The sequence below is a fragment of the Panicum hallii genome, chromosome 3, assembly GCF_002211085.1.
Source record: "Panicum hallii strain FIL2 chromosome 3, PHallii_v3.1, whole genome shotgun sequence".
Taxonomy (NCBI): Eukaryota; Viridiplantae; Streptophyta; class Magnoliopsida; order Poales; family Poaceae; genus Panicum; species Panicum hallii.
In genome coordinates, this window is record NC_038044.1 from 25,512,558 (window position 1) to 25,584,646 (window position 72,089).

Consider the following 72,089-nt stretch of genomic DNA (forward strand, 5'->3'; position numbering starts at 1 on the left):
CTTGGCTATCGGCTTGTACTCGATCCACTTGGTAAACTTGTCGATAGCCACCAATACATGGGTGAAACCGCCTGGCGCTGTTGTGAAGGGCCCAATCATATCTAGGCTCCAGCAAGCAAACGGCCGAGATGGCGGTATAGTGATGAGACTGTGAGCCAGGACATGAGATTGCTTTCCAAAGAATTGGCAGTTTTGGCATTTCCGTACGAGGTCTTCAGCATCAGTCACTACAGTGGGCCACCAGAAACCAGCTCTGTATGCTTTCCCTACCAGCGTTCTCGAAGCTGCGTGGTTGCCGCAAATGCCCTCATGTATCTCCCGCAATATGTCATAGCCGTCTTCTTTCGTGACGCACTTCATGAGCACCCCTGATCGTGCGCCACGCCGATAGAGCTTACTGCCAACCAGGACGAAACCATTGCTTCTACGCATGACACGAGCTGCCTCTGCGCTTCTTGCATCCACCCCTGCTAGAAGTTTTTGATCTCGGATGAAGTCGATGTAAGCCTCTCTCGAGTCCTCCCCAAGCATCATAACCTCCCGATCAGGCTGTCGAAGGCCCTCATCAGTGGTTACCTGAGGTGAAGACTTAATGGATGGCTGTTTCAGCTCCTGGACAAAAACTCCAGCTGGAACCTGTGCACGGGTGCATCCTAGCTTGGACAGTATGTCCGCGCCAATGTTATGCTCCCGTACCACATGATGAACCTCCAGGCCGGAAAATTTATATTCCAGTTTGCGCACTTCTTGTACATAAGCATCCATCATCTCCTTGTTGCAGTCCCACTCTTTGTTGACTTGCTGAACAACAAGAAGAGAATCGCCATATACAAGTAGTCGCTTGATCCCTAGTGATATCGCCAAACGTAGCCCGTGAAGCAAGGCTTCATACTCGGCTTCATTATTGGATACCTCCCAAAGGATCTGAAGGACATACTTCAACTGTTCACCCCGTGGAGAAATAAATAGGACTCCAGCGCTGCCGCCGTCGAGCTTGAGAGATCCATCAAAATACATGGTCCAATGCTCTGGCTTGTCGACTGGAGTTGGAATTTGATTCTCTCTCCACTCAGCCATAAAATCGACTAGAGCTTGAGACTTGATTGCAATGCGTGGCTTGAAGTCGATTGACAAAGCCCCCAGTTCCACTACCCACTTTGATATACGCCCTGTGGCATCTTGATTATGAAGAATATCCGCCAAAGGGAAATCCGTAATCACAGTGATCTTGTACTCGTTGAAATAATGGCGCAACTTTCGTGAAGTGATCAGAATTGCATATAAGAGTTTCTGAACTGCCGGGTACCATACCTTAGATTCGGAGACTACCTCGCTGACGAAGTAGACAGGCCTCTGCACTCCAAAGGCATGGCCTTCTTCACCTCGCTCGACTACAATAGCACTGCTGACAACATGAGTTGTCGACGCTATGTAGAGTAGCAGATCTTCTCCCGGCAATGGTGCTGTAAGGATTGGAGGAGACTGAAAATGATGCTTCAGGTCTTGGAAGGCTCGCTCGGCCTCCTCCGTCCATTGGAACTTGTCTTGGCGTTTCAGGAGCTTGAAGAAGGGTTGTCCTCTCTCCCCGAGTCGGGAGATGAACATGTTCAGAGCTGCCATGCATCCTGTAAGCTTCTGCACATCTTTGATTATGGCCGGAGCCTCCATATCAGTGATGGCCGTGATCTTCACAGGATTGGCTTCAATTCCCCGGTTGTTGACGATGAACCTGAGCAATTTCCCTGATGGTACTCCGAAAACGCATTTGGTTGGGTTGAGCTTCCACCAAAATCTGCGCAGGCTGCTGAAAGTTTCCTCCAAGTATACAATCAAGTCATCGGAATTCCTGGTCTTGATGACCACGTCATCCATGTAGGCTTCAACGTTCCGATGTAGCTGATCAGCAAAGCACATCTGGATCACGCGCTGATAGGTAGCTCCTGCGTTTTTCAACCCGAAGGACATAGTTTTGTAAGCATATGTCCCGTACGGGGTGATGAACACGGTCTTGATTTGATCTTCCTCTTTGAGCGCAATCTGGTGATAACCTGAATAACAATCAAGGAAATAGAGGAGCACACATCCTACCGTCGAGTCGACGACTTGATCAATGCGCGGTAGCCTGAAGTGATCCTTCAGGCAATGCTTGTTGAGATCGGTGTAATCAACGCACATTCTCCATTCATTATTCTTTTTCTTTACAAGAACGGGATTAGCTACCCATTCTAGATGGATTACTTCTTTAATTAATCCAGCCGCGAGGAGTTTAGCTATTTCCCGTTTGATTGCCTCACGCTTGTCATGAGCAAACCTCCACAGGCGTTGCTTTTTGTGCACGGCCTGTGGGTGTACATTCAAACTATGCTCGATCAGTTCCCTGGGCACCCCTGGCATGTCCGCTGGTTTCCACATGAATATGTCTCGGTTAGCCCGAAGGAAACTGACGAGTGCGAGTTCCTATTTCTCACCTAAGCCCGCGCTGATTACGGCGGTCTTAGATGAGTCACCCTCCTAGAGCTGGATCGACTTGAGAGCCACGTCGTCAGTCGACTGGATGCTCGACTTGCTGGCCTTTCTCGAAGGGATCTCCATCTCGGACTGGGAGAGCTGCTGCGCGGCCGCGAGCACTTCCCCTGAAGCATCTGGCACACGAGTAGTCGAAGCATACTGGATCGCCTCCTGATTGCAATCATACGACTTCTTCAAGTCGCCTCGGAGAGTGAGTACTCCACTTAGACCTGGCATCTTGAGAAGCAGATAAATATAATGCGGCACTGCCATGAATTTGGAGAGTGCCGGATGGCCCAGTATGGCATGATAAGAAGATTCGAAGTTAGCCACTTCGAATTTAATGAACTCGGTGCGGTAGTTCTCCCTCGTGCCAAAGGTGACTGGAAGAACTATCGTACCAAGTGGGTGCGCCGTGTTACCTGGGATGATGCCATAGAAAGGAGACTTGCTCGAAACCAGCATGTCCGTGAAGTCCAGGCCCATCTTCCTCAGAGTGCTGGTGAAGATGAGGTTGAGACCACTCCCACCGTCGATGAGCACCTTGGTGAGTTTGACTTCTACCACCACTGGATCCAGGACCAGGGGGAACTTACCGGGCTCCGAGAAGCTTGTCCACTGATCATCACGGGAGAACGAGATGGGGACCTCCGACCAACGGAGTGGTCGTGGTACCGCCGGCTCGATGGACATGATCTCCTGGAGAAGCAACTTCTGGTCCCGCCTGGAGCCAAAGTCTCACTCTCCCCTGAAGATGACGTTGATGATCTTTGAAGCATCCTAGAACTTCGTGTTGCGCCCTTGGTCCTCTTGGTCGTCATCCTCAGGTTCCTTGTCTGCTGGCTTCTTGTTCTTCTTGCCACCACTGGGGTTGCTGAATGTCCTCTGGAGATGATAACAGTCGATGGCCACGTGATTGGCACCTGGATGCCACGGGCATTTCTTCTGTAGGAGCTTCTCGAACTCCTCCTGCGTCGTCAACTTCTTGCCTCGCGAAGGACACTCAACGGCCGTGATGAGATCATCTGGCCTGCGTTTTCGAGGTGGACCCGAATAGTCCCGTTGGCTTTTATCATTGCGGTTGTCGTTTGGACGCCTCACATTGCTATCTTGGCGCTGCGGGAAACGCTCCCGCATCTTCTCCTCCGGTTCGGACCAGTCGTGCATCATATCACGAAGGCCCACAATAGTTTTCAGCCTGTTCCGCTTGAAGTCTCTGTAGATGCCTGGGTCGATGATGCCGTTGTAGAAGCAGTCGATGATGTCATCCTCCGAAATGTTCGCGATGATAGCGCGAACGTCAAAGAAGTGACGTGTGTAGGACCGCAGGAGCTTGTTACGTTCCTGTTTACACTGAGCAAGATCGTGACGAGTACCTGCGCGAGCGATTGCCCCCTAGAAGTTGTCGATGAAGACCTTCTTAAGCCGCTCCCAGGAGTCGATCGAGTTGTTGCTGAGGCTCTCCAGCCACCTGAGCGGCGCAGGGTCCAAAGCCATCGGGAAGTAGACAACCTTGGTAGTGTTGGAGCCGCCTGCGACTTCAATGGCCGTGGAGTAGCAACGTAGCCACTGCTGAGGAGCTTGCCTACCATCGTACTTAGTGATGCCGATCGGCTTGAAGCCCTCAGGGTACTTTGAACCATGCAGAGAAAGCTGGGAAATGGTCGTTGTAGTTAGTACCTTCGGTCTCGACTTCTTCGCGAACCTTGCACCTGGAGTCGATTACGGACCGCGCATCGCGGCCTTCATTGATGTGCTGGCGCAGGTCTTCTGGAGGAGGTCGATGATTGGCCTGTCGTGGGTTACCCCCTGGAGGTGGCTGCTGCCTCCCGCCAGGGGCCTGGCTCCCACGAGCGTTGTCGTTGTTGTGGCTGGGCTGAGGTCGAGGATGGCCGCCGGCCGTTTGGCTGTGAGCCTGGCTCCGGCTCTCGCCCACGCGCTCCTCCCTGACGGTAGATGCCGAGTTGTGCTTATCCAGCTGGATCCAGACCCTCTGTGCGTAAAGAAGTGATTGATACACATTCGGATCGTTACTGCGCTCGAGTATGGCCGTAACCCTGGCGATGTTGGCCATCGGAGTCCTGAAGCCCCGTTCGCTTGCGGCGGCGAATTCAGGGTCAAGCTCGCGCTGCATAGATCTCCTGCGCTCATTGACCCTCCTCCGCCGGATTGTGCGGGCTCTGTCCTGGCCCTCCGTGCCTCACGATCGGCGTCATTTTCAGCACCGGCGTTGGCTGTGACCTCATCTTCAGATACATCATCAAATTCAGCGATGGGCAAATTGCCATCGTCCTCGCCTTCTTCCGCCATTAGCACCTGGCTAGAGACGAGCTCATCAGAGCTCATGTCGAGTAGTTTAGTCAACTCCTCTGCCGGCCTGCCCTCCTAGAAAGGCAAAGGCTCGAGGTGTGCCACAAGTCGATCATCGGCTTCGAGTAGATCAGAAAGGCTCATGCCCTTCCAATGCACGAAGCGCCCATCCGGAGTGGAGGTGATCATCAGACTGTTGGCGCCAAAACAACCCGAAGCCCCCCGACATGCGGTGGCTTCAGGCGTTTGGAGTAGAGAATCCAAGTCCTCCTCCAATATGGAGAGGGACTCGGAGCTGTTGGCCTCCTGAAGATCAGTGGCCAAATCACGTTGGCTGAGTCGTGATCGGCTACGCAAGTCCTCAGATTGGAACAAATCCAACCCAAGGAGAGTTGTTGCAGCACCGGATGAAGCCACGCTAGAAGCAAACTCCTCCTTGATCCTCGTCGCGGATCCATGAATTGACAAATCATCGAGATCATCGACGAACTTGTCGAGGTTGCTTTGAGAGAACGCCGCGGGGGTTTTCGGCTTCATGTCGATGAGGAAACGACGGAAATCGCCCTCGCCATCTGCGATGCAGACCCACGAGCCAAAAATAAAAGTTGTACCCTGAGAAGATACTGACCTGGTGAACTGGAAAGATGCCATCAGTTCGCCGGTGGATCTTCGATGCGCTCCCCTACCTGGCGCGCCAGCTGTCGGTGTTTTACCGGCTGCCCACCGAGGGATATGTCCAAGGTGGTAAGTTTTAGGTGAGGAGATGCCGAGATCAGGAACTCGAAGGTGCAAGGAACACAAAACTTAGACAGGTTCGGACCGCGAGGTGCGTAATACCCTACATCCTGTATGGTGGTTTGTATTACCTTGGGTGTAGAATGATCTGATGATCTTATATTTTGAATGGGTCCCTGCCCCCCTTATATATCCGGGAGGTAAGGGTTACAAGGATTCTAACCAACACTAGCCAAAGAATCATACCAGAATATATCTCGAGTAGATTCCCTCTATATCGGTTAGCTTTATCTTCTATTAAAACGAGTTAAATAAGAGATAAATGAGATAAATAAGAGATAAGACGGACTTAATCTCTTAAACCTGTTTAAACTACGTTATGTACACAGTCCCGTGGCCCCGGGTCTGACAAGCGGTCGTCCAAGTGCAATAACTCCTTTGCTACACGAGGGCGCACCTCGTGAAGCTGCTGCCCCTCCACCGCTGCCAGGTACGACCTGTGCCGTACGTCGGTGCTCGCGTCAAGGAGCTCCGGTGTCTGCGCCATATCTGCATGACAAATTAAGTACGATACAGTGTGTGTCTCCTGATTAATCCTTAATCCACTCATTAACTAGTTGCATAGGGATTCAAATATCCTCTCGTGCAGTCTAGTAATTCTTCTGACCGCACAGTTGAATTCACTTAAATCTACCCTATTCGGCCCATAAATCACATTTCCTTCTCCGTAATACATACTAAAAGTACCCTTCTCGGAAGACATATCTGTCAATTATTAATAAACTAGTTATACTACATATTAATACACAACGACCCTAAGTTTCAGCGATTTTCATATTATATTTTCCAGATTCTAAACTATTTAGAATATAAATTATACTAAAAACTATTCAAAATATAACTACCCTAAGAAATATTTCCTAGATTATAGTTATTTTCAAGTAATGATACGACTAGAACGAGAACATACCTCCAAACCGATGTGTGAACAGGGCTTTGCCGCTTCCTCTCCTCTCTTCCTCTCCTCCCTTTCTTTTTTCCTAATTTTTGCTGAATAAAATAGGAATTTAGGGGGCAGGTGGAGCTTATATAGGGGGAGGGGAACCTCCCGCCCGCCCAACGGGCGGGATGCCCCTCCGCACTGTAGGGGCCCCGCACCTCCCGCCCGTTGGGTGGGCGGGATGCCCCCGTGGCCGCGTCAGGGGCCTCTTCGCGAATAAGAAAAATTTCTTATTCGCGAAAAGACCCTCGGGAGGGGCCTAGAAAAAAATTTGGCACCTCCCGCCCGTTGGATGTGCGGGAGGTGTCCGGCCACGCCTCCCGCCCGTTGGTCGGGCGGCAGATACCCATTTTTCAAAAAAAATTTCAAATCGGCACCCTTTTCCGAATTTATTTTTATTTTTAACCCTTTTAAAAAAAAATCGTCACCGGCTGGCCTACCTATGGGTTCGGCCCAAAAGGCCTGCTTAACAACTGGGGCCCACAAAGAATCAGGGGTTCTACTGTCAGCCACCTCTTGAGTTAAAAAAAACAACTCTCTTTAAGTTGTAAATCTCTCTTATTTTTAAACCTGATATAGACACATATGCTCATACAGACGCAGAATAACAAACATGTAGTCAAGGACTAAGCTGACTTTTATCTTGATGATGACTCTATGTAAATTTACTCTTGTACTCCCTAATTAAGCATGCATCATCCCGGTCACTCCCCTCAAGCCCCCCCCCCCCCCCCCCCCGCGTCTTTTTTTTTTGTGAGGTCCTCAAGCCCAATTTCAATCCACTTAGATTGTAGAAAGCCGGCTTGAAGCTTGTGATTTGTTAAAGGATAGCCTCTTTGAATTGGATCAAAAGATTTTTAAAGGCTACAGTGTACAAGCTTGGTAAAAATTGAGAGACACAGCTTGTGGGATTGTAAAATTGGCAATCTGGATCAGTTGGAACTTTTAAAAGCTAGAATCTGATCGAGCCACGCCAACATTACCAAAACACGTCAAGCCACGGGCCTCTTCTCTTCCTCTACCTCCCACTAGGGGCATTTACATTTTGGTATGTTATGGCTTACACCGCCAGGTCTCTAAAAATTAACAAACCATATACACCAATCTCCCACAAGCCACATCCTAAAAGGGAGAGATGGCATAACACAATGATCCCCAAAAAAAAATCCCACGTGGTTAGAGGATGGGGATAACACAAATAGCCTCATCATTCTTTTTTTTTAGGATCAGTGGTAGAGCCTTAGAGAAGAGAGCTAGTCCACCTGAATTTGTAACTCGAGCAGACAACGTGTGGATTAAACGTCAACATCACGACGCCTTATTAGTATGGATTAAACGTCAACTGACGATGCATTAGTAATATAATAAAGCTAAAGAATCTGAAGTGGATTGTAGATTTTTCTAGATAGCGGGTTACGTCGTGGTAATCTGGTAGAAAATGACACGTCCACCACATTGTTTAGCTTAACTTAGATAATTGTCACTTTAAACACCATCGCCAAAGTTAACAAATCCATCCGGATCTCGGATCACATGTAATATCTTATTTATTGGACTAGAAAAAATCCATTCGTTGCTTTGGACTTAAAAGTAGGAAACACAAGTATCTAACTATTTTTTGGGGAAATATATGAAAAAGATTAGAGGCAAACTGATGATAGCTCAGTTAGTTAGGTTTCATGTGGTGCAATCTATCAACTCGGGTTCGCGTCTCCAACCCAGCACGTGTTCTCTTATTTATGACTATTATTCTTTCAGTAGTATGCGATACGTCCATTTATAGCAAGACAACTACAATGATTTCATCAATCTCAAGACGTATGCCAATCTAATTTAATGGTGCTCCTAGGAGTAATAAGCATACGTGCTTGTATATGTATAAGTATCTATGTCTATAATATGTTTTGGAAAAAAAGAATGTACTCTAATAAATCGAAGAACGATAGAAGTCATGCATGGTTTATTGGTTTATGTATGGTCACCAAATTATTTAAAGTAACTCTTTAGATGTTTATAGAGAAGTTCACACGCCAGTCTGCAGTTACAAAAATATAGTATATTGGACGATTGGTTGGCTACGGTACATTTGTACCGAATGGTCATGCATGGTTTCTGTACGGTGCATCAAATTATTTAAAGATAACTCTTTATTAGGTGTGTAAATAAAGAAGTTCACACGCCAGTCTACGATTACAAAAATATATATTGGACGATTGGTTAGCTATGGTACAAACAATGGTACCGAATATTTGAGATGACGTGGCGCTTTATCTGGAGCTGGGGACAAGTCAGCTTGGTGTAAACGCGATGGTTCACGCGCGTAGAAGCTAGAGACCACACGAAATGTGCAGGCGGCTCTCCTTTATGCAGGTGCCGTCCGTCATGGTACAAGACAACGAATGAGTGTGGGCACCTGGGATAGTTTGGTGACGGCAGGAAAGCTCCTCCCGGAGATGTGTGGGGAGGGTGGAGGATGTCCAGGCCAATTGCTCCAGTCTATTCTCAACAGAAGACCTGAGGCCACATGCAAGAGTCCTGCCCAAAGTCGCTATGAAGTCAACATGACGGCACCGTAGACGTAGAGAGTAGAGTAGGTTTCTTGCTGTATAAGTTGAAATTTTAACTTCGGACAAGACTGGTACAGGAAGAAATTAGACGGGACAGTTGTTATGAGATAACGACCGATTGTACTACTACACTTCTTTTGCCAGGAAAAAAATCTCCAAACTACAGAAAAAGGTGGTAAAGCCTGGAAAATTTAGGTGCAAGTTAAGTACGTTTATTTACAGAACAACTTAGCTTTCTGTACCAGCAGAATGAAGTGATGACATATATGTCAAATAAAGAGCACGATGGAATGGCCTTGAGGCACGAGACAAGGCGTGGAAAGAGGATAATGTCGCGTGCCTGTTTCGTGCGGTACAAATAAGATGAAACACCATTATATCTTTGTCCACATACTTTCACCCTACTGGGTGGCTAAACTGCCACTATGGTGTGTTGCAATATAATGCAAGGGCCAGCTAGGTTGTTCCTTTTGGAAATAGGGAAGTTTCAACGGAGAAAGAAATAAAAAGGTACATTCTGGTTAAATCTAATTAAGAATATATTCCCAAATGAAGAATCATAGTGCTGCTTCGGCAATGAAGCATTTTGTGAGAACAAGCAATAATTAGGATCTAATGATACCTTTGCCATCCACTGCCCGTCTAGCTCAGTCGGTAGAGCGCAAGGCTCTTAACCTTGTGGTCGTGGGTTCGAGCCCCACGGTGGGCGTTTTTTTTGCTGTTCTTTCTGTTTTCAGTTTTTTTTACTTGGAAAGCTAAAATGGCAGAGCTTCATTTCGTTCAGGTGCTCCTCTTGCTGCCAAATAGCAGAGCATGCTGTCATGCTGAGCCTTTTCCGTTGATGAGGCAGCTTGTCCTGAAAAAGGAGGGGAGGGACACTGGGGGCATTGTTGTAGTTTTTTTCCTTTTTCTGAGTGGATTGTTGTAGTTTTGTTTGGAGGAGAGGAGTGAGCACTGGGCAGGCTGCCTAATAAATTGGGCGGTTGGGCAGGACGATGGCTACGCCTGGATGAAGCTGGGCCAAGTTTCTTTATATAAGAGGAACTGGGCCAGGTGGTGTTGGGTCTTGCAAATAAGGAAAAGAAAATCAGCCTAGCTATCTTGGCCATATTGTTGTGGGCTCCATTCTAGGAGTTTTGTAATTCCTTCAACATTTCGGATTAGGGATGGCAACAGGTCCAAACCCACTGGATTTTACCGTCTCAAACCCAAACCCATGAAAAATATTTGAACCCATTAAAAAATTCATACCCGTGACGGGTTTAAAATTTTGCTCAAACCCGAACCCATCAGGTTAACGGGTACCCACGGGTCACCGTAGGTCTACACTTTACCATACTAGTTTTTATCATGATCAATAAGTTTAATATAGTAAGTATCAAATTTATAGCGTATAGAAACACGTGATGAGTGAGAAATCCTTTGTTTATTAAAAATTACTAAAGAAAATTAAAATATAAATAATAAGTTCTATATTCAAATGATCATAACACTATACAAAGTCACAAATCCATCATATGTATATACAAACACTATAACTGCAAAGCAACAGCATCCCTACCCGCTACCAAAATAAGAAGTGAAGAGAAGGGATGTTAATTTTATTATAAATTCACAAAATAAAATGACAATTGCATGAGATTGGATTGGGTTTAAAAAATCCACAGGTTTACAGGTTTGGGTATTGTAGGAATAAACTCGTGTCCATAAACCCAATGGGTAGAACTTTATGCCCATTAATAAACCTATGAGTTTAAAAGTTAACCCAAACCCGTGCCCTAACAGAGATAGTAAAAACCAATCGAGTTTCAGGTTTTGGATACCATTGCCATCCCTAGTTCAGATCCCTCCCTCCGCGGAAAATTGCTTCCGATTTCAGAGCTATAGCTCTCATGGTAGTTTCGTTCCTCTGAACTTCTCAGTGTTTATTGCTCCATTGGTCCATGCATGTCATGTAGTACCCCTTGATAATCTTAGACTTGCGTTCATTTTTTTTCTTATCTTATTTTTTTGGGTAAATGCTATATTATGTTATTAGTTACTCCCTCGTTTTTAGTAAATGTATTAAAATTTCTTGACCAACAGATATTCAAAAAAAATATGCATACTTCATCGAAAATCATACCAATATATTAATATTTCAAAGGTTTGCTAATATGGCATCAAATTCGTAGCAGTTGACGATATGTTCTAAGAGAACTGATGTCACAATATACCACTAGACTTTGTAAAATACTAATGCGCATATTAAAAACAGATGGGAGATATAATTTTGCCACCAATTAGTGATTTAGAACTCATTGCAAATGCATACTGTTCACACCAAACTTGAGGCATTGAAAATCTCTGGTCGTTATGGCTTAGGTATAGAGAGGGAATCTCAAGGTTTCAGCATCTCATTAAACTCAGCATTGGGGAATGCAGTCAACGAGTGAAAGATGTCTGTTCTCTTCGCTTCGATGTGTGCTCTGTCTCTTTCACTTTCTCCCTCCCAAGCTTTATTCAAAGCATACTAGCAGATTGCATCCAATGGGGGTAAACACACAAGGAGTAAGAGACTGTCAAAATCTGTATCGGACGGCTCTGAGTAGCGCTTGCAATCCCGCAGCACAAAAGCGAGGCGAGTTCGTGCGATGCTGGGGACTCTACACATGTGTACCTCTAGCTAGCCAGCAACATGTGTACGCGTAGAAAAACATGTTTTGTTTTCTACGGAATCCATGACAGTGCTTGGGGTCTGGTGTCAGAGTGCAATTAAGAGGCTCCGACCATTTGATTCTGTCTGTTCTTCTTCGATGGATGAGTTGTTCATCGAACCCTATGTCAGACAGCTTAGCTAGCTTGCATTCTGTCCAAACAATAGTTTACTCCTACATATGCTGCCAATATATTTGTTTTTTGGTTGAGCAGAGTAGATGGTGATCAGTACCACAGGTCCTAGCCAATCAACCCTAAACTGAATAATCTTTGAACAAGTGAGAAAGAAGGCTTTGTTTTTTCTAATACTAGTGAAAAAGAATAGAATTGAGAGAGAGAGAGAGAGAGAGAGAGAGAGAGAGACTTACATGTGCAACCCTTCAGTAGTACAGATCGAGCACAATTCAGATCCAACGGTTGAAATCACTTGATAATGAAAGCTCATAAATGTATCGAATGATTTAAATGCATTATTGGTGTACTCAAGCAATACTCATTAGGTCGTACCTAAATACACTCTGTTTTGCCACAATATTAGACAATTTAAAGGCTAAAGGCTTAGTGTTAAACAACCGTACTCAGGCTTGTGCTTTAGACACAATTATAAAGAGACGGTGTTTTAACATGGTTAAGCAGGTTTTATGTCCCCTGTTTTCAATAATATTCGTCAACACCTAAAAGATTTCCAGCACGCATTACATTGTTACCGCCGTGGAAATTCAAAGTAATGACCAAGAAACTAAATAAACCAAGACTGTGTGTTTTTTCTAGAATAAAGACCAAGACATATGTATCAATAATACGCGTAGCAAAAGCTTCCACAATATAGGAAATATATACTACTTCTTCAGTCTGGTGTTGCCGACATCTAACATTGTCAATGGAGATGTCATGTCTCAATTAATATAGTTCAGTTTCGTCAACTTAGTGTACTAGTGGTGCAAAGAACAGCAAACCTAAATGCAAATAGGAATCAAAAGAGCCACAATAATCATGGTATCAAAATTATTTACTAAAAATTTTATGGATTATGGTGTTTTTGGCCCTGAAGGGAAGAACCACAAATCAAAATTCGGTATTAGCTTTGTGTCTATGCTTTGTTGCAAACATTGCTTTGACTCACATTTTCTTTTGTTTTTTGTCTCATATTTCTTTTCCTACTATGCATGGATACACGCTAAACACTTGTCAAGATTTAAAATACTTGACAAATAAATAACGTATTTTTGAATGCATGAAATTCAGCCTTCTTGCACGCGTGCGAATGAAAAAAAAAATCAAAACTATGGATATCGTATATAATTTGCAATAAATATTATGCGCATACCTTCACTCATAATGTTGGAGAACTAGCTACAAACATTTCTACTGTTGGACGACTGCTAGAATTTAAATATATCTTGCACTTGCACGCATATACATAGTCCACTCAAGGTGGACCTACGTGCCCTATGGCTAGCTATATATGTTAATTGGGACTTTACCACGGATTAAAATGCAAAATATTAATCGGGGGAAGAGATGAGGAGACGTAGTGCCCACGTGAATGTCTCCCAAACAAACATTCACGTCGAGCCTTCCTCGATCTATAAATCTCGATCGCCCTGTTCGATTTCTAGGGTTAGGTTTGCTTTTGGTAGGGTTTCCAACAACAACACATACACATGCCACCACCCTTGCTCCGATCCTCTCATGCTTGCAAGCTCGGTAATTATTGTGCTTGGACTCTTCCTCTCACTATCTGCTTGAAGTTTGCGTAAAGAAATGGGGCCAAGGAATCGTGTCAGGCCTTGGTCAAATTGCGTGCATGGCGACGTGAGCAGCACACCATGACAAGCACATCTATGTTTATTTCTAGCTAATAAAACTCGATCCATGTTCATGACCAACTTTGTTTTTGAGCTATGCATGTGCAACTTTTTGTGTGTTTGTATTTGTTGAGAAAGCATACATATTTGGCTCATTACCAAGACAATAAAACTCATCAAGTTCAGAAACCATGTATACTGGCTAGTATTTTGTTTCAATAAACACACTATTTGGCTCATTACCAAGACAAGAAATGGACATGGTCTATGTGTCTGCTCTGCTGATCTACTCCCTAAGCTTATAGTCTTAATCAACTCATCAACCCAACAAACTGATCTGACCTTGGTGCGTTAGACCCTTCCAAATTGTAATTAATGGCGCCAGAGACAAAGCTAGTGCAGTGTGTGTGTGTATACTCTATATACATATAGCTACATGGTAATGTGTCGACAACATATATTTGCTCTGGTTAGGTCCCAAGTCGATCTGATTTTCTATGCATCGATGCTTCATCTCGTGCAGTGCACATGATGGGCTCTGTAAACTAGTTGAGCAAACGAATCTAGCTAGTTGCAGGTGTTGCTTCAACTTGCAATCTCTGCAAAATTATTTGACTCATTAATGCAGTTCTGAGATCAGTTGTACTAGTTGATTCTCTTCTTCTTTTGCAAACTGAACAAGTGTACTTTTATCTTGAGTAACTACATGACTTATATAACTGAAAACTATTTTGCTTCCGGGCGAGTGCTATTATTTAATTTTACCTATTTTTATGAAGCTAAATTCTATAATTATAAAGCTTAATTAAACTCTGCGTACAAATTGAAATCTATTCTATTAAAACTCAACAAACACAATTTGTTGAGCTTTAGTAGCTTCCGGGGGTGTACACTATATATAAAGACTAGCTACTAACTTTTTTCAACAATTTTTTTTCAAGTGGCCAGCAATTTCTAGTACATTTGTCAGCTACCTGCTATTAAACTATATGAGCAATGATTTATTGGTGTATAAAATTGTTGGTGATTTGGCGAAACTATTTGAAAATATTACCAATTACACTGGGAATGCTATGGTAGTGAGCGGTTATTAACAAATCTCACGGATGGAAATTTTTGAAATACACCATGTGTTAGCTGATGAGCAGCTTTTGTGGGCATCTGGCTATTAGACATCCCAAAACCAGCTGTCCAATAGTATCTAGAATCTCAAACAAACGTGACCTTATTAGGCCAGGATCAATGGGATTTCACGAGAGTTTTATGGGCATAAAATTTTATAACGTATCAGCAATTTTGTTGACTTCACTACTTCAAAAGGGATTTGCATGAGCGGTTGAAAATCTATTTTTAGGGACGGGTGCGGTACCCGCTTCTACTTTTTGCAGCTAGAAATACAGGAGCGGGCGTCCGCCCCAGGAAATCGATGTGTAGGGGCGGGTTAGGCCATAATGACCTGCGCCTACAAATAAATTTCCAGAAAATGAAAAAATAAGAAAAATTTGAAAACAACAAAATAAAAAGAAAAAAATATCCCAACCAACCGGCCACACCACAAGTCTCTTTACTATCGAGGTATAATTTTTTTGACGAAATATGAACACTTGCGTAAATCGGGACTCGAACTGCTTACATCAATCCTCACGTGTACCCTTCTCTCCATCACACTACACAATCACTTGTGGCTCTATAAAGCATGTTGTTCTTTTATCTTAACTCTGAAATCGATTTGTAGCGGCCATCACCCGCCCCTAGAAATCCATTTCCAAGGATGGGTGACACCATCACCAACCCCTATAAATATTTTTCTATTTTATTCTGAAAAATTATTTCAATCTCTAAATATAGAAAAATAAATAATAAAAGTGAAACTTCTATACTATGGTTATTGTGAACTATAGGTATAGAAAAAAATTGCCAAATATATTTCAGTGTATATAAAAGTTAAGATTGCGTAAATCTGAGATATTATATTGTCATAGCCATATGTAGGGTATAAGTATTAAATGATCTTATGATCCTAAACAATCTTAAATATAATGTATAAACTAGATCTTACCACTACAATTTTGATATGGAACTACTCTACATATGAGATTGTTTGAAAAAAATATAAAACTTCTAGACTTTGAAATTAAAGAACTTATAATAACTTTTTGGACTGTGAAATGACTTTAAATGAAAATTATCAACTACAAAATTGTAGGTGTCGTCAACCTCTATAATTTTGGTATAAAGTTTAACTTCATCTGAGATCATATGCAAAAGTTATAAACTTTTTTATGTGGGACCATTTGCACCCACCTCTAGAAATGTATTTTTAGGAACTTAAAAGGCGAGTGATAGTGTCACCCACCTCTGTAAATTGCATTTTTAGCGGCAGTGATGGAGTCACCGCCCTAAAAATGGTGGCCATTTCTAGAGACGGGTGACGCCCTCACCCGCCTCTAAAAATACATTTCCAGGGATGGGTGAATTGCTGCAGTAATCTTACTCCATTTATAAGAGTGGGTTATCTTTTGGATCGTTCCTAGAAAAAATGAGGCGCCCCTGCAAATCTTTTTTTGTAGTAGTGCTTGACAAGCGCATTATGGAGAGAGAAAAGGGAAGTGTTTCATCCATGTGAAACAAGGGGGCTCAGTGTCAGACTAGTATCCATGGGACTAATGACGTGGCATGAAACACCTCAGAATAGAGATAGGATATCTCCTGTACCTTACTAAAAACTATTGTAAAGTACCGAGACACGAGTAGAACTAGTCGGTATAGAAGGAAAATACTCGGTATACCCGCAGTAGGGCTCCTTAGGTCATACCTGACTAGGAGTACCTCGATACACGACATGTAATCCTACCCCAAGTATATAAGGCCGGCAGGAAATCCCTCCAAAACACATCAACAATCTCATGCGATACAACCCGCCAGACATGACGTAGGGTATTACGATATTCAGTGGTCTGAACCTTCTAAGTCTTATGTTGTGTACACCATTGAGTTCCTAATCTTGATGACACTCTGCCTACAAATCGACCACCTCATACTCTCAGTAGGTTTCCGGTAAAACACCGACACCCGGTACCGAGCCTCATGAAACACAATGACCCATTTCGTTGCACTACGTGAAAATATGTATATTGGTAACGGGCATAGATGACCTTTGGTCACGGGCAAAGCGCCGTTACCGATCTAGCATTACAAATGAGCGAACAAAGGTAACGGGCAATTGCCCGTTACTGATAACACGAATTTGTAACGGGCATCTAACAAAGACCGTTACCACATGTAGTTACCGGCCATCTTAAATGGCTGTTTCTCTGGGCCCACAGGGACCTCTGGTAACGGGCACAGACACGCAGCCCGTTACAGAAACCAAAAAAAACGTAACGGTCCTTTGCATGCTGCCTGTTACAAATACATTTTTCCACATCTCTTTCTAGGCCCACTGGTCAAAGGTTGTAACGGCCTTTAAGTAATGCCTGTTACCTTTAGGAAGTATCCATAACGGTCCTAAGTTAAGTCCGTTACAAATGTTACATGTAACGGGCGATGAATCGAGGCCTGTTACCTTTGGACCATATCTGTAACGGTTCTTTCACTATGTATCGTTCTTTAGTTAACACCCGTTACTCTCTGATCTCACTATGTATAGTGCTTTAGTTAACGCCCGTTACTCTCTGATCAGTTGTTGTAACGTGCATTAGTTAACGCCCGTTACCTATACATAGGCCACCCCTACAGTAACTAGGCTTTTTTCTGGATGCATCTTGGTACCAGCCAGGCAGCCACCAGATCATTGGGTGCATCCTGGAACCAGCTAGGATTTGGCAGCCACCAGCAAGTAGACATCACAAACACATTCTCATCACATATATACACAAGCAAGTAGATATAACGAATATCAAGATCACATAAAGTTCCTCATCAGACATGCAACAAGTTTGAAGCCCTGAATGCAACAAGTTTCAAGTTTCTGGCTACAATGAACTCACGGTGCATCATAAATAGAAGGCGGTATAGAAGTTGCCCTTTGGGTCGAGGGTCTCCTTAAGAATGAACCTGCACAGCATCTCCCGGACCGGCTTTAGATCTTCTATAGAAACTGTTAGGGCAGCTTTGAAATCCTGCAAAATACAATCATTATGAGAATACAAGTACAAATCAGTTTCTAAAATCAAATGGAGAATATGAGCAGAGACAAGGTTGAGCAGTATATACTTACAGCAGCCTTTTTCATTATAGGTATGTCACCGACTAGTTTTAGCATATTGAATGCCACATAGAATCCACACAAAAAGGTCCCCGATGGCTGTTGAGCGCACTGCAAGAAGGTACCAAAATGACAAGTTAATGCAGTAACCAAATAGGTATGAAGGGACCATAAAAAAACCTCAGTCTTACATTAACATCTATCCTGTGCGTGAGTTTAGGTTTGGTTTTTGGCTTTTTCTTATTTGCTTTCATCATTTCTTCCATGCGCGCATCAAAGGCCCTGCATGATCAGCAATACCGATTAGAAATAGTAAGAGATTGATTTTTCTTGAACAAAACCTACAAGATACTAACCAGTTCACAATATGTCGGACGTCCGTGAACTTTCGACCGGGAAATAGTTTAGCAGAATCTAAATACCAAACCTCTTTGTACTTCATAGAGATGATCACTGTTACCCAGTGGCCACCGGTGTTGTAGGCACCCACCACATAGTCGTTCTTCATAGCATTTTTAATTGCTTTTGTTACAGTGCTAGGCTGGTGAGAAATAAATGTGGCGGTGAAAACCTGTGGGTCCAAAAACCCAACACTGCACTGCATCTCTGCCGCATTCTGCATCATTTTCCTACAAATAATCCAATTGTTAGCATGCATGAACTTTGTGGTCAAAATTAAAGAAATATATTTTTTGGTTTGAAGGGACTTACAATGTCCACAACCTCAAGAAGCTAACATCCAGAGCACCTAGGGTTATAAGGTCGTACACATCATTGAATGCAACGTTTAACATTAAATCACCATCACCTTGAAAGTAGGCTTGAGCCACCTTTGCTGGAAAGCCAAGTTTATCCTTACTATGTTCCATGATGTAAGCATGCAACCTGGCACAATTTGGTCCAGCAGCCTCTAAATCCGCTTCTGACAATATAGGCACACCAGGCTTGTATTTTGGATTCTGTGTTGTCCAAATAGCGTTAACAAGCTCATCTTTAGGCAGAGGTTTCCTGGCCTGCTTCTCCTCCCGTGGTGACTGCTGCTCAGGCGGAGATTGGCTGCGCTCTCCCTCCTTCTGTTGTAGAGGCTCCGGTTGTGGCTGATGCTTAGGCGGAGATTGCCTAGGCTCCTCCTGTCGTCGAGGCTCCTCTTGTGACTCCTGCTTCTCCTGCTGCTGCTGCTGCGTAGTTTTGCTGATCTGCTGCTGCTGCTGAGCCATCTCTTGCGGACGCTGAGCTGCAGTACTTGCATCTGATGCTGTACCCCTGCTACCTGATGCGGTTACAGAGTTGGGCTGTCTCGTCCTGGGTGGTATAAGGATCCTGTACTTTGACCATTGGATCCTTGTACCGAGAGCCTCACCTAAGGTTGTTATCTCATCCCCCCCCTACTGGCACAGGCAGACGGAAGTGACTCGTATTGGACCACACATAAGTAGGTTGCACCACTGCATACCCTTCCTGCACCGGTACACAATGGCAAGTCTATTGATATGGATAGACAGTGGCTACTGCGAGCTCCAAGTTATGCCTGGTGCCATCCAAAAGGCTGCACTTGGTTGGCTCTGTCAGCTTATCAATTGTGTCCAGCATAGATGATCGACTATCACTATGTTGTACATTCGCTTCGTTCTTGTTGAATGGCCCATGCTCTTCCCCGCTGCCACGCACATCTTCTTCCTCACTGACACTCGCATCTTCTTGCTCGCTGCTACCGATGTGTGTTGGTTGGGTAGGACACAGAGCATCCGGTATAACCACGCCTGTTTGTCTTAGCATGTTGATAACTCTGATGGCTGTTTCACCAACTATCTTTTCCTTCTCCGTATCAGACCTCTCCTTCGTCTTCTTCCTCTTCTTCCTGTACATTCCAGCAAACTCTTCACCAAACCCTTTACCCCAGCCAACTGAACTAGACACGCCTCGGACCCAACCTGGATGCTCTGGATTCTCAAGTGCCACGGTGAGGATATCATTCTCCCTAACCCCAGTGAAAGAACCATCGCTAGCCTTAGATGCAAGGTCTTTCACCTTATTTGCTAGCTCCACCACTGCAAAGTTACTGAATGTTATGTCCCCGCTTCCTTCACTAGTGCCTTCACTAGTGGTCCTCCTCTTCGCCGCCCTTGCCCGCAGATATGACCTCGAACGTCCAGGAAATTGGTCCCAAGGGTTTTCTTTTCCTTCTCTAGCTAGCTTTGCATCCTCCTCCTCCCACTCTTTCCTTTTACCATGATAACCTTTTCTTCCTGTCTTGTGCGGCTTATTATGCAATGCTCTCTTATCTCATCTCCTGGCTCACTCGCTGAAAAAAAGGAGAATTGGTTTTCTGCACAAACACCTCCCAGTCTTCTAGCTTCAAAAAGCCATGCTTCTCAAAGGGAGACTCCTCTTGCCTCGCATAAGTTTTTCTTAAATGGGCCTTGAACCGCCGTTGCAAGGTTGCAATCTCTGACATAGCTGCCTTAATTGCCTTGTTGCAAACAGTTTCTTCCAGATTGGCTGGGTACTCTAGCTTTTCCAGTAAAGCTTTGAATAGCTGTTCCTTCTCAATTGTTGAGAGATCCTCAAGCTTCCTGTTGATTGACACCCTCTCCCGAGCAATGAGGCCACAAACCAATACAAATCTTTCCCTTGCAGCATCTGGGGTATGCCAAAATTTTTCATCAAGTCCAGTTGCAGTCAACTTGTCTTCTGGCCATTTGGTTTGTGTCCTTGACCCGCGGGATCGAGTACTACTCACAGCAGTCTGCGCTGAGTGAGCCTGTGAAGAACGTTCACCGTCGTTGCGCTGTGATGATGCACTACTATTAGTACAGGAGTTTGTTGTTGTGGAAGACTGCATAGATAATATGTTAGGTTGTCAGTAGAGCAACATAAGCAAGACTGAAAATGCAAACAAAATAGCTAATATTAGACTAGAAATCAGTACAAGTCCTAAATGAAATCAGCATAGACATACAGGTCATATTACTTAGCATAGAGGTTGGGGATAGGTGCTAACCATTTTGACAGGGTGAAGCAATGCTTATATATCAAAGCAGAAACTAAGTTCCTTCAACTGCTTCCTTGTCCAACTTCAGAAGCAATGAATTGTGGGTTCCACGTGTACATGCAACAAGAGGATAAAGCAATCAGTTAGTATGATTATCATAGCAAAAAATAATGTACACTCTAAATAAGCTACAAACAATTCCATGGCCTGATGATTGAGTGAACCATGTAGTGCCACCACGCCGGGGATTACAGGGCACAAGCGATATGAAAGAAAATCGCCCATGCCCAAACCACTCAGGTGGATTTTGGTTGGCTATGCTTACACGGTTCAACCGATCATTAGGCCATGCTACCATCGACATCTTGCATACACACATCATGACACCAACAATAAGAATATATATGACAACACAGCATAGGAAAGTCTAGTTATCACTAAATTATAAACCACTGCGATACATTTCGCACTGACTGAATGTGGCCATCAACATTCATCCATCAAATCCACAGTCCATCAAATAAAAATGAACTATTAAGGCATGCTGAACTAATGCAGGTAATTCCAGGAGAATAATTCTATGTGCATTGACCCTAAACAACAGCAAAGTAGCATATCTCCCTAATCCACCTTGACAGGAAGAGCACATTGGGTGGCCGAGCAGAGAGAGGACATTGGGGGTTCAAGCAGCAGTAACCTCTATCGCGAATGGTGGTTGGGAGGGGCTGGATCCGCGTCACCTCGTTGCCTGAGGTGGCCAGCTCATCGTCGTGGCCAGAGTTGCGGTGGGACTACGACAGCAGAATGACGGCGACGGCGAGCGAGGAGAGTGGCGGCGGCGGGCTAGGGCAGGAGAATGGCGGCGAAGGCGAGCGAGGAGAGTGGTGGCGGCGGGCTAGGGAAGGAGAATGGCGGTGACGCCGAGTGAGGAGAGTGGCGGCGACGGCTAGCGAGGAGAGTGGCGGCGGCGGGCTAGGGCAGGAGAATGGCGGCGACGGCGAGTGAGGAGAGTGGCGGCGAAGTGGAGTGAGGAGAGTGGCGGCGGCGGGCTAGGGCAGGAGAAGAGTGGCGAAAGGGATTAGCCGAATATGTATGTCCCCTGATGACCACTTTGTAACGGGCTTTGAGGGGACGCACGTTACTGACTAATGACCATTAGTAACGGTCATTGTCATAAAGCCCATTACTGACGTATACTTAGTAACGGGCGTTGTGGTAACGCCCGTTACTGATGTATATTTAGTAACGGGCGTTGTGGTAACGCCCGTTACTGATGTATATTTACTGATGTCAGATACAGAATTCAGCAGACTGCAGCACACTTACTGAACTGAAGTAGAATATATACAGAATTATATATATCTAAGGCAGAATATATATAGTATCTCAGGAGAATATATAGGCATCATATATTACAAAAAGGATTCAAATTCCACCAATACACAACCTATATTACAAAAAGGATTGAATTCCACCAATACACATCCTACATTACAAAAAGGATTCAGCAGACATCAATCTTGCTTTTTCTTTGATTTCTGTATATGGATTTTTCATGATGGTCGGTTCGCAAGTATGGTGTTTTCTCAGTTGCCAAGAGTCGGGGCATGTATGAAGTGTCAAAGGATGGAATTTCATCAAACTGGTTGTATTCCTCCTCCTCAACAACATTGGCAATCCCAACAATCCTTTTTTTTCCAGGTATAACCACACACCACTTCTTCCTTGCAAGATCAGGTACATAGAACACTTGCTCAACATCCTTGGCGAAAACAAACGGTTCATCTTTGTAACCAAAGACCCGCAGATCAACACTAACAAACCCATATTTACCCTTGCTCACACCTCTCTTCCCATTAACCCATCTGCACCGAAACAAGGCTACCTTGAAACCTACATAATCAAGCTCCCACATCTCCTCTATTTGACCATAATATGTGGCTGCCTGCATGTCATTGTCGACGGCCCGTACACGCACACCACTGTTTTGATAGACGCTCTTGGCATCTTGGGCCATGGTGTAGAATGTGTATCCATTGATATCCATTGCTTGGTATGTTGTAATAGTGAATAATGGCCCCACTGCTAGTTTCGTTATCAGATTGTCAGTTACAGTTGTCCTGCATCTCTGGACATAATCTCGGAGCCACCAGCTGAAGCATTGCATGTGCTTCTTTGCAACCCAAGCCTCACTACAGGCAGGGTTTTCTTCACGTAGTTGTTGGTTGTGCTCTTTGGCAAATGGTGTAATCAGGTCAATCTGTTGTATCACGGTGAAATGAGCCTTGTTGAAGGCATCTGGATCCAGAGTGATTGACTTTTTCCCCATGGTCCCAACACCTGCAAGCCTACCTTCATGCCGTGAATGAGGCACACCAATAGGGTTTTGGGGGTCCATATAACCCATGGCCCACTCCACTGCTTCGATGGTCCCATAGCCACGAACCATGGCTCCCTCCGGAAATGACCGGTTATGTACCAATGATTTGAGGAATCCAAAGTACCTCTCATATGGAAACATCTGATGAAGGTAAGATGGGCCAAGGAACCAGATCTCCCTTGTGAGGTGTGCTGTTAGATGGATCATGAGATCAAAGAATGTTGGTGGGAAGGTAGCTTCAAGCATGCATAGGGTCTCAAAATGCCTCCTCTCTAACTTCAATAGTTCTTCCTCATCAATCACCTTCTGTTCTATTGCATTGAAGAATAAACGCAAGCTCGTTACCACGTCGCGAACCTGTATTGTCTTGATACCTCTAAGTGCAACAGGAAGAAGAGCTGTCATCAACACATGGCAATCATGAGATTTCATCAAGTTGAAATTCATTTTCATGTCCTTCACCGACACTAGCCTCTTGAAGTTCGATGAGTAGCCTGAAGGTACTTTCAAACCATGCAAAAACTCACAGAATTCTTTTCTCTCTGTCTTTGACAAGGTGGTTGCAGCGACAGGAAGGTCTGTCCCCGTGTCTGTTTCCTCTGCATAGAGCTCCAGCCTAATGCCCATATCTTTAAGATCCTCCCTAGCATTTTTATGATCTTTTCCTTTCAACTTCTGTTGCAGCAATGTTCCAAAAACGCTTTCACACACATTCTTCTTGATGTGCATGTTGTCAATCAAATGACGCACATCCAACAGCTCCCAATACTCTAGCTCCCATAGAATTGATTTCTTGTTCCAAGTTCCTTTCCCATCTTCTTCTTCTTCACCATCTTGTTTCTTTCTTTTGCCAAGGATTTTTTCAGTCATTTTGGGTAACTTCTTGATAGTTTTGATGTCCTTAACTTGCAAGAGGACCAGATCTCCAGTCACATGCAGAGGCGCCGCTCGATTCTCCTTTTCCCCATTAAACTGACAATCCATGTCCCGGTAGGGATGTTTCTTGCTGAGGAAACGACGGTGCCCCATAATTGTGAATTTCTTTGAATTTCTTAGCCACAATGAGCAAGTTTCTTCCAAGAAGTGTGGACAAGCTGCACCTTTCCTTTTACTCTGGCCAGAGAGGTTGCGATAAGCCGAGTTGTCGTTGATGGTGGTGAACAACATGGCGTGCAATGTGAACTCCTCACGGCCGAACTCATCCCAAACCTCCTTCACACCAGGCTTCCAAAGTGTCTTCAAGTCATCAGCTAGTGGCCTCAAGTAGACATCAATACGGTCGCTAGGTTGCTTTGGCCCAGAGACCAATATTGTCAGCATCATGTATTTCCGTTTCTTGCATAGCCAGGGTGGAAGGTTGCACATTGACAGCACGACAGGCCAGGTGCTATGTGTTGAACTCTGGTTACCGAATGGGTTGACGCCATCTGTGCTCATAGCAAACCGAAGGTTTCTGCAATCATCAGCAAACCACTTAAAGTGGGAATCAATGTTACCCCATTGTGCTGCATCTGCGGGGTGCCTAAGCTTGTCATTTTCCTTCTTTCGGCCTTCCTTATGCCAACGCAAGAGTTGGGCCTCCTTTCTTGTGGCAAACCATCTTTTCAACCGGGGAATGACAGGAAAATACCATACCACCCTCACAGGATCCCCTCTGTTAACCTTCTTCTTGCCTCTGATCTCCATGGGCACGTTCCCATCATCAGCATTATCATCTCCACCATCTTTTTTCCTCTTGTACCGATCACACCCACACTTGGGCAACTTGTCAAGGTCTGCATAATCTCCACGGAACAATACACAACTGTTCTTGCATGCCTGAATTTTGTCAACCTCTATTCCCAGAGGACAGATTATCTTCTTTGCCTCATGGATAGACTCAGCTACTTGGTTTCCCTCAGGTAGCATGTCTCTAAGCAGATCCAATAGTTGTTTGAAACTTTTATTGCTCCAACCATGATCTGCCTTAAGCTGCAGAAGTTTTAGGTCACCAAAAAGGCGAGAGTACTTCTGGCAACCAGGATAGAGGGGTTTCTTTGAATCTTCAATGAACTGCTTCAGCCTCGCTAATTCAGAAGTTGTGTACACTCCTTGAAACTCAACATCCCGCACCATTTGATCAACATTGTGCACACATTGCAACACCTCACCATCATCGAAGCCCGTAACTTTTTGATCAGTCATATCATCAGGCCTCCTCACAAAGGGTGGGAATGGTTCATTTTCCTTAAAAACTCCACCTTCATCAAGGGCTTCATCATGGCATCGTGCTGCCCCTTCATTAAGGCCTTGAGCATGGTGTCGCGCTTCACCTTCATTTAGGCATCCTGCTTCGACTTTATTAAGGCCTTTCTCACCATGTTTGTTCCAACACGTGTATTTTTTTGTGAAACCACGTGTGATCAAATGATGAAAAATATTATCCCGTTATCCGAACTTCTTCTGGTTGAGACAATCTATACAGGGGCAATACATTGCCTGAACACCACGGTTTCTCATATCCGCCTCTGCTTGACCTAGAAAACCATTGACCCCGGTTATGAAATTGTCCCAATCTCGGGGCTGTCTGTACATCCAAGCCTGATCAGCAGCAGCCATCTACAAGTTCAATGAACAAGGGCAATTTCCATACATCAAATGAGCATAATTCATCACCAAAACCGATGAGTAAGAGGATTAGGACAGCAAAGTTCAATAAAAGGGGGCAATTTCCACCTTGAGGAGGACTGTCTCCGAGGCGAGCGCGCCCGAGGAGAAGGCGGCGTCGCGGCCGTGGCCGCGGCGATGGAGCGGAAGAAGGGCTGCTGCTTTGGAGGACGGCAACAGCGCAGAGGACACCGCGGTCAACGTCCGCCGGCACCTTCAGTGACACCGGCGCGGAGGCAGCAGCAGGAGGAGACGTCCAGCAGCAGCACCGCCTCGCTCCAGCTTGACGGTGGTGGAGGAGAGCGCGGCCGAGGAGGCGCCGGTCGCAGCGACGGCCGCGCGGGAGGACGCCCGCCGGCTGCTGCGCCAGTGACTTCGGTAATGGGCATCAACGCATCAGACAAGTAACACTGCTCTATCGGTAACGGGCATCAAATGGTCATCGGGAACGCGCGTTACTACAAGCGACAGTTAGGTACGATCACTGCCCTATCTGTAACGGTCCTTAAATGACCGTTACCGATACGACAGTGATCGGTAACGGACATTAAGAGACCGCTACCGATAGTACAATTTTCGTAACGGACGCACTTTAACGACCATTACAACATTTTAATGTAACGGGCCTTTATCACGCCCGTTACCAGAAGTCCTCATCGGTAACGGGCGTTGTGGTGGCGAGTTCGGGGTCAAGCTTGCCGCGCTTATGGGTAACGGGTGCCAAACAAGAACCGTTACGGATGTTGCGACTTGTAACGGGCCACAAGGGTCCGTTACAAATGTTGCGTGACTCTGAAATCGATTTGTAGCGGCAATCACCCGCCCCTAGAAATCCATTTCCAAGGATGGGTGACACCATCACCCACCCCTATAAATATTTTTCTATTTTATTCTGAAAAATTATTTCAATCTTTAAATATAGAAAAATAAATAAAAAAGTGAAACTTCTATACTATGGTTATTGTGAACTATAGGTATAGAAAAAAATTGCCAAATATATTTCAGTGTATATAAAAGTTAAGATTGCGTAAATCTGAGATATTATATTGTCATAGCCATATTTAGGGTATAAGTATTAAATGATCTTATGATCCTAAACAATCTTAAATATAATGTATAAACTAGATCTTACCACTACAATTTTGATATGGAACTACTCTACATATGGGATTGTTTGAAAAAAATATAAAACTTCTAGACTTTGAAATTAAAGAACTTATAATAACTTTTTGGACTGTTAAATGACTTTAAATGAAAATTATCAACTACAAAATTGTAGGTGTCGTCAACCTCTACAATTTTGGTATAAAGTTTAACTTCATCTGAGATCATATGCAAAAGTTATAAACTTTTTTATGTGGGACCATTTGCACCCACCTCTAGAAATGTATTTTTAGGAACTTAAAAGGCGAGTGATAGTGTCACCCACCTCTGTAAATTGCATTTTTAGCGGCAGTGATGGCGTCACCGCCCTAAAAATGGTGGCCATTTCTAGAGACGGGTGACGCCCTCACCCGCCTCTAAAAATACATTTCCAGGGACGGGTGAATTGCTGCAGTAATCTTACTCCATTTATAAGAGTGGGTTATCTTTTGGATCATCCCTAGAAAAAACGAGGCGCCCCTGCAAATCTTTTTTGTAGTAGTGCTTGACAAGCGCATTGTGGAGAGAGAAAAGGGAAGTGTTTCATCCATGTGAAACAAGGGGGCTCAATGTCAAACTAGTATCCATGGGACTACTGACATGGCATGAATCACCTCGGAATAGAGATAGGATATCTCCTGTACCTTACTAAAAACTATTGTAAAGTACCGAGATACGAGTAGAACTAGTCGGTATAGAAGGAAAATACTCGGTATACCCGCAGTAGGGCTCCTTAGGTCATACCTGACTAGGAGTACCTCGATACACGACATGTAATCCTACCCCAAGTATATAAGGCCGGCAGGAAATCCCTCCAAAACACATCAACAATCTCATGCAATACAACCCGCCAGACATGACGTAAGGTATTACGATATTCAGTGGACTGAACCTTCTAAGTCTTATGTTGTGTACACCATTGAGTTCCTAATCTTGATGACACTCCGCCTACAAATCGACCACCTCATACTCTCGGTAGGTTTCCGGTAAAACACCAATACGCGGTACCGAGCCTCATGAAACACAATGACCCATTTCGTTGCAAGACCCATTTGATCACAACATCATGCAAGAATTAAATGTTGCATCCCATCTATGAAATAGTGCAATAAAACTATGTATTAAGATATGTTGTTTCATTCCATTGTAAAGCTGGTATACCAGTATTAATAATAGTATAATAAAATTATGCATCAAAACTGACCTTAGACGTTAGTCCGCTGATTTGTCTTGCTGCTGGCTGTACAAAGCGCAGCCAAAGGACCGGAGAACCACAAATGGAGCTAGCTCTTTCACGAGAGGGCAGGGGAGGATAGATATCTAGATTTGAGGCGCACAGAAGATCAGGAGAAACATGGCCTCGAAAGAAGGGAATTGTGGAGGATTCTTGCCACAGCACGCAATGAGGCAGTACCTATACCAGTAGTAGTATTTCTACGTCCAGCTCTTGCATGGATTAGCGCGACGGCGACGGGGAAGGAGGAGTGGACTCCACACTGCTCGATTGATTCTTTGCTTCAGGTCCACGATCGCATCTATCTCAGCGGCCGGCCGGGCACGCTGCAAGATGAATAAACCTTGGTCTATTGAATCTACAGACCAATCAGCCCGTGTACCTGCAGACATTTTTTTGTTGAATAATTCTTGCAGACACTTTTCATTTCAAAATTCATTTTGAGTTGCGTGTCGCGCTCTGTGCACGTACGTATTCTTCGACCGTGTGCCGCACACCTAACTAGCGCACGTACGAGTGGTCAATACATCCAGCCACGCATCACATGCCTGCCTGTACGCAACACACCAATCTGACAGGAAATTTATTGGCTGTTTGAGCTTGCAGCAAGTGAGATTCCTGCACCTGTGCCTGCCTGAGTAGGTTAACACGGTGACTTTTGATGATGCTTCTCTGCCCAATGGAAGACTGTCACCTGTGTCGCCGCCTTAATTAAGCCCTTGTCGTGCAGCGGTCAGTACACATATACACGGCTGACAAATCATGCATCTATCTAGCTACGCTCCTTTTGGAAATTTTTTTTACCTTTTTACCCTAATAATAGTATAATTTTTCGGGATTTAATCTATTTGTTATATTTTAACCTCTAGAATACAGGCAATGCATGGCCAGGAGCAGGGCATCTCTTTTGAACAATGTTGGAATGAAACAGCCCGCTATAGCTTTGCTATAGCCCGCTATTAGCTTTTTAGAAGATCTACCGCTACGCTATGCAATATTTGTCCGTTACGAGATTTAACAGTGCTAAATGTCCGCTAAAGTGGTTTTTGCGAGATTTAGCAGCACTAAATATCAAGTTGCTAGTAGATTCTAGTGGTGTCATTCACTCAAAGCTTAGTCAAAAGAATCAATACAACTAAATGAACGTAGTGTGGACCCTAGACAACGTACTATAGACACCGTTGGGTAGTTAAGAGATATGTTAGAGTTTATTTTTTGGTGTTAGGCTAATAATGCTTATAATTTTATATGTGATTATTGATTATTTTATCATTCCGCTAAATGATTTAGCTTTCGCTATAGTCCGCATTTTATATATTTTAGAGAAGACTGCCCCTAAACTTTATAACCCGCTGTTTACGGCATTGCTCGAGAGGCTAGCCAACATACAGCGAGTAATTACCCTTGTCTGTCTGAACTCTGAACAGTGCTACTGTATGCTAGCTGCTATCTACGACACATGCGTCGTCGACGTCGACTAATCTTCCTGTACCTACTCTTGTTATTATTTTTTTTGGTAAAGAATACTCTTTCTATTGTTTACCAGCTGCGCAGGTGCGCGTGTGTCCATGTCGCTGCTTATAAATATCGCTTGTTCACACCCTCGCCGGTTGCCATTGCTTTATTTGCCCTCTCTTTCAGTCGTCCACACTACTACTCCTAGTAGACAATAAGCTCATCGACCTCATCATCATCAAGTGCTCTGCTGCCTAGCTAGCTCAAAAGAGATAGAGCTACTCTAGTCTTGACTTATTCCATTTCCCGATCCGGTTGTCGTTGTTGCCTCCGGCGAGCGATAGTAAATATAGCTAGTAACCGGGATACCTATATGGGCGGCGGGTCGCCGTGCGCGTCGTGCAAGCTGCTGCGGCGGCGGTGCACCAAGGACTGCATCTTCGCGCCCTTCTTCCCCGCCGACGATCCCCACAAGTTCGCCATCGTACACAAGGTCTTCGGCGCCAGCAACGTCTCCAAGATGCTCCAGGTACACACCTAATAATAATCTACCTAGAGCAACTTCTACATGAATGTACATTACTAATTAGCAGTTGCTGACGACGACCACCATGGGATCCATGTGTTTGATCGATCAGGAGCTCCCCGTGCAGCAGCGCGGCGACGCGGTGAGCAGCCTGGTGTACGAGGCCAACGCGCGGATGCGGGACCCGGTGTACGGCTGCGTGGGCGCCATCTCCTTCCTGCAGAACCAGGTGTCGCAGCTGCAGATGCAGCTCGCCGTCGCGCAGGCCGAGATCCTCTGCATCCAGATGCAACAGCGGCGCGACGGCGGCGGCGGCGGCCCCGACGACGTCGACGCGGTGGTCCCGCCGTCGTCGCTGGTCGCGGCGGGCGGAGGAGGCGCCGGGGACCACCACCACCACGTCATGGCGGCGGCGATGCAGCAGCACCAGGCGGCGATGGTGGCCCCCGACGACGTGGACGCGTTCCTGATGCAGAACGCCGGCGCCGGCGCCATCATCCCGCCGCAGCTGATGGGCTACGGCGCCGCGCCGGCGGGCGCCATGGGGGAGCCCCTCAAGAGGGAGTCCCTGTGGACGTAGCCACACACTTCGAAGTCAACTTTGCATGTGCATGCACGTCGTAGCTAGGAGCACAGGGCCAGCGAGCGTAATGTAAGAGCAGCAGCTTGTTGCTTCTGCTTCAGTGCTTCACTTAATTTGCTTGTAGGGGCTAGCTTAATTAGGTTATTAGCTAGTAGGTAGTTAATCTCTGTGACTTCTTGTTTCCTCTTTTTTTCGCCATTTTAACCCTGATCTCTGTTCTAATTTGTTTCGTGTTCTTGTGCTGTGCTTGTGATCAATCTGAGAACTAGTTGGAGATAAGAAAAAACTCGACCAGAAGGAGAGAGGTCCTTCTGATTTTGTCTTAAAGAAGCTGGTAGCAAGATTCAAACCCGGGCTGGCAACAGGGGTTTCGTTGAAACCTGAAGTTCAACGCGTTATTCCGCGAGAATCTCTGGTAGAATTAGTTGAAGATCATCCTTTATGCTACATTTTGGTTCGCGTATATATATGTACCATGTATGGTCTTATTATACCTCAAGTTCACTCCATTCTTTTATGTGATTGTACAACATTTACACAAGTATATCATATAAGCTAGAAAACACGTACTCCTTCCGTCCTGTAACGTAGGGCATCCTAGTATTTTTATAATAGTTTAAGAAGCATATACCTCTATTTATTTGTATGGTTGTCATTTTGCTGATTTTATAGCTGGCTAAGAGTAATTACTTTCCAAAGCAACCTAGGATTTCCAAAGCAACCTAGGATGTCTTATATTTGATACAAATTTTGAACCGCCTTCAATGCTTTATATTTCAGGACGGAGTGAATATAGCTTACAGAGAGAGAGAGTAATATGCCGCATGTGGGGCTAACTAGTAATGCATAAATTCCAAAATAACAACAGTCCAATTATGATTACTCTATACCATGCATGTGCATGCGACCAAGCGATCACATGCATGTATTGGGTGATTAAATTAATCAAAACATGGAAGAGAGATCGACCACGACCAGCAAGGTCCAGAGCTTCCTTCTCAGACAAACAACTTATGTCCCCCTTCAAATCGAAGCCCGAATCTTCAGAATCCAAACGGCGGGGAGGGTGGTGACGTCTCTCACGCGACCTACTAGATCAATACTAGTATATATACAAAGTTATATTTATGTATACAAATTAATTGATTAGTAACGCTATCGACATTATGATTGCACTGATCGACTCAAATCAAACCTAACCATTATTTTGGATAAAAATCAAACCTAACCTGGAATAATCTGGTCCGACAAGATAAGAACATCACATGCAGATCATGTGAGAGCTAGCTACCACCGACAGGCATCGCACTAATCACTGGATCGCAACTACAGTCTACAGGCAAAGGAAAAATAAATTTAAGTCAGTTCCTCCAATTATATATACATATTTTTAAATTGGAGATTGGATATGCATCTTATCTGTTTGTATCCATACCAAATTATAATTCCATCTTGGCCTTTTTACATACATAGTTTTTTCTATATATCTATATCTAGATGCATAACAAAATATATGTATCTAAAAAAGTTAAAATGAATTGTAATTTGGGTCGGAAGTAGTATGTTTTTGAAGTCGTAGGAGTGTGTCTGTATATATACTTTATACATATGTATGTATATGTATATGTATGTGTGTGTGTATATATATATATATATGATGGGCTGTGGCAACAGGCGAAATCAGGATAGCCCAATAAAATCTATCGCATTCTTGTTGCTTCTTCTCGGTGGAACTATCCCTACAATAATAATTAACTGGGTACTATATTCGGGTAGTATATATGTGGAAGTTGTTTGGCTTTCCTTGTAGTGACCCACGGCGAAATACGCAAACTGAGATATGCTAGAGCATTTATAAGACAATGTTTGTTCCTGGCACTGTGAAATAATGTTGGTGAAATAGTAGGGCGTGTTCAACAAGAAGGTAGCGCAGGAGTCAAGCATGATCGGAGGTTTCTGAGGAAGGATAGTGTTTATTCCTCAAAAATTTGTTGCACTTTGTTTCCCCGAATAATGGTAGGTTTTCATTTGTCGCCGGTAGTAGGTTGTTTCTTCTATTTCTTTCGTTGCAAGTTTTACATTTTTGTTATGGTTTGAGGTTATGAGTATTGTAAATACTCTTGCTTCTTCCTGATGAAATGGTTGCTCAGAAAAGGTTCTCGAAAAATAATAAAATAATGGTGCTTTCGTGAAGTTCCTCAACCTGGGATACTTTTCCTTTTGTACTTGTAGAATGTACATCCTGGTATCTACTGGCAACACATCAATGCTTGTCTAATCGTCAATTTTGCTGTTAATTTTGTGACATGGAATCTTGACCAGTGGCGGAGCTAGTCCTGTTTGTTGCTGACAATGATGATTTCTTTCAAAATTAGTGGAAAATCACTGTTAAGCTCTGTTCATCAAGCGAGCTGACAAGGGTTCCTAATAGAGCTGACACGGATGACTCCGTCGGCTGGCTCCTACTCTTGACATATTCCGTATCTACATGGCAGTCTTCAATTTGTAAGACTGAGAATGGCTAACTGTTATTATCACAAGTTTTATAGTATTTTTAAATACATGGCTAGGGCGAACCCAAACCATCGATCTTAGGTGGAGGGGGAGCTTATTTTTCCCTTCTGCTTCCTTTCTCTTTTTTTTTTCTTTCTCTTCCTTTTCTTCTTCCTTTTCATTATCCGTGTCCGAAAATTGTTGGGGAGATTTGGAGGGCTCCGTGGCCTGTGGGCTCCATGAGGGTGGGTGGGGATCTGACCCTGTATATGGCCAGGTCGATGGGACCGGGGCTAATTAGGTTTAAACCGGATGGCTTCTTTATCTGTGTAGGTATGCTGCGCTCACGTGATTTCTACTACTATAAAAAGGGTATTTTGGAGCGAATAAAAATATATTTTTAGGGGCAAGTGTGCTACCCGTCCCTAATTCTCGCAGTTAAAAATATAAATTTTAGGGGCGGGTAACGCGCCCGCCCTTGAAAATGATTTGTATCTAAAAATCGATTTCTAGAGCCGGGTCATGCCGTGGTCCACCCCTAAAAATCGATTTCTAAAAAATAAAAAAATCAAAAATAGCAAAATAAAAAAGAAAAAATTATTGCAGCCAACCAGCCACCACCACGAGCCCCTAGGGTTCAAACCGCACACCTCAAGCCTCGCGCGTACCCTCCTCTCCATCATACTACACAGTCATTTATAACTCTATGGGTATACTATTCTTTTATATTAACTCTGAAATTGAATTGTGGGGGCGAGTGACATCATCACCGCCCCTAGAAATCTGTTTCCAGGGGCGGGTGACGCCAACAACCGCCCCTAAAAATATTTTTCAATTTTATTCCGTAAATTCATTTAAATATTTTCTATAGCAAAATAAATAAAAAAGTGAAACTTCTACTATATAGGTTAAGATAAAAGAAATATGCCAAATATATTTCAGTGTATATAAAGGTTGTGTATATAAAGGTTAAGATTGTTGAAACTTTAAAGTATGACTTGAGTTGTACGAGATACTGTATAGTCATAGCCATATGTAGGTTTATAATAATTTTTTGACCATTAAATGATCTTAAATGAAAAAGTTATCAACTACCAAGTTTTAGATCTCTTCATTCTCTACAATTTTGATACAAAGTCTGACTTCATCCGAGATCATATGGAAAAGTTATAAATTTTTTTATGTGGAACTATTTTTAGGGGCGGGTATGACATCACCCGCCCCCTAAAAATGCCACCATTTCTAGGGGTGGGTGGTGGCATCATCTGTCTCTAGAAATGCCATTTTTAAGGGCAGATGATGCCATCACCTGCATCTAAAAATAATGCCTATTTGCAGGGGCGGGTGATAGCGTCACCCACCCCTAAAATAATTTTTTAGGGGCGGTTAGATGCTACAATAATCACGCTCCATTTGTAGAAGCGGGTTATCTTTTGACTCGCTCCTAGAAAAAAATAAATGTTCCTACAAATCATTTTTTATAGTGTTCTAGACAATAATAATAAGTTTCTTTCACACCCCAAAGAAATGTATGAGTATCTTTTTCAAATACAATGTGTACCGTAGAGAAACCAATATCAAGCACAACGATACAAGAGCAGCCGTCCGGTTTGTACAGAGGGTTGTGTTATCCCAAAAGGGAGTAATTTGATTGGGAGGATACGGTGGTACAAACTCCTGCTTGGCTGTTGTGTTCTATCTCTACCTATTTATATAAAAAGAGGACCATTTTCTTGGTCTGTCATTAATTTTCCTCTATCTTGGTGGGTCTATTACGGCGGTAGCTCGAAACCTGACCATACGTTGAGCTAAGAATCCAAAAGTATATAGAATTATATAGAATTATTGCTTTGCGAGTAAAATAGGGAGAGACCGAAGTCCTTGATCGACACATTATAGGTTAGTACTCTTTGAGTTACAATAAAAAATATAATTATAAAATATATTGTAACGCCCGTATTTTTATTTATTTAAATTGCATTACCAATCACTCGTTTAAAAGTCTTTAAAACCTTTTCCGCCGCTCGAGCTCCCGAAGTCCACCGCCTGATTTTCCGCCATCCCGACATCGCGCAGTCCTCTTTTTCCGCGGAGCCGCCCGTCCCTTTTCCTTTTCCACCGGCCCCACCGTCCCGTCGCATCACCATCGTATCGCGGTCGGCCGCGTGCGCCTGCCCGGCCACGATCGTCGGTGCCGCGCGCGTTCTTTTCTCATATTTTATTCAAATCCATTTTATTTCTCTCTTCTAAATTTTTTTTCCCGGCACTGGCTTCCTCTTTCTTTTTCTCCCCTGTGCTGCCTTGCCTTGCTACTTGCGCTAGCGTTGCTGCTCCCTGCTCCAGCGCTTAGCACTGCATCTCCTTCACGCAGGCACGCACGTGCTGCCTGCTCGAGCTGTAGCCCGCTCCTTGCGCGCACGAGCGGGCCAGCGCCCGACTCGCCGCTGCCCCCATTGCTGGCTGTGCACGCGCACTCGCATCGCGCCGCCCGCGTCACGCCACGGCCGCTGCGGCCGCTGCTGCTCGCTGTGCCACTGCGTGCTTGCTGCTCGTGCATGCCAAGCTGGCGTGCGACCCGCTGCTGCGCCGGCCCATCTCCGTCCCGTCCCCTCACCCTCGCAGTTTGCGCCTTGTCCCCGAGCATCCCGGCTGCCATTAATGGCGAGGTTCCTGTACTGCCCGTGACCCTCCCACGCCGGCCATCTCCCCTCTCCCTCTCGGCCTATAAATCAGCCCCCGAGCCGCCCCTCAATCCGCCCACGCCGCCCCAGCACCTCCCCTCCTCTACCTCGCGCTGCAGCTCGCCGCCGCCGTTCACCACTGCCGGCCACCACCCATCTCCGTGGACAGCCCTCCGTAGACCGTCTCCGCACGAGGTGAGGGTCGGAATCGGACCCCCCTCGGCCTCCTCTCCATTTTCCCCTCCTCCCTAGGCGTCGCCATGCACCAGGGGGCCGGCGCATATGGCTTGGCCGCCCCCCCCCCCATCCTACCGTTCCCCTCCCCCTCTTGTTCTGTCTCGAGGAAGAAGAAAGGCAGACTTGTGCATAACCTCATCCACTTTTCCTTCTTATGCAGTCCGCAGCCCTCCACCTCCCTCTCTCAAATATTTAATCAGAGCTCCTTCTATCTCTTTATTTCATTACAAATAGGTCCTCATGCTTTTAAACTACTCCCTAAATGACTTTAACTCATCAGTTCATGTGACATTTTGTTCCGAATCGATTCCAAACTCCACCACGCATCATCTTCAAATATTTTCTCCAAGTCTCAGGATCCACATCCGACAAATATCATAGTCTTCTCTATTTTTTTAATCGAAGCTCCCTATTTCCCTCTCTTTTTTTAAGCTCGTCGGCGTACTTTATTTTTATTGTGTGATTGTTTGTGTGTCGTAGCCGACGGTGTGACCGAGGAGGAGCAGTATTGCGAGCGGGAGCCCGAAGACCCATACCTCGAGGAAGAGCTTCCGGAAGGCTTTGAGGACGGCAAGTCCATTCCCATCCTTTGATGCATATTTATCCCAGTTTTATAAACACAACCTATTGGCCTGTTTTATAAAATGCATTGTTTTATTGCAAGACATGGTTGGATAGCCACCCCTTGATTGCTATGGCTATTCCTTGATGACCTAGGTTAATGTCTATATAGGATTTGCTCTATTGGACGTTAACTACTGCTAGAGATGCTTAGGACCTTTTATTCCCTTTATTATATTTTAATTATGACCACAACGCGCTTTATCGAAAATAAAGGTGTGGGTGTTTTAAAAGATAAAACGGGATTTCGGGAAAATAAAAGAAAGATATAACCTGATGAGATGGACGGTGTTTCCTGTGTCAAATGCCACTGGTGAGCTTGTACCTTTGTGGTTGAGCATGGTTGGGAGATGTCTGTCTTGTCAATGTAAGGATGAACTGGGCTGTCATCTTGCCTAACCCACTTATCGTACAACCACTAGACCGTTGTGTGGGCAACGGCTTAGCATAAACCCCACTAGTTGTTCTGCTGCCCAAAAGAAGAGCTGGTGAGCAACGGGAGATCATGAAGAAGGAATACGATCTGTGTGAGTTATGTCCCGGTTATGACTTTGTTGATAGGTCATTAACCCCATAGTTGCTTCCGTGTTGGCTAGTTAGATTCAGCTAAGGTGGGTAATGGCTTTGTTAGGATCCGCAGCGATACTAAGGTGTTCGTAGTGCGGTACCCTACTTGTGGGTAAAGTGTACAACCTCTGCAGAGTGTAAAATCTATTCGAATAGCCGTGTCCACGGTATTGGACGAGTTACGGCATGGTCACTTCAATAGACATTTTGGGATGGTTGGTTTTGTGGCGTGAGTTGTTTTAAAAGTATCCGGCAGTTGTGTCGTGAGCTACTGTGGATGTGGAGTCCGGTAGCATTAAAATTTGGATCCTTTGTGTAGGATCAACCCCACTTATTATTCGATTACTACAGAAATATTTTGAGAAAACTCTTTTATTAAATGAACCCTTGCATGTGTAAAACCTTGCTTTATCGCAAACGAACCCTAGCCTTATCCTTGGTATATCCTGTGTATGATCTTTATTATCCCCTCCGTGGGTGTGGTTGGATTTGTTGAGTACGTATGTACTCACTCTTGCCTAGTTTTTATAGAGGAGGATCCGAACTTCGTTCCTGAAGATGTCGAGTAGGTCGCCGTATTGCACCTAACCTTGCCTGTGGTTCAAGGTCTCTACAGGAAGTTTACCATGACGCAAGACTCTGATGTTATCTTAGATTTCGTTGGCACTTTAGTTTGGCTTTTAGTCCTTATGTTGTCCCTCTTGATAGTGGCGCTTTAGTGCCCGCTACCTCAACGGTTTGCACGGTAATGAACCATCTGATATAATAAATGTGTTATTAGCCTCCTGGGACTGATATTTGTATCACATTTAGTTACCTCTGATGAGGGGATACTTCAGGTGGTATCAAAGCCGTAGGTTGGCCGTAGGACACGATCCTTAGGACCGAGGACATTTTCTAAGCCGTTTCCCACTAGATCTTTCCCCACTTAACTCACCTTTCCACACGACACTTACCTTTGGCCCTTGTCTGGTTCCAGATGGCTGACAATGGATGGAGTGACGAAATCTGCCCCGCAGAGCCTAGCCTCCCTAAGTTATTTCTACTCAGCCTGGAACGCGTCGGAGTTGTGGACCCACCGGAGTACACCTACTGGGAGTACAACTTCAGAGGCACCCTTCGGTGTGATCTGATGATCTTCGTGGGAAAAAGCACACTCTACCCTGATGTGGATCCCCGGTTCATCTCCACCACCAGCTTTGGGTTCTCAGACACCTACCGAAAGGTTGCCCAAAAAGCCCTGCGACGCCTACGCGTGGTCTATAAGCATCATCTTCAGCGAACTTCTATGGGATTTTTCCCACCTGCTGGAGGAAGAGGACACTCATGGATTACACGGATGAGAGGATTGGGAAGGGAAGAAGAACTAGAAGATACGGTTTCCCACCTGTCCGTTTACCTCACCAGCCTAGACCAACTTTACCGCGAACAGGCAAAACAACTGAAGCACCACGTAGGGCAGAAAAGGTAGAACAAGAGTTGGAAATACAATGGAGGAGAACAATAGAAGCTGAGGCACAAGCTGAGAGTTCCCTAGCCTCTCTCCAAGACATATGGCGAAGCAACGCTCAAGAAAGGGAACGTATCGAGGCACGCAGAAGAGAAGCTGGATTACTGGAAGGAGAACCCGAAGAAACCCATTGGGATAAGGGCACTCAGACCGAAGATGAGATATTGGAGCAATGTCTTCCAGCAAAGAAGTGCCCTAACTGGATCGAGGAAGAATCCCCTTGGGAAGAGTAGATTACCTAAGCTAGAGCTATCATCCTAGTAATAATGTATCCTTGGGAGATGTACCCGACCATGTTGAAAAATAAAGACCGTCTATCCTTTTTGTACCCTACCATGTGTGCAAGGCTTGTTCACTCTACCTTTGTTTTCAGATGGCTGAGAATGGTTGGACCCAGTGTGTTTGCCAAGGAGAGCCTGGTTTCCCCTACCTTTGGATCAACTCCCTGGAGCGCCTCGGTGTTACTGAGTGCCCAAGGTACTACAGCAGAGAGCATGAACACCTCGGCACTCTTCGCTGTAGGGTGGTTCTTTCCATTGCTAGAAGCACCCGCTACCCCGACATCGAGCCGTGGCGAGTGACTGCCACAGGATTTCAGCATTGGGATACCTATCCCCTAGCCATCAGAAAGGCTCTCCGCTACCTGTGTCAGATCTTCGAGGAACACCTCATTCCCACACCGATGAGGCTTTTTCCCCCGGCCATCAGGACATAAGTCTGGCAGGCCTGCATGAGGAACTTGGAACGGCGCCGCCATCAAGAAGACCTTTTGTACCATGTGGTCGCATACCTCGTCTCCTTGGACAAGCTCTTCGACGAGCAAGCCTGATTCCTAAGGGAGCAAACCCACCGGGCCGAGCAAGCAGAGCTTGCAGTGAGAGTGCACCAAATCCGGGTGGCTCAAGCTGCGGCCGCTATAAGTAGCGAAGCCATCGCTCATGAGAACCTCAGGCAGATCCAGGATCGGCGTATGCAAGAATGGACTAGCAGTGGAACGCCCGTCTCGGCAATCGGGGAGACCCAAGTCCTAATTGGAACACCCATCATAGGATGGGGAGGACTTTTTGGGACCCCGCAAGCTCCACCCGAAGGTGCCGAAAGGTCAGCTGCAGCCGCAGAAGAAGGAGCTGTCGAACAGTCCCGAGAAAATGGGATCCTCTAGGATGACGAGGAAGAGCTACTCATCCCACTGGAAGTGCACTCCGCCTCGGAAGATGGCTCGCCCCGCGAGTAGCATGCCTCAGAGATGCCCCCAGGAATGAAGCCATCCCGGCCTCAAGCTTAGAGCTGTGCCCCTCCCATCTATTGTGCCCTTTGTACCCGACCGTGTAGTGCGTGTTTTGGCTGTACCCTCCCAAGTGTTGTACCCCCAGCTTAATAAATAAAACTGTTTGTGCTTGATGCTTGTTAGTCTGTGTGCTTGTCGGCAGGAGGTGGATTCTGCCTTTTCGAAAATACGAAAGTAAATAACTTAAACATCACTTAATTCCAAATCTAAGTCTCATTAAAGTTTTACCCAATCCACAGATGGCCCCCAGGTGTAACGCCAGGACCTCCCAAAGTTAGGCACGTATCACTCCAAGTGTGGAGAGGCAGCAGGGTGTGCAAGGACAAGCCCCCGGCCATGAAGATCAGGAAGATCAGGAAATAAGCCAGCAGGGAGGAGAAAGCCAAGTGGGAGCATGTTAGGCCCCACCCCCACTAGCCATTGACCTGGTGCAAGTGTTGAACAACCAGAACCTCCTTCTGGAAGCTTTGACCAATGTTATCACCAACCCAAGGCCCCGTGAGCAGAGTACAAATGACAAACTGATAGCTTTTTTGAGGACCAAGCCACCCACCTCTGCAGGATCCAACAACCCCTTGGATGCAGATGACTGGCTGCATGTTATAAAGAGAAAACTTGAGCCATTTGAGCATGGAGACAGTGACAAGATCCATTTGGCTGCTCACCAGCTTAATGGAACTGCTTTGGCTTGGTGGGAGAACTACTGTGCAGCTGCTCAGGATGCCTCCACTATCACTTGGAAGGAATTTGTGGATGAGTTCCATCGCTATCACATCCCCGCAGCCACCATGAAGCGCAAGGCAGATGAGTTTCATGAGCTGCAACAAGGCAAGACGAAAAGAAGCAGGATATGTTCAGAAAGGGTTTGAATGCAGAACTTAAGAAGCTGCTTTCCCCATGCATCTACCCAGACTTCAACACACTGATGAACATGGCTATCATCACCGAGAGAGCTATGGCAGAGGGAAAGAGAGACAATAAGCATAAGTTTCTGGAAACCAAGGCTCGCCAGCAGGACCGTTTCCAGAAGCCGAGGCACTTCGGCCCTCTAGTGCCTAGGTCCCAAGCCTCTATGCAGTACAGGACCCAGTCACAAGCTACTGGCTCTCAGGCCCCCAACACCCACTTCAGGCAGTTCAAGAGCCAGAACACCATGAAGACCCCACAGAGCAATGCAAGCCAAGTTACTGCCAGCAACAATGCCAGAGCATGCTTCAACTGCCATGAGACAGGACACTTCATTGCCAACTATCCATATGCCAACAACAAGCCGGCAGCATCAGCCTTCTCCAACTCGGTGAATGGACCAAGGCCAGCTCTATCAGGAGCCAATCATGTACCCATCCGCAGCAACAACATCGGCAACAACAACCAGCAGATGAGGCCGCCCCAGCAGTCCTTTGGACGAGCCCGCATCAACCACATCAACGCACAAGAGGCTCAGGATGCTCAGGGCATAGTGCTCGGTGAGTTTCTAGTCAGCTCAGTTTTGGCAACAATATTATTTGATTCTGGAGCATCACATTCATTCATATCCTCAAGTTTTGTGGAAAAGCACAATATATCTACAATACTACTAAAAACACCCCTATTAACCTGAATGCCTGGAGGTGACATTAAGTGTCAACTGGGTTGTTCTCGGGTAAGGATCATTTTAAGTGGGGTAGAGTTCCTAGCAGACCTAGTAGTACTTAAGTCTAAAGGTATAGATGTGATCATTGGAATGGATTGGCTAAGCCTGCACAATGGCCTTATAAGTTGTGCTGACAAGATGGTACACCTAACCAACCCAGAAGGAGTACAAGTAACCTGCCATACTCGGGGAAGTGGACCGGACCCAATGGTTTTTAGTATGGAAGCTAAATCCTTGGAATAAGTTTCAATAGTAAATAAATACCTAGATGTTTTTCCTGAAGAACTCCCGGGAATGCCGCCAGATAGGGATATAGAGTTTGTCATTGATCTTATCCCTGGAACCTCCCCTATAGCTAAGAGACACTATAGGATGGCAGCCTCTAAATTGGCAGAACTAAAGAAACAATTGCAAGAGTTACAACAAAGTGGTTTCATTAGACCGAGCTCATCACCATGGGGAGCTCCTATCTTGTTCATCAAGAAGAAGGACGGAAGCATGAGGATGTGCGTGGATTACCATGCACTAAATGAAGTCACCATCAAGAACAAATACCCTCTTCCCAGAATTGATGACCTCTTTGATCAGCTAAAGGGAGCCAAGTACTTCTCCAAGATAGACTTAAGGTCAGGATATCATCAGCTCAAGATTAAGGAAAGTGATATTCCGAAGACAGCCTTCATCACCCGCTATGGGCAATATGAGTTTACGGTGATGTCCTTTGGACTCACCAATGCACCTGCTTATTTCATGAACCTCATGAATAAGGTGTTTATGGAAGAGTTAGATAAGTTTGTCGTAGTTTTCATTGATGACATACTTACTTACTCTAAGAGTGTCGAAGAACATGAGCAGCACCGACGAGTGGTTTTGGAAAAGTTGAGAGCGCACAAGCTCTACGCCAAATTCAGCAAGTGTGAATTTTGACTTGAGAAAGTAGCATTCCTTGGTCATATCTTGATCACAGAAGGAGTAGCAGTGGACCCCGAAAAAGTCGAAGCAGTCCCCAATTGGCAGCAACCAACTAATGTCAATGAAATCAGGAGCTTTCTCGGTTTAGCCGGATATTATCGGAGATTTATTGAAGGATTCTCCAAGATAGCCCGACCCATGACAGAACTACTCAAGAAAGAGAAGAAGTTCACCTGGACCGAGTCATGTGAGAGAAGCTTTCAGGAGTTAAAGAGAAGACTGACAACCGCCCCGGTATTAACCTTGCTGGATATTCAACGAGACTTTGTCATTTATTGTGATGCATTTCGTCAAGGATTAGGATGTGTCCTTATGCAAGATGGGAAAGTAGTGGCATATGCTTCCCGACAACTCAAGCCTCATGAGCAGAATTACCCAACCCATGATTTGGAGTTTGCAGCCACAGTGCATGCCCTCAAGATTTGGAGACACTATCTGATTGGGAATAAGTGTGAGATCTATACAGACCATAAGAGCTTGAAGTACATCTTCACCTAGCCAGATTTGAACTTAAGGCAAAGAAGGTAGTTAGAACTAGTTAAGGATTATAATGTGGAAATTCATTACCACCCTGGTAAAGCAAACGTGGTAGCAGATGCCTTAAGCCGGAAATCTTATGGACCTAAGGATGCCCACCTACAAGAAGAAATGGCACGATTAAATGTGCACATCGCCCCCCATGGTTCCTATCGCAAGTTGAGTGTTCAATCCACTCTGGAGGATAAGATCAGAAAGGCCTAAGGTTCAGACAAGGACTTGATGAAAATCCGCATGCATACTATAGAAAACAAGACACCGGATTTTAGAGTAGATGACAAAGGAACCTTATGGTACAAAGATAGAATTTGCGTACCCAAGGAAGGAGACTTGCAGCAGCTATTATGGATGAGGCCCACAACTCGGCATATTCCATCCACCCAGGATCCACCAAGATGTATGTGGATATAAGACAAAAGTATTGGTGGAGTGGTATGAAAGCGGACATTGCACGGTTCGTCGCCCATTGTGATACTTGTCAAAGAGTCAAGGCCGAACATAAGAAGCCAGCAGGATTACTGCAACCTTTACCCATCCCGATTTGGAAATGGGATGAGGTAGGAATGGATTTTGTAGTGGGTTTACCCAAGACACCAAAAGGACATGACTCCATATGGGTGATAGTGGACCGGCTCACAAAGGTCGCTCACTTCCTACCCGTACGGACCAATTATGGTGGAGAAAAGCTAGCCCGGCTCTATGTGGATAACATAGTGAAGCTGCATGGTGTGCCTAGCAGAATTGTTTCGGATAGAGGAACCCAATTCACCTCTAGGTTTTGGAAAAGTTTGCATAAGGCCATGGGCATGAAGTTGGATTTCAGTTCGGCTTACCACCCGCAGACCGATGGTCAAACAAATATGCTAAGAGCATGTGTCCTTACTTATGGTAAGGATTGGGAACAAAGTTTACCCTATGCTGAGTTTTCGTACAACAACAGTTATCAAGCAAGCTTGGGCATGTCACCATTTGAAGCTCTCTATGGGAGAAAGTGCAGAACCCCCTTGATTTGGTCAGAAGTTGGAGAGCGTGCACTAGTTGGACCCGCACTCATAAAGGAAGCGGAAGAAAGAGTGGCCAAAATTAGAGAAAAAGTGAAGGCAGCCCAATCTCGACAGAAGAGTTACTCAGACAAGAAGAGACGAGAAATAAGCTTCAATCCAGGAGACTTCGTCTATCTCAAGGTTTCACCTATTCGAGGGACTCGAAGATTTCAGATACATGTGAAACTAGCCCCTTGGTACATTGGACCGTACCGAGTACAGAAGGAAATTGGAGCCCTGGCATACCGTCTGGAGCTACCAGAAGGAATGGCTGACATACACCCAGTATTTTATGTATCCCAACTGAGAAGATGTCTGAGGGTACCCGAGAAAGAGCGTGTGCCGGAAGAAGAAATAGATTTACAGACAGATCTTCGGTACCAGGAAGTACCTGTCAAGATTTTGGACACTGTCACAAAAAGGATAAGAAACTCTGAAGTACGGATTTGCAGAGTTCAGTGGAGCAGACACGGAGTGGAAGAAGCTACATGGGAACGTGAAGATGCCCTGAAGAAAGAGTTTCCCCATCTATTTAGGAGCCAGCCGAATCTTGAGGACGAGATTCATTTTAAGTGGGGTGGGTTTGTAACGCCCGTATTTTTATCTTATTTAAATTGCATTACCAATTACTCGCTTAAAAATCTTTTAAACCTTTTTCGCCGCTCGAGCTCCCGAAGCCCACCCCCCCCCCCCCGATTTTCCGCCGTCCTGACATCGCGCAGTCCTCTTTTTCCGTGGAGCCGCCCGCCCCTTTTCCTTTTCCACCGGCCCCGCCGTCCCGTCGCATCACCATCGTGTCGCGATCAGCCACGTGCGCCTGCCTGGCCATGATCGTCGGTGCCGCGCGCGTGTCCCCTCTTTTCGTTTCTCATATTTTGTTTAAATCCATTTTATTTCTCTCTTCTAACTTTTTTTTTCCCAGTGCTGGCTTCCTCTTTCTTTTTCTCCCCTGTGCTGCCTCGCCTTGCTACTTGTGCTAGCATTGCTGCTCCCTGCTCCAGCGCTTAGCACTGCATTCCGGCCGCCATTAATGGTGAGGTTCCTGTACTGCCCGTGACCCTCCCACGCCGGCCATCTCCCCTCTCCCTCTCGGCCTATAAATCAGCCCCCGAGCCGCCCCTCAATCCGCCCACGCCGCCCCAGCACCTCCCCTCCTCTACCTCGCGCTGCAGCTCGCCGCCGCCGCTCACCATTGCCGGCCACCACCCATCTCCGTGGACAGCCCTCCGTAGACCGTCTCCGCACGAGGTGAGGGTCGGAATCGGACCCCCCTCGGCCTCCTCTCCATTTTCCCCTCCTCCCTGGGTGTCGCCATGCACCAGGGGGCCGGCGCATATGGCCTGGCCGCCCCCCCCCCATCCTACCGTTCCCCTCCCCCTCCTGTTCTGTCTCGAGGAAGAAGAAAGGCAGACTTGTGCATAACCCCATCCACTTTTCCTTCTTATGCAGTCCGCAGCCCTCCACCTCCCTCTCTCAAATATTTAATCAGAGCTCCTTCTATCTCTTTATTTTATTACAAATAGATCCTCATGCTTTTAAACTACTCCCTAAATGACTTTAACTCATCAGTTCATGCGAAATTTTGTTCCGAATCGATTCCAAACTCCACCACGCATCATCTCCAAATATTTTCTCCAAGTCTCAGGATCCACATCCGACAAATATAATAGTCTTCTCTATTTTTTTAATCGAAGCTCCCTATTTTCCTCTCTTTTTTTAAGCTCATCGGCGTACTTTATTTTTATTGTGTGATTGTTTGTGTGTCGTAGCCGACGGTGTGACCGAGGAGGAGTAGTATTGCGAGCCGGAGCCCGAAGACCCATACCTTGAGGAGGAGCTTCCGGAAGGCTTTGAGGACGGCAAGTCCATTCCCATCCTTTGATGCATATTTATCCCAGTTTTATAAACACAACCTATTGGCCTGTTTTATAAAATGCATTGTTTTATTGCAAAACATGGTTGGATAGCCACCCCTTGATTGCTATGGCTATTCCTTGATGACCTAGGTTAATGTCTATATAGGATTTGCTCTGTTGGACGTTAACTACTGCTAGAGATGCTTAGGACCTTTTATTCCCTTTATTATATTTTAATCATGACCACAACGCGCTTTATCAAAAATAAAGGTGTGGGTGTTTTAAAAGATAAAACGGGATTTCGGGAAAATAAAAGAAAGATATAACCTGATGAGATGGACGGTGTTTCCTGTGTCAAATGCCACTGGTGAGCTTGTACCTTTGTGGTTGAGCATGGTTGGGAGATGTCCGTCTTGTCAATGTAAGGATGAACTGGGCTGTCATCTTGCCTAACCCACTTATCGTACAACCATCTGACCGTTGTGTGGACAACAGCTTAGCATAAACTCCACTAGTTGTTCTGCTATCCAAAAGAAGAGCTCGTGAGCAACGGGAGATCATGAAGAAGGAATACGATCTGTGTGAGTTATGTCTTGGTTATGACTTTATTGATAGGTCATTAACCTCATAGTTGCTTCCGTGTTGGCTAGTTAGATTCAGCTGAGGTGGGTAATGGCTTTGTTAGGATCCACAGCGACACTAAGGTGTTCGTAGTGCGGTACCCTACTTATGGGTAAAGTGTACAACCTCTGTAGAGTGTAAAATCTATTCGAATAGCTGTGTCCACGGTATTGGACGAGTTACGGCATGGTCACTTCAATAGACATTTTGGGATGGTTGGTTTTGTGGCGTGAGTTGTTTTGAAAGTATCCGGCAGTTGTGCCGTGAGCTACTGTGGATGTGGAGTCCGGTAGTATTAAAATTTGGATCCTTTGTGTAGGATCAACCCCACTTATTATTCGATTACTACAGAAATATTTTGAGAAAATTCTTTTATTAAATGAACCTTTGCATGTGTAAAATCTTGCTTTATCGCAAACGAACCCTAGCCTTATCCTTGGTACATCCTGTGCATGATCTTTATTATCCCCCTCCGTGGGTGTGGTTGGACTTGTTGAGTACGTATGTACTCACTCTTGCCTAGTTTTTACAGAGGAGGATCCGAACTTCATTCCTGAAGACGTCGAGTAGGTCGCCGTCTTGCACCTAACCTTGTCTGTGGTTCAGGGTCTCCACAGGAAGCTTACCATGACGCAAGACTTTGATGTTATCTTAGATTTCGTTGGCACTTTAGTTTGGCTTTTAGTCCTTATGTTGTCCCTCTTGATAGTGGCGCTTTAGTGCCCGTTATGTCGACGGTTTGTACGGTAATGAACCATCTGATGTAATAAATGTGTTATCAGCCTCCTGAGACTGATATTTGTATCACATTTAGTCACCTCTGATGAGGGGACGCTTCATATATATACTACATAATATGTCATATTTTTATAAAATTAGTCTATGCTAATTAAGATATTTATATAGCTTCGCTCATAGCAAGATATGGATATATCTGCTGGTATACATTTATTTGGTTAGTTCACCAAAAAATTTCACTTTTCCTTGGAACTTGGAAGACACGTGATAGTCTATTGCTTAACCTTCTGTACAAGTCTTGTACGACACTATGCATACAGTGCAATAGCGTACATCATGACTCGGGATGTAGTAAGTGGCTAGTTCACGGGTATTTTAGTTTTCGGCTACTTCTTTCTCTAGGTTATCTCTGTTCCGCTTTTTTTGATTGGAGACCCGGATTAGTTTATTTGGATGAGTTCTAGAGAAATGGAAACTTATATGGTATAATGCACCCAGGCGGCCGGGCGCGTCAGGTTGAACCACCTAGTGCACCCCACCGTATATGTATGTGTATTTTTTGATTGATTTTTATCATCTATCAACCATGAAAAGCGACGTAGCACAAAAATCCTACCAGCCTACATGCATGCATGAATGGAATCTTTTGTTGGTTCGATTCATTCAAATAAATTTTCTCAACCGTAAGTTTGATTAACAATTTGTTTGTCGCATCTTACTAAAAAATGCTTAACAAAACGAAATTCTACATGAATATATTTTATATCTGTTTTGCGAATTGCATCTCCATGTGTATTGCAACTTTGTCTAAGTATCGAGCTGCAACCAGATATAATGATGTGTACTATTTGCATCATGTTACAATAATCACGTAATCAGGTACAGTTGGAACAGATATGCAACCAATATAGCAAGAGGGTTGCAACTATAGTAGCAATTGGGTTGCAACCGAGTCGTAACTAGTTGCAACCAGTAGTAATAGGGTTGCAATTGGGTAGTACCTGGTTGTATTGTACCACTAGTGATTATGTGGTAAAGGGTTGCAACCAGTAGCCGGAGTTGCAACTGTGCAGTAACAAGTTGCAACTAGCAGGCTAAAACTAAGGTGCAATTCTGTTATTTCTGTGATTGCAATTCAGAGTGCATATACTTGCAATTACGTATTATTTTAAAAAAATATTAAAATATATCGTTCATGGATCTTATTTTGTTCGGTATATTTTTCATGCTTTAAATGGATCTAAATCACATCTACAGTTCAGGAGATATCATATTTTTTAATTCAAATCAAGGAGAGATTACCCCCTATGCAAGCTTCTGGTGGGTGGTTTATGGAATGACGTGACCTTACATGGTTGGTTGGTTTCATTGTTGTTTTGCTTGTGGGCGCGGATTGATGCTCCGATAGGATCTGTGCATCTATAATACAAAATGGACCTTGCCAAAAGATGGAAAGGGGCACCGGTCCTCCTTTCTCTACTCAAAACGCACGCTACCTGCTTCCCCCGTGTATTTATCCGGCTCATCATCGATTCTCTTCTCAACCAGGCTACTTCAGTTCTTTCTTTGGCCCTTCCCTTTTCATCTACTCTCTATAAGGATGTAAATGACTTAGATTTTTATTAATGTATATATTTGATATGACTTAACTATCTGGATCATCCGACCGGATATCCGATAGCCGATAGATATTACCCGTACTATACCCGAATCCGATACTATACCCGAATCCGATATCCGGATAAAGTATCCGAATTCATATCCGATATCCGAGCGAGAAAATATCCGGATATCCGAAAATAATATCCAAATCACTATCCAACCTCTTTTGATCGGTCGGTCGGAAAATATCCGTACCATTTACACCCACTCTACTTAGGCCTCTAGATTATTTCTGAATTTTTTTTTTGCAAAGGTACCTTTCTTTCAAAAACATACATAGTTAGGAATCTAAGCTTTCATGTTAGGACAAAAAGTTGGGCCACTCAGAATTCGTTAGAGGGAGAGTTTTTATAGCCCACCTGTGACAGGCCCAACTGCGGCCCAACAGTCAGCTGAAGTCACACGCACCCACCCCAATTCCGAACTGCCCAGCTGCGGAACGGAGCTGCGTCCCCCCGGTCACCGGCCGGTCAGCGCCGGCGCATGCCCTTCTCCCCGCCACGCCGCCTGCGCCGCATCGCCCGCCGCCTCCGAGCCATGCTTCCCTCCGTCGCGGAGCCAGACGGCGACGCCGCCGCTGGCGGCGAGCGCCGCGCGTGGGAGCCGCCCTTCGACGCCTCCGCGCCGGCGCCGCCCATGTCCTACCCGATCACGGACCTCGCTGCGCTCGCCTCGCGCGCCTACCTCTCTGCCGCGGCCAACTTCCACCTCCCCTTCAACAGGGCCTCCGTTCCGGGTCCCGCCTCCGCGCTCCCCGCGCGCCGGCGCGTCCTCGTGTGCCACGACATGGAGGGCGGCTACCGCGACGACGCGGCGCCGCAGGGCGGGGCCAACCCGGACGCCTACGCGCTCTGGCACTGGCACCTCGTCGACGTCTTCGTCTACTTCTCGCACTACCTCGTCACCCTCCCGCCGCCCTGCTGGACCAACGCCGCCCACCTACACGGCGTCAAGGTTTGCTTCCGTTGCCTCTCTAGTCCCCTCCCCCCCACCGCCCCCCCCTCCCGCCTACTCATGTTGCCTTGGTACTTGAGCTCTACATTGGCGCTTGCGTGCGAAGGTGTTGGGAACGTTCATCACAGAGTGGGATAAAGGCGCGGAGGTTTGCAAGGAGATGCTCGCGACGGAGGCTTATGCACAGATGTATGCCGAGAGGCTCACAGAGCTGGCTACTGCCTTAGGCTTCGATGGCTGGCTGGTAATCCCTCTTATGGTATCTTGTGATGTTACACTCTATAACCCCTTTCCAACGAGATGATTCTGAGGAAGATGGGGGTACTCACAGATTGGCTTAGTGAAGTGGGCCATCTTGTGACTAATGGGAGTACTTGATTCCAAGATTCTTCAGTTTCGTTCTGTCATTGCGGAGCATATGCTTATGCTGATTTTTCTTTCAGATAAACATTGAGGTTAAACTTGATGTTCAGTTCATCGATAACCTGAAAGAGTTTGTCAATCATCTAACCATGACGATGCATGCTGCCGTTCCTGGATCTTTGGTCATATGGTGGAGTTGATATCTTCTATGATCTTGTAAATATGATCATGACAGTTGTAAGGCTTGTTTGATGTATTTCTTCTTGGCTTTTTCTTGGTCTGCAGGTACGATGCAATCACTGTAAAAGGTGAGCTTGACTGGCAGAATAAGCTCAACGAGTATAACAAGCCATTCTTTGATTTGTGTGATGGGTTGTTTGCCAACTATACTTGGAAGGTAACCCTTTTTTCTTATTTTGTAATTGTACCTTTGGGAGCCCACTAATGCACTGATGAAATTTACATGACATTTGCAGGAAAAAGACCCGCAGAATTCAGCTGCAGTTGCTGGAGACAGGAAATATGATGTCTACATGGGTATTGATGTCTTTGGACGAAATAGTTTCGGCGGCGGCCAATGGACTGTATGCATAACAATCTTTGCTTTTATCCTACTTAGATGCTCCATTTTTACTAATAAAAAATACTAGCAGCATTAACTAATTAGTGATGACTTGAGTGTAGGTTATAGTTTTCTTGCAGAAACCAAGGGTTGGCTTGATGCATGCATAAATCCTCATATTTTTGCTTAATCACTTTATTTCGTCTGATTTTACTTGAAAACATGCTTATTGAGTTATTGTAAACAGTCATATGATTACTAAGTATTAAATATACATCCTTTTTGTTTTCAGCAGAGATCATATATGCAATTGAGTCTTATTACTTGAAAACATGCTAACTGAGTTATTGTAAAATTTTAAAGCTTGCATTCTGGGTCAGACTTTCTTTTTCCTCGAATGTGCAGGAGAACATTCTGAGTCTTATTGCTTTGCTTTTATGTGAATGTGAATGCATTGTATTCAACTTTCTCACCTCCCAACTTATGCTTTACTGCTTATTTTTCATTTTTGCTAGACAAATGTTGCGCTTGATCTACTTAAGAAAGTTGATGTCTCAACTGCTATATTTGCTCCTGGATGGGTATATGAAACTAAGCAACCCCCTGACTTTGAGAATGCACAAAATCGGTAATGTGCTGTTGACCTCCTTGTGCTATTCTTATATGCTGTGCAAAGTACTCACCTATATATACTGCAGTTGGTGGGCCCTTGTTGAAAAATCATGTGGAGTTCTTCAGAGCTATCCAAAACAGTTACCGTTCTACACAGATTTTGATCAGGTATTGGTGCTAATTATCTGAACTATTCTGTCATGGCAGATGGGGGTGTCAATAGGTTTACGTAGCGGGAATCTTAAGCAATGATAATGATGCACCTTTAGGATGATACATGGTGTAGTGCTGTTCGCAAATCCCTGAATCATGAATGCCAATGCTCATTGTAACTATTGCAAAGCTATTTTGAGACTTGTTATATTCTACTAGGAGTACACAGGTCCTCATACTTTTTTTTTAACTGGCCACATGTATTTGACATTCTGTAAGTTTACTGGTACTTTTTAGAGTCTGACAGTCTGTAAGTTTTGTACTGTTAGATGTCCATTCAGACTATGCTCACAACATGCGAGGATTTTCAAATTATATTTCCAGGGAACAAATGTAATTAGTTGAAATATCATGTCTGATGCCTAACACTGATCACAACAAGTAATATCTGAGTTGATTGTTATACGCCTTTACTTCCCATCATGTCTGACTTTTATTTTCTTTCCTTCTTGTAATATCAATGCCTTACAAACTTATGATATCCTCTAGGGTCATGGCTATCAGGTGTCTGTCGAAGGGCAGAAAGTGTCCAGTGATCCATGGAACAATATTTCTCGCCAAAGTTTTCAGGTAGCATGCTGTCAACAACTCAACATGTTCTGTTGAGTCATGGCTTGCATATACCTTTTATATTCAACCGGACATCGACCTCTGGGTTTAGAAAGTACAACCCTCCAGTCATAAATACTTGATGCCGTTGACTTTTTATGGCTTTTGACTTTTAACTTTGACCATTAAATTTTTCTTATTAGAATATAGTTATAATATCTCTATGAAGATTACAAAGAACTTTGCAATACAAATCTACACATATAATTTTAGTGTTTTCAAACTAAGTATTTTGAAAACAACTGATGGACAATTTTCAAAAGTTTGACTGAGTTTTGGTCAAAGTGTAATGTATTTGAGACTAGAGGGAGTACCTTTTGCAGATCTTGTGTGCTCACAATTGTCTGTACGATTGATATATGTTCCTGGTTATCTCAATTTTCATGACTTTGGTAATATAGTGTATTGATATCTTCCTGATGGTAATGCTACATTTGGACAATGTCATTGTCTGTTCTATTTCTAAACTTTGCTTCTTATTCATGGAGGCTGGCATTCATCAAGCCATCCTGAACTTCCCTATCATGATGTCCCTCCTTTTTACAGCCTATGCTTAAATACACGGGAGATCAAGCTCAACTGCAAGCCTTTATAAAGTAAGATTACTTTATCTCTAGGTGCATTTTTTTTTACCTTTTCATTGAATTCTTGTGTAATTTGTATTTCTTATTCTAAGATGAAAATGGAGGTGTCTAATTTAAATTAATTTGGTTACCGATATTTGACTGGTCATCTACTTTCACTTGCATTTGATAGCTTCTTACAGGTTCCATTGTGTAAATGAATCTTCATCTCACATATCCTTAAAAATATTAAACTTGAGAGAGAGATGAGCCCTAAAAAGTGTTTTAAATTAGGCACTACTATCATTGTAAGCAACTTAAAGTTTTTTTGGGATGTCATGAATAACATGCAGCAAATATGAATAAATTCCATATGGTTTACTGTGTAGTGTGAACATAATATTTCAGGATACACAATATCAAAGAAGCACTACAGCTCAACAACCTTCATTTTATATTTCTCCGTTTGTGCCAATCATACTGTCTATACACTATCATCCAATTTACCAGACAATTGGGCTGTCTGTCAATTTCATCAGAGCATTCAATGTTTATTTTCCTTGATTATTTAATCATATTTTCTTATATTGTTCACTAAATTCTAAAAGAAGTTTTACTGCTGGCTTCATAGTTTCAAGGATGGGCCATACAGTGGAGGGAATTGTATGACAATCAAAGGAAGTCTCCGGCAGAATATTATTTTCTCAGAACAGCTTTTTAATGGAGGACTTGGAATGGAAGATAGATCTGTTCATCTATTTTATTCGGTGAGGAAAAAATTATTTACATTTGACGTTATCTTAACTATCTTTGGACCAATATCTAATTCCATTGAAATATGAAGTAATTATAGGATATATAATTCTATGAACTGTTGGCTTCTTGAATCAAATGAACATGCTTGTTGTTACCGTTTACCATCATTGTTGTTGTCCCTGAATGCTTGAGATATGTATTCACAATGGCACTGCATGTGCTCCCTTTACCATGCTGTTGTTTCTCTCAATGTGATCCTTGTTCTTTCCGTTCTTGTGATGCTGCATTTCTTTCTTGTGTTGCATTCAGGTAAGAGCCGATGCAAGCTCTGCGTTAGGATTGTCTCTGGACTTGTCTTCAAACGAGCAGAGTATTTCAATCCTTGTTGCGGAGGACATAGCATCATTCACCAGAAAGAAGCAAAATCACAAGTATGGCGCATATGTTAAAGCTGATAAGGTGGAGCCATACGCTCCAGATAACCAAGATTGGTTTCTTTACCAAGCAACTGTTCAGTCCAGTGCCGGCTACAAATTAACTGGAATCAACGTTGTTTGCACGTTGAAAATAGCTGGCAAAATGAGTCCAAAAACAGAGGATAGGATCTCTGGAGTGAATGCAGATGGATCATCACTGTATCATGCATCACTTGGCCACATAAGTATTCAAAAGATCGATGCAAACACAGAGTTCCGACCAGCAGGATCATGGATAACTGAAGGCGAGCACATCTTATGGTCCAACAGTTCTAACACAACTAAACATGTGAGTCTGAAACTCAGCTGGAAGCTGAAGACCCCTGATCAACTATCATTCAGGAAGTACAACATCTATGTGGAGAAGTCAATGGCAGATCCAAACGCGAAGGCTTCCAGAAATTACCTTGGTGTTGCTAGTGTTGATGCCTTTTATATATCAGGCCTAGAGGTTGCCAGCGAAGTTACTGGTCTTAAATTCATCATTCAAGCGTGTGCACATGATGGAAGCTGGCAGAAGCTTGAGGAATGCCCAGAGTTCTTTTTAGATATAGTTCATTCTGAGGTGTAACATTCTTTTTTTTTCTCTCGTGTGTGTTTCGTTCAATTAATCTTTCACACAAATATAGTACCCCCACAGAATAATCTATGTTACCCTTGCAGAAATAAGAAGAAAAGAATTATAAATAAAGCATGTTTATGTACAAACTGCTGTTATTGTATTTCTTCAGCATTGACAGCCCATCTGTTGTGTTTACCTTAGTGTTGCAAAGACAAAATACGGCATTTAGTTTTTTCATCAGCATATAAACTCTGTCAATTTGCTGATTCTGAATTCCTGATTGGGGATCTCTCTTACTGGCCGGTATATCTGACCGAAGATTCCCGAAGAAGGATGGAACTTTTGCTGGTCCAAAGCATCCTTGTAAGGGGATGCCAGGGCATTGAGCACTGTTGTTGTGACTCTCATATCACCAGCAGGGCAGCAACTTTGGCTTGATGCGTATCCCCGTCGGGGCTTTCTTTGCAGTGACTAACATTAGGCTTTTCATTTGGTTTCAGGTTTCAGAGAAGTGGTTGATTGGTCAGGCAAGGCTGGTCGGCCGGTCATTTCAGTTCTTTTGGTCATCGATGACCAATGTGGCAGCCGTGCGCGACTGTCCAAGAGAGAAGATTCCACGAAATCACATATGAAAAACTTCGTAGCAGCGAAAACATTTGGGTCTTGCCCTTGTGTATACTTTATCTATTACTTTATTATATTTATACACCACACCAGTCACCACAGCTAATGCCGGTTCAATACAACCACTGCGATCGCGTGCTCCCCTGCCCCAAAACCCCTCCGCGTCCTCCTCTCTCGGCGACGGTGTCCTAGGCCGGCGGAGCCGACGGCCGGCCACATCGGCGAGGCCGTAGATTGTGTCTTTTTCGGCCGCAGCAGCCGTAGGATGCTGATGCTGCCGGAGCTGGTGGACGACCTCATCGCCGAGATCCTCCTCCGCGTCAAGCCGGGAGAGCCCGCGTGCCTCGTCCGCGCCTCCCTCGTGTGCAAGCCCTGGCGCCGCCTCATCTCCGACCCGACCTTCCGCCGCCGCTACCGTGCCTTCCACCGAGCAAGACTGAGAATTGTGTGTGATGCGATAGAGTGGCGCCAGATAGTCTCGTGATCTCATTAAGCTTTACACGGAAGTTCGGTGTTCGATCCTGCATATGTGCTTGTTTCTCAGGTTTGCTCTGTTTTGTGCTGCACCTGAAGCATGTTACGATGGCTTAATTGGTCATGATTGCTGTTTCTAAATATCCCATTCTGAAGTACACAACAGGCCATGTATAAAATTTCTACAACAAAATGTGGGTTCAGCTAAAAAAGTTTCAGTTGTTAGTCAACCAATTTCATATGAACTTCCAGAGACGAGGGACTGTACCTATTCAATGATGTGACTGCAAGCTGATCCTCTGAATCACAAAGAAGACACTGCTGCGGTTACCATCTTCATTCTTCCAGGAAACCTTTAACACCAACTAGCAAGCTACTACTTACTTAAGAGCCAACAGAAACTACCAGCATTGATCCAGAAACAAGGCAGTCAAGTAGAACAGCACCAGCAGCAAAACTCCAGATCCCAAAGATCTTGCTCACTGCAAGGCCCAGTTATGGAATCTATGATGGACTCCGCTGCGGCGAAGGCCCCATTATAAACATCGGTATCAGAATACAGCTTATACATTTCAGCAACATCAATTCAGGCTGCAGACACAAGCTCTAAGATACTAGGTCGGTCAAGGTGTTTTAAATTCATTTTCTTCGCTACTGCTTCAACCAGACCTCAGGCCAAGGGATTCGCCTGAAGATTTGAACTGCAGGAACTGGCTGGACTTACTGAACATCGAAAAAGTTGGCAAATCATAAACCAAGCAGAACTCTACCCGGAGCGCAGAAGCTTGTGTAGGGAACAACAAAGTCAGGGAAGCCATAGCGACCGCATACCTTCCTCGCACGGCTGGACTTTAGAGCAATACTGTACAACCCATCGTACGTTCCTATGAAAATGACATCAATGCCGCCCGCCCGCAAAGCCATGCACACGAGGTGAGATTGATAGTGTGCATCCACTGGGAGTAGTGTGCTAAGCTCAACGATTCTGCTTTGTGTCCATCTGCCATTGTCATCAGGTCCGGCAGACTCCCTTGACCACAGGTAGAGTTTGGACTCGTCGGCTCCAGCAAATCCCAGACCACCATCTTCCGTCGTCGTAAGCACAATGTGATGTGGATAGGTTGTAGTTGTAGGCGGCAGGTGAATCAAGGCCATTTCTTGCGTGGCCACATCGCACTTGAGAACTCTAGCAGCTCTATGGAACATGAAGTAGAGTGCATTACCCACAAGTACGGTGGGCGCCAGGCGCCAGCTCCAAACAGTCATCCATGCAGGGAGCATAGGTCGGCTCGGCTCGAGAAATTTAGATATTTGAGATCAAATTCGCATGCCTTATGTATTTTAACCCTCGATTCGCAAGTCTTTCAAAATATAACCCTCGCAAGTTTTTCAAAATATAACCCTCCGCGTGCTAATTTTTTCGAGGGATTTCTTCCCCTTTTCTCAATTTCTCAATTTTCTTTCCGTTTTCAGTTTACAGCCTAAGTGAACGGACCATTTTACCCTTTATCCATCCGATTGTAGCTTGTGTCTTCTTCTCTATCGCCGGCCTCCTCCGCACGCTCTAACTCGCCTCTTCTTCTCTATCGCCGGCGCACGCATGACGTCCGGGTCCTCCATTCCCGCGCACGCCGCCGCCGGGTCCTCCCCTCCCGCGCATGCCTCCGCCGGGTCCTCGTGCTCCTCCTCACCGCTGCCCACGCAAGCGGGCAACAGCAATTAATGCAGCGGTTCAGCAATTAAATTTCAACATTTACCGATTTCAAACCCACAGAAAACTTAACTGAATGATAGGAGTAAAATGATGGCAGCTTGTGGAATCAGCATTTTATTTAGTTTCATATGCTGCAGTTTCCTGAACAGCGGAACATTCCTATACATGACAAATTATATCCATGCCCAGAATATATCATTGCAAGCTCAAGCTCTGAAGCTTCACACCAATTAACAATCTACTCACTTTAGAGCTCCGACAGACCACCAACTATCCATACACAAAAATACTGAAAGCAAGAAGGCCACTAGAACAGTGCACCAGCAGCAAGATCATAGATCCTGAAGAGCCAGACACCCCAGTTATGCTATCTGTGATTGTGTGGAGGCATTGGGTGCTAGCATCATAAACATCACTATCAGGATACAGCTTACACATTTTAGCAATTCAGGGTACAGGTTGAACCTCAAGGAGGCGGTAAAGACGTCTTTGCATTGGCTTTCTCTGCTACCGCTCTATCATGAGATCGAGAAAAGGGATTCCCCGGAAGATTTCAACTGCAGAAACTGGCAGCCTCCTCACTCCATCATCCAGGACCACCTTGTTTGCCTGAATTATTGAGTGATAAATTGGTTAAAGCCATCAAATGATAACTGCATTAAACAAGCACTCTTCTAAAACTTCATACTACTTTCTTTAAACATACATTGTTTTGGCCTTGACAAGCACAAACCACTTCAGTGATTAACCTCTTTCATTGTAGAAAGAAAGAAAAAACTTTAACCAAGATCCCATGATTTTTTTTTTTGCGAGTAGATCCCAAGATATAACGTGAGTGGTGACAGCTGAGTAGCAAGCCAATTAGTGACACATAAGTATCCAATATAACAAAACAGAGGGCTATAAATTAAAATGTGTGGTACTTAAGATTTCAAACTTGAGCAATTTTGCATCACTCTCCTGCACAATAACCAAGCCAAAAGATTGCTTCTTCAAAAAATACAAGCAAAAGGATCCAATCTAACTTTACAACTGAAATCTGTAGAAGTAACAAGCTAAGTCCTCAGCATTGTTATGTGGTGATATCACATTAGACACACCAGACACTCCTAGTTTCCACAAAATATTAGTCTCTCAGCACGTGGAGATTTTCATCTCATTTCATTCAACATGTCCACCCCACAGCACCCTTATAAGCAGGGACCTTTGCCAACAAGCATTCAACATTTTGTTCACATTGATAATCTCTCGAAATACAAAAACTGATGCTGCTCAAACCCATCCTGATTCTCCCGGGCCATGGATAATCCACTGGATTGACTAGTTACATGAACAAACTAGGACTAAATGCAATGAAATGGATTATGGAAATATCTAGTGATCAGATAACATCGCAATAATTGCAGCATGCAACTATTATTTGTATTCAAGATAATATTCAGTTTATTGACAACACATGCAAAAAAATAAAGAAAGAAAGAAAGTGATGTAACATGCAGACTTGTTTAGTAGGTATGAACCATAACCCCAGTTTCAGTTCCAAGGATGTTTGAACAAAGATTTAAACTACTGGTTGGGCAAACTTGCTCAAGTCAAACGGAAATTGAAACTACAGAGTCTATTATGGGGAAAGGAAGGAACATATGACATATAAAATCATTCCCAAGAGATCCTGGTACACACAAATTAAACAATAACTCCAAAAAGCCGAAACATAAGCTGCAAACAAAGATCATCATCATCCAACATAAAGAGGAATTTTAAAACAACCATAATTTACAGTGAAACTTACAATACGGTCTTTTTGGGTTCAGACAGGAACAAAACCATACTGAGAAAAATCTTCAGAACAGAGAAACAGGGTGAATATATATCCATTCCCAACTGGCTACGTTAAGCACAAAGATTATTTTTTAGATGTAACCACGAAAATTTGATAAGACAGACGATACTTTGTAGCAGATCAGTTAACACTACTGTTAATATGCTCAGCAGAAAACATAAATAATATTTCACCCAGATATCTACTCCCTCCGTTCCAAATTTTAGATCGTTTTAGCAATTCTAGATACATGCTTTTTGCTATGTATCAAGACATAGCATATATCTAGACGCACAGCAAAAGCTATGTATCTAAAAAAGTCAAAACGGCTATAATTTGGAACAAATGGAGTGACTTTACTGGGTTAATCTTATGATCCAGTTTGAATTTAGACAAATTGCCTACATGTGTAATAGATGAATAAATTCCTAGGCATATCTAGTCAGTTCCAAGGACTACATGAAAAAATTCTTAGGTGCGAGTCACAAACCTCTGAAGTTATCTCACTTCCATAGACTAACCGTCCTTGAGCTTATATATATACCATTGTCATATCCTGTTGCTACAAACTTAAATATGACATGTTCTAAAATCAGCAAATCAAAGACTGATGGAACTGATCAAAATGACCGGCGCCCCTCACGCATTCTCTGATGTTTACACAAACGCAAGCAAGTGCAGTACCTTGCTAGCTTCTCTCGGTGGATGGAAACACACGCACACACTTGAGAAACACAGACGCAGGAACACGAACTGATCTGGGAGGAGCACTAACACACACAGAAGCTCTTCGGTGCTGCACACCAGGACTTGCACTTATATTTAGGGATGTAAATGGTACGTATCCGTTCGTATTCGAGTTCGGATTCATTTAGAGGGGTTAATATCCGTCCGTATCCGAGTCCGAATATTCAGTATCTGACGTCGTATCCGAATCCGAACACTAAAACTTAAATTTTTATGATGTCGATATCCATTTATTTCCTATCTGACATATTTGACACTATCCGTACCCAATCCGAATTCAAGAAGAAAAATAACTATATGTATTCATATTTGTAGGTATCTGATCATATTCGATTCATTTACATCCCTACTTGTATTCACCTCAACACTCCCAAACACACCTTGATTACAGGGCTTAAATAAACTCTCGTGCACCACGGCCGGCCGCAGTACTCAGCCGAGCACTCCGCGACTCCGCGTCCACGCCTCCCTACATGCAAGCCACATTTACCTACATGCAGATCACCACTAACCAACTTGTGCTAACAACTCGTACACGTCTAACAGTAAGCTTCAGTCCACCGATGATGCATGCACCCATGCAAACAAACTGACCTCTTCCTGCTCCTGAACGTGCGCCTGACTCTTGTAAGAAACGTGGCCCCATTGGGTTATTATTGTAATTTTAGTAATTGTGTGATAATATAGTCAATGGGACTAACAAGTTTATGAGATGTAGGATTTCTGGATCCCACAGATGAAGTCCAATCTATATTCAAGGTGTCCAGATCGCTGCCAAGATGTCCAAGTTATAGGAAAAACTAGAGAGAATATATTTGGGATATCCAAATGACCGCAACGATGTTTTAGACAAGTGTCAGCAGAAATCAGCCGACCGGTTAAACCGATGGCTTGGAATTTGAACTGATGGGTGCATTGAAAATTTGAGATGGCGATAAAGTGAAGAAACCACACTAGCACCGGTTGAAACGACGCTGTGAACAGTAAGCGTCGGTGCAATGTTAGATTGCTTTGATGATATACACAGAAGCTCCAAAAGGTTCAGGGCAAAAGTGACTTCAGCACCGGTTGAACCGACAGTCAAAAAGAAGGCATCGGTAGTTTAATGTTACTTTAATATTACTGAAGAGAATTTGGAGTTGCAAATGGCGGGTTCAGCAAAAGTGTTCGGCACCGATTAAACCAACACCCGTCGATGCAAGGCGTCGATGCAATGACGTCAGCAGAAGTAGGCAGTTGGAGTTCAACGGCTAGCAAGCAGGCATGGTGTAACCGACACCCATGATCGGTTTAACCGACGCTTCATACCTTTCTGGGTAAAAGCATGCAACGGGTATGAGCTGCCCTCTAGCCTATATAAACGTCTCACCCCGGGTCATTTGAGGCTGCTAGAGTTTGTGTGAAGCACCCATACACTAAAGAAGTTCTCCAAGACATCCAAGAGCTTATTGCTCAAATCCTTAGACTTTAGCACAAGCTTTGTGAGTGATAGCGCTAGGCTAGCTCTAGTTAGAGTGAGAAAGCAAGGTGTAGATGCTTTTTTTTTCTTGAGTGAACCTCAGCTGTAATCTCGGTGTGTCGGACCCTTGGAGTCTTCATGGCTCATCGGCAAGTCTTCGACCCTCCGGCTTGGTGTGGAGCGGTGACGATGGCTTTGTGCGGAGGACGAGGAGACCCCTCCTTCGTGGGAAGCTCCATAGTGAAGGTGTCATCAAGGTGACCGGGGGACTTAGCATGAGCCTTAGTAGCCGAGCCTTTGTGGCAAGTCAAGGGAAGTCCTGGAAGAGACTTGGTGACCAAAAAATAATACTCTTTGTAAGTGCTTCAACAACATGGACTAGGGGTGGCTTAGTGTCTACCGATACCACTGGATAAATCCTCACGTCAAGAGTTTGCTTCCTCTCATCCCCTCCTTTACGTTTCTGCACTTCTTACTTGCAACTAGTGTGCCTTTACTTTCTTAGAGTAGCTTCAAGCTAGAATTGGCTATAGGTTGCAAAGCTTATTTGGGATGACGATTTCACATTAGATGAACCGTAGTTGCTCATCTAGATAGCATATTCTAGTTTATATTTTGTGCAACTTAGTTTGAGCCTTAGGTTAAGATTTTAAGTTTGCCTAATTAAAGGGAATGCAAAATGAAAAATTGGTGCTCGTAGCCTAAGAGGGCCGGGAGGGGTGAATTAGTCAAACTTAAAACCTTAACCTATGGTTCAAACTTAAAAATCGATGCTTTCTGATCACTAAGTCTTTTTGGGGACTCCCTTAACTTGCCACAAAGGCTCGCCACAAAGGCTCACACCAAGTCCCCCGGTAACCTTGATGCCGCCTTCATTACAGATCTTCCTACGAAGGAGGGGTCTCTTCATTCCCCGCACAAAGCCTTCGTTGCCGCTCCACACTAAGCTGGAGGGTCGAAGACTTTCTGGCAAGCCATCAAGACTCCAAGAGGCCGGACACCAAGATTACAATGGTGGTTCACTCTAGAACCAAACACAAGGCAGCTAGACCTTGATCTCACACTCTCTCTAAAGTAACATAGCACTAACACTCTCATAGCATGTGCTAAAGCCTATGGATGTGATCAGTTTGCTCTATGGATGACTTGGAGGTCTTACTCCGTGTCTATGTGCTTCTCCTGAACTTCAGCAACCCAAATGGGCGAGTAGAGGGGGTATAAATAGCCCAACAACTCCAAACAACCGTTGCTCCAACGGCTAATAAAAGTATAGTAGTGTCGGATGAACCGACGCTCTATCTAGGTGGGTGTCGGTTCATCCAGTCACCCTCTTTTTGCCACATAGCCATTAGCCCCTCTCTGTCATGCCACCTTTGCTTGCGTCATGGCACCGAGGCTTTCATCCGACACTTCATCCGATGTCCGTCGTTTAATCTGACGTTGAAGGGTTTTCTCCAAAAACCTTCTGTCACTTGACATGTCCTCTGAGCAATCAAACTACGATTCATCGGATCATCCGACACTCGATCCGACGCTGAAGATTTCTCTTCACTTGATGTCGGTTCATCCAAAAACCTTTTGTATTGCACCGACTCGTTGTAATTCTAGGATGCTGGTTCATCTGAGCCGTTGATTCTTTCTATCACTTGTCCAAATCGTCTTGGCTGTCATTTGGACACCTCTGGATTTTCACTATAACTTGGGCACCTTGACTGCAATTTGGACTCTTGACTGCAATTTGGACTGTCTTGTATATAAATTGGACTCCGTCTATAGGATCTATAAATCCTACAAATGTAATCTCACAAACTTATTAGTCCCATTGACTATATTGTCACACAATCACCGAAATCATAATTATGATCTGATGGGGCCATGTTTCTTACGGATCCACTGAGGCGCTACAAGGGATGTTCTGTGTATGTTGCAGCATTTTCCATCGAATAAGATGAGCATAGCAACGCAGCTGAAGGCACAATGCATTGTATTTGAATTGCTGTGATTCTCTTTAACCTCGTTATCCTAATTCCTGAGTAAACTCACATTGGGGATAAGAAACTTCCCCGAGGGAGTAACTAATATAATTCCTTTAAAATTTCTCTGAAGCTTCTTTGATCCAAACAGGGATTTTTGCAGATTTGTAAAGGTCTAGTATTATTTTTATTGAAAATTATAAAGTAATAATATTCTTCATCTGGCACATGCTGCGATATCACCACCTTAAATTACACACTATACTTTGGTCATGATTTTGATGATCTGCTTGGATGGGGATGGTTGCTGCTCATGTATGCCTGCTAGAGCTAGATTGATTGCACAAGCCAAGACAATGGATGAACAAATCGAGATTTTCTTTTCATTTTATTGTCAGCACAAGAACACGTACGTTTTGGATTGCTAGCTGGATATATATCACATACCAAAGATAGGGGAGACAAATAAATCAAATGAAAGGAAATGGTTGTACCCATATCTAACTCTTAAGAATAAAACTTTTGAAAACGTTTCCTACCTAGATCGGATCCACCGTACCCCTTATATTGGACCCATCTATCAGAGTTGAGGTGGAAAGGGGAGCAGACCCATACAAATTGTGAGATGGAGAATGTTTCTGCCGAAATCGTTTTTCTCACCACAGGCTCGGTTACCCACTGGCCGTACCTGCCCAAAACCCACGCCGATCAGCTGTGGCTGTGTTCTGATCCCGTCAAACCAATCTTTCACGCGCCTCCTCTCTCTCTCTCTCTCTCTCTCTCTCTCTCTCCATCCGCATCGCCTGCAAAGCTACACCTCATCCTCGCCCCTAGCCTGATCATGGAATCACGCAGACTATCCTCCTCTGTGGTCTGTGCCACCCTGGCACAGAACTATTTTTCAAAATAGTTCTCGGAGGGGTTGTGACGATGGAGGGCTAGAGATGCAACCAACCCTCTTTAGTTTAAATATTTATGCTAATTCTTTAAAATAGGGTCCTGTTTCGGAAAACTATTTTGAAAAATTAGTATAAATATTTGAAGTAAAGAGGATTGGAGGTACACCTAAGGATCACTAATTTGCACCCCTATGGAGGGCTGTGTGCTCATCGATGGGCTAGAACAGATGGATGGCGGCAGGTGGCTCCGGTGGAGAGCGGCACGTAGGGCGGCGCCGCGCCCACCATGAGACAAATGTATGATGGACTAATGGTCTTTTGTGTTGGATATTAGATCTCTTGGAAGCACGGAGTGGGAAGATCATAAGGTGACAAAGAAGTTGCTTAGGATTTTCACACCATAGAAGAGATCCCAAATTCAAGATCAAGACACCTAATCAACTTCTTGGTGAAATTCTTCATCAAGAGTTGGTTGAGAGGGATGTAGCCAAGTCATTTAGCCACAAAGTGAACAAGAGTGTAGTACTCAATGCTAGCTCAAGTGACAAGGTTGAATCAAGCCCCAAGGCTCTAAAGTCAAGGAATGAAGATTCAAGTGATGAAGGCTCCACCGATGAATAGATGGCCTTGGTGTTGAGAAACTTCAAGAAGTTTATGAAGAATAAGTACTACAAGAAATGTGGTGATGACAAGAAGAAGCCATCAATTGGAGAATAAAGAAAAGAAGGAGAAGATGTACAAGAAGAAGAACAAGGACTACATGAAGAAATCTCAAGGTCATGCTCATGTTGGTCAAGAGTGGGAGTCTAGCCATACCCAAGTCTTCAAGGAAACTCTTCAACAACATCTATGATGAAGATGACGCTCCTTTTTGTCTCATGGCAAGAGGGACTAAGGTACAAGAATCATCCACTTCTTCCTCTCATCCTTCCACCACATCTAGTAGTAGACAAAATAATTTTGATGATGAGGAAGAGCAACATAAAGCGTTCATGATAAAAGAATTTGGAAAGAAAGGTTTTAAAGAAAGTAAAAAGCTTATGGAGAAATTGGAGAAAAAGAAGGATTGTCTCGATAGGCAAGAGGACTTGCTCATCCTTAAGAAGGAGAGAAACCTTGCCTAGAGAAGGCTCTTGCCAAAGAAAAGGTGAAGGTTGAAAAATTAGCTACTGGTTTATCCCTAGCTAATGATTCAAAAGAGAGGATGTCAAAGGAGACCCCTTTGATAAATGAATGTCTAGCTTCTCTAAAGGCCACTCATAGTGAACTTCAAGAAAGCTTCTCATGCTTAACGACTAAGTACAAAGATCTTGAAGTAAGCTATAATGTCCTTTAGCTAAGCATTGAAACCAATTCTAAAGCAACTTTTGACTCCAATATCTCCACAAGTGAAGGATGCTCAAAATGTTATAAAGATGATCTATAAGCTTGTGTTACTAACATGGCTAAGCTAGAAAAGTTGATCCAAGCAAAGGATGCTCAACTTGAGGGCTGAAATGTTAGTAAAGAATGGATATGAAGGTAATACCAAGCCAAAGCCTAAGGTAAACTACAAGGATGGAAGATATCCAAACAAAAAGGATGGACTTATACATTATAAGGGAGGCAAGATAAATGACTGGAAGGTGGTCAAAGGTAAGGAATGTGTCATGTTCACCCAGTGATCTTGAAGATTTGATGAACATTGCTCAAAGTGTGACCACCACAATTCCCTCCCAAGTCAAGAAAAGTGCTGAGGCTCCCATCAAGGACAAGGTTGTCAAGAATAAGCCATCACTAAGATACACTACCGACTACATGGTGACAATGGACCATAATGGTAAAATAGTGGTCAAGTATGTTGGAGCTTACACTAAGAAGGCTATTCTTAGAAGTGTGTGGGTTCCAAAAGTGTATCCATCTAACCCTCAAGGACCCAAATCTTTTTGGGTACCAAACTTCAAAGCTTAACTTGTTTTGTAGGCCTACTCCTCGGGCGGCACGCATGGTTGCTTGATAGTGGATGCTCAAATATTATGACCGGGGAGAAAGATTTGTTCACATCCCTAGAGCTTCGTGACATACCTAGAGAAACTATTGTCTTTGGAGACAATAGCAAAGGAGATGTGATTGGTTTGGGTAAAATTGCTCTCGCAAATTACAACTCTATTTCAAATGTTTATTTAGTTCAGAACTTTGGGGGTACAATTTGTTGTCGGTCTCGCAACTTTGTGAGATGAGCTACACTTGTCTCTTTACTAATGAGGGTGTGACCGTCTTTAGAAGAGAGGATTCCTCTATTGCTTTTACGGGTCACTTGAAGCGCAAAGTCTATATTGTTGATTTCTCTAAGGAGAAAGTTGAGCTCGAGAATTATTTAGTTGCAAAATCTGACTTGGGTTGGCTTTGGCATTGCCGACTAGCCCATATTGGGATGAGGAACTTGCAAAACTTTAAAAAGGCGAGTACATCCTAGAACTAACCAATGTTGTTTTTGAGAAAGATAGGTTGTATAGCGCATGCCAAGCTGGAAAACAAGTTGGTGCTCCACACCCCGACAAGAATATCATGACATCATCAAGACAATTGAAGCATCTACAAATGGATTTGTTTGGACCTATTGCATACATAAGCATTGGCGGTAACAAATATGGTCTCGTCATTGTTGATGATTTTTCTCGATTCACTTGGGTATTCTTTTTGCAGCATAAAAGTGAGACTCAAAGAATAATCAAGAAGTTCATTAGAAGAGCTCAAAATGAATATAGTTGAAGTTCAAGAATATAAGGAGTGACAATGGTTCGGAATTCCAGAACACCAATGTTGAAGAATTTCTTGACGAAGAAGGAATCAAGCATGAGTTCTCTGTTCCATACACACCTCAACAAAATGGTATTGTAGAGAGGAAGAATAGGATATTGATTGAAGCCGCAAGAACAATGCTTGCTGAGTACAAGACTCTGGATATCTTTTGGGTCGAAGCAATCAATACGGCTTGCCATGCTATTAACCACCTCTACCTCCACAAATACTTGGGCAAGAGACCCTAGGTGCACTACTTTAGAGTTTTTGGGAGTAAGTGTTTCATACATAACAAGAAAACCAAAAGCTCAAAGTTTGCACCAAAGGTCGATGAAGGCTTTCTACTTGGTTATGGTACTAACGAACACGCATATCGTGTCTTTAACAAAACCACCGGTCATGTTGAGGTCACGGTGGATGTAACTTTTGATGAATCCAATAGCTCTCAAGTAGAGCAAGTTGATAAAAACCTTGTAGATGAAGAGGAACCCCCAAGTCTATCAATTATGAGGATGGGCTTGGGAGAACTGAGGCCTCATGAAGTTCAAGCTCAAACCCGGTTCGAAGAAAGAAATAATGATCCATCATCATCCATAAGAGTTGAACCACCAATCTCTCAACAACCTCAAGATCAAAGTCAAGTTCATGGTGACGATTAAGTTCGTGGTAATGATCAAGGGGCAGAAAAAGGTGGGGAAGCTCAAGAAGATGCTCCACAAGTTGAAGATGATGACGGTGGACCCATTCAACCTCAATCACAAGTGTCTCATCCAAGAGTTCATCAAAGCATTCAACAGGATCATCCTGTTGACAATATCCTTAGAAGTATTCAAAGAGGGGTAACTACTCATTCATGTTTAGCAAATTTTTGTGGACATTACTCATTTGTTTTCTCTTTGGAACCTCTCAAGTTAGATGAAGCACTTGATGATCCGGATTGGGTAATTGCCATGCAAAAAGAGTTGAACAACTTCACAAGAAATAAGGTATGAGAGTTGGTTGAAAGACCAAATCAAAATGTAATTGGCACCAAGTGGGTTTTCCAAAACAAACAAGATGAACATGGTGTCGTCACAAGAAATAAGGCAAGGTTAGTTGCACAAGGTTTCACCCAAATTGAAGGTTTGGATTTTGGTGAAATTTATGCAACTATAGCTAGGCTTGAGTCAATTCGTATACTATTAGCCTATGCTACTCACCATGATTTCAAGCTTTATCAAATGGACGTAAAAAATGCATTCTTGAACGGCCCCTATCTGAGTTGGTTTATATAGAACAACCACCAAGTTTTGAAGATCCAAGGTTTCCAAATCATGTGTATAAGATCCATAAGGTGCTCTGTGGGCTTAAGCAAGCTCCTAGAGCATGGTATGAATGCCTTAAGGATTTTCTTCTCAAGAACAACTTTGCAATGGGCAAAGCCGATTCTACTCTCTTTACTCACAAAGTTGATAAGGATATCTTTGTTTGCCAAATATATATCGATGACATTATATTTGGTTCTACTGATAAGAAATTTTGTGATGAGTTTAGTAGGATCATGGCCAAGAGGTTTGAGATGTCCATGATGGGTGAATTGAAGTTCTTTCTTGGATTTCAAGTGAAGCAAATGAAGGAAGGGACTTTCATATGTCAAACCAAGTATGTGAAGGATATGCTTAAGAAGTTTGACATGACCGATGCCAAGCCCATCAAGACACCCATGGCATTAAATGGTCATCTTGATCTCAATAAAGAAGGAAAGTTGGTTGATCAAAAGGTATATCGCTCCATGATTGGCTCCCTTCTTTAACTTTGCGCATCTAGGCCCGATATTATGCTCAGTGTGTGCATGTGTGCAAGATTTCAAGCCAATCCCAAGGAATGATACTTAATATCTGTTAAGAGAATTTTGAGATATTTGGTACACACTCCTATCCTTGGCTTGTGGTATCCTAAAGGCTCCACTTTTGATCTACTTGGATATTCTGATTCGGATTATGCCGGTTGTAAGGTAGATAGAAAGAGTACCACGGGGACTTGCCAATTTCTTGGAAGGTCCCTAGTGTCTTGGAGCTGTAAGAAATAAAATTTGGTTGCTTTATCCACCGCCGAAGCTGAACATGTTGCAGTCGGTGCTTGTTGTGCCCAACTTTTGCGGATGAAGCAAATATTGAGTGACTTTGGTTGTAAGTTTAGCAAGATTCCGCTCTTGTGTGACAATGAGAGCGCTATCAAGCTAACAAAAAAATCCGGTGCAACACTCCCAAACAAAGCACATAGATATAAGACATTATTTCTTAAGGGATCATGAGGCTAGGGGAGATATTGCTCTACGTCATGTGTGCACCGAACAACAACTTGCCGATATCTTCACTAAGCCTCTAGATGAGCAAAGGTTTTATGCTTTGAGGAGTGAACTAAATATCTTGGATTCTCATAACTTAGCTTGACTTGTTGCACATACTTGATTGTTGCCTAGATAGGAAAAATAAATTTTCTTGTGTTGAGTTGTTTTTTAAAAAACTATTTGGATTTTTATCTTTGGATCAAAACTTGACTCTTGTGATCATTGTTATGTATTCTTGTTTGTGGCTGATCACAAAGTGTGAAGTTGTCTCATATGTCTTCAACCATATCTCTTAAAATCTCCAAAACCATTCCTCTCAAAATCTCTCTTTTTGGAAAAGTTTAGCAACCATCGGAACTTCCGACACTACGTCGAAACTTCCGATCCCCTTTGGAAGTTTGAGAAAAGTCCCGACAAGGGGCTCTTGGGAAGTAGATTAATATTCATCGGAACTTCTGACAAAAGGTCGGAACTTCCGGTGTCCCTCGGAAGTTTCAACATTCTTCCGACCGAGGGCCCTTAGGAGTCAAAATCTATTTTCATCAGAACTTCCGATACCCCATCGGAAGTTCCGACAAATCACTTACTCCTATATATAACTGTTGGACAACCCCCTCTAAACCCTAACTCCTTTCTCAAAGGCCACCAACGTCCACCTTCTCTCAAATCCTTGAGGGGATATCAAGTTCTAGCTGTGGAATTTCTTTGCTCTAGGATTCTTTGGATTCTCCACTCTTCGAAAGATCTGATCCCCATCATCTTTCCTATGATTCACGTGGGAAATCTTCAAGGTAAATCATTCAAAAATCCCGTCGCCCAATCTCTCAATGTAGAAGGAATTAGATGATCTCCTTTTGGGGATAGTTTCTAGATGCATCATAGAACTCTTGCCTACAATCTTGTCAAGTTAGGTGGATAAATCTCTCGATCTGTGGAAGATTGTGCCGGCTCAGGCTCTGTCAGAAGTTCCAACAGGCGTCTAAGTTGCACAATCTTGACTCATTTGACTCCGTTCTTTTGATCCATCCTAATTATCATCATATATTCTATCAGTATTTTACCGCCAAGCCCACCGAGGGATACCCCCGAGGTGGTCAGTTGTAGGTAGGGTGTTGCCGAGATCAGGAACTCGAAGGTGCAAGGAACACAAAGTTTAGACAAGTTTAGCTGCTGAGAGCGTAATACTTTAGGTTCTATGTGGTGGTTTGTATTGTCTTAGGTCAGGGCCGTCCCTGGAGGGGGCAAGGTGGGCCACCGCCCTGGGCCCCCAAATGCATGGGGCCCCCACATATGTGTGCAAGCAGCAGGCAGCAGGCCTGCACTTTTAGCCTCCGAGAGATCACGCAGCAGGCCTGCACTTTTGGCCTCTGAGAGATCACGCAGCAGCGCTGAACGAGAAAATAAACCGTCACAACTCGCAACCCCTAATTCACTCGATCGCACGCACCGCCAGCCATGAGCCGTCCACCTCGTAGAGTTGGCAGTCGCGGTCGCCGTTGGCCGCCGCTGCTGTCCTGTCGCCCCGGCACCCCATCGGTCAGACGGTCTCGAAGCCACAGAAACAAAGATTGCCGGCAGCCAAGCCATTGACGCCGCCCAGCAATTGGATTTGATAAGGATAAAGGATCCAAGGTAAGAGTAAGACACTAATAGAAACTCAAAGTACGACAACATTGATTTTAATGTGTTTGTTTTTATTTTTAGCTCTTTGTGATATACTGATATCATGTCATCAAGAAAAGTATCCATCTGGTAGCGAAAAGAGGAAAAGGAAAAAACATGCAGATGACTTTATAGAAACACAAAGAGGAGCTATGGATAAATTTTTGAAGATTAATCCTAGTGTTTCGATGAACCCAAATAATGAATTGGCGATCGTTGCTGTGGAGGAAGAGGAACCGGCTATTAGGATTTCTGAAGAAGAGGAAAATATCGACATCAACGTCGATGATAACAATGTAAGTGGCCCTGATAATCCATCTAATTCATCACCTGCACAAGCACAGTCTGCTAGTCTTGATGAGGAGCCGGTTTATACTCCTGATATTTATGATCCGAGAAATTGGGATAATCTTGATAATAAAGCAAGAGATATATTAGTTGAGAAAGGGCCTGTAAGAGAACAAGGTATTGAATTCCCTCTAGATAATGCATCAAGACATTTTTCATATGCTCATTATTACAGAAAATTAAGCAATGGAGAGGTACATGATAGAAAATGGCTAGTTTATTCAAAGCATGTGGACAAAGTTTTTTGCTTCTGTTGTAAGATCTTTAAGTATCTCGGTAACAAGAGTCCAAGTTTCTTAGCACAAGAAGGATATAGAAATTGGAGGCATATCAGTGA

At 44.1% G+C, this 72,089-nt stretch overlaps 2 protein-coding genes and 1 non-coding gene across 3 annotated transcripts; all 3 read left to right on the forward strand.

Annotated features, from left to right (window-relative positions):
- The first annotated feature begins 9,756 nt into the window (after positions 1-9,756).
- TRNAK-CUU lies at positions 9,757-9,829 on the forward strand. Its single transcript has one exon. It is a non-coding gene; the product is annotated as a tRNA-Lys (tRNA).
- Positions 9,830-29,851: 20,022 nt separating this feature from the next.
- LOC112885377 (LOB domain-containing protein 12-like) lies at positions 29,852-30,788 on the forward strand. Its single transcript, XM_025951010.1, has 2 exons — positions 29,852-30,211; positions 30,276-30,788. The coding sequence occupies exons 1-2, from the start codon at positions 30,056-30,058 to the stop codon at positions 30,786-30,788; spliced, it is 669 nt and encodes a 222-aa protein (XP_025806795.1). The 5' UTR covers positions 29,852-30,055.
- An 18,886-nt stretch (positions 30,789-49,674) lies between these two features.
- On the forward strand, positions 49,675-55,102 carry LOC112886819 (cytosolic endo-beta-N-acetylglucosaminidase 1-like). Its single transcript, XM_025952814.1, has 11 exons — positions 49,675-50,204; positions 50,311-50,448; positions 50,648-50,757; positions 50,853-50,964; positions 51,044-51,151; positions 51,645-51,757; positions 51,828-51,909; positions 52,444-52,524; positions 53,110-53,159; positions 53,758-53,893; positions 54,192-55,102. Exons 1-11 carry the CDS (start codon positions 49,734-49,736, stop codon positions 54,927-54,929), a joined length of 2,139 nt encoding a protein of 712 aa, XP_025808599.1. The 5' UTR covers positions 49,675-49,733; the 3' UTR covers positions 54,930-55,102.
- Positions 55,103-72,089: the final 16,987 nt, after the last annotated feature.

What these genes read in the sequence shown, in the direction of transcription:
- LOC112885377 (XM_025951010.1), top strand. Translation starts at nt 30,056, where the DNA reads ATGGGCGGCGGGTCGCCGTGCGCGTCGTGCAAGCTGCTGCGGCGGCGG. An exon ending in ACGTCTCCAAGATGCTCCAG is followed by an intron (nt 30,212 to 30,275) that starts GTACACACCTAA and finishes ACTAATTAGCAG; the next exon opens with TTGCTGACGACGACCACCAT.
- LOC112886819 (XM_025952814.1), top strand. Translation starts at nt 49,734, where the DNA reads ATGCCCTTCTCCCCGCCACGCCGCCTGCGCCGCATCGCCCGCCGCCTC. An exon ending in TCGGCGGCGGCCAATGGACT is followed by an intron (nt 51,152 to 51,644) that starts GTATGCATAACA and finishes CATTTTTGCTAG; the next exon opens with ACAAATGTTGCGCTTGATCT. An exon ending in TCTACACAGATTTTGATCAG is followed by an intron (nt 51,910 to 52,443) that starts GTATTGGTGCTA and finishes GATATCCTCTAG; the next exon opens with GGTCATGGCTATCAGGTGTC.